Genomic DNA, 72,089 nt, shown 5'->3' on the forward strand with positions numbered 1-72,089 from the left:
TTCAAGAGAAAGCTAAAAAGTACATAAAAGGAGAGCTAAAAGGATAGATATTCTCTTAAATGTTGGTGCTCTAAGAAGAGAAAATGGTAGTTTCCTCTTAGGGGGTGTTTGGTATGAGAGCACCAACCCTTTCCCAATTTCTCTCTCCTTTCCTTAGCTCCACTTGACACATCACACTCTCTTTCTTCCGCATCACTTCCCACTATCTCCATCCTTTTACTTATCCTCTTTCTTAAATATTTCCAACATCAATTAGTATCCTTTCCCATTTTCTCTCTCCTATTTACACATATCCTACCATATTACCAAGAGATTGTTGAGATGACTAGCTACTTTGAGGAAAAGAGAAAGAAGGTTGACATTGTGGAATATTAACATATTATTGACATTTATTGGTCGTGATTGACTATTAAACCATTGCAAAGCAGATTGAAAATGAGGATTACTCAATAAATTTGGGTCAAATGAGGATTATTTTGATTATATTGAAAGTTTGGATTATTTGGAAAATTCATATTATTCCCGTAATTTGAATTATTACGATCCATATTGAATGGTATTTGAAATTGGAAGTGAAATGAAGAAAAAAAAAATTTGTTTGAGTGATATTAGATGTTTTCGACAATAGATGAGATTATTCGGGAAAAATGCAAAAAATGAACGTGTGTGAAAATATGGAAAAATTATACTCATTTTATAGAGAAAATTTTTTTGTGACCATTGGTGCTTTTGGTTTCCTGAAATAAGTTACCGTTAACAAATTATAGTCGTTTTAGAGATTTAAGTCACAAAAATTATATGACCTCTAAAGTTGTGACAGGTGTTACCTTTTAACTTGTGCTTGCTTTTAAAACGGTGGTTTCCTAATGATGACAGGATCCTTTTAGCAAACCCAACATTCATGAGGAAGCTAAAAAGAAAATAAAAGGTGAGCTAAAAGGATAGACATCCTCTTCAATGCTGGTGCTCTGAAAATTTGTGGTGTAGAAAACGTAAATAAATAAGTGTTTCCCTTTCTATTAGTTTGGTATAAGCTACAAGTAACAAATACCGTTTCCAAAGGATAATAAAATCCCTCCAATTTGTTACCCTTATCCACCTAGTGGAAACAAAATGTGTTTCTTTTATTAATCATAAACTCCTCAATTTGTTTCCATTCCATACAGATACCAAACATATATCAAAGGTGACGTGTATCATTACCTTTCCCTTACTTATATAAATCCTTTCCATTCTGTTTACGGAATTTATACCAAACGCCTCCTTACTGGAAAGGAACCTCTTCTTTTTGGCTCTTGTGCAAAAAGCTATATTATTATTTTTATTTTTATTTATTTTTTTGACAAAGGATAAAAGGGGAAAAAACTAATACATATCACTATTAAAGCAAATGAAATGGATAGCAGCCTCTCCTGCAATTTGGTGCGCCCTTTGAACACGCTCCCTATCTGCCTTGTAAATACTATTGAAAAGAGGACCCTAAAAGTTGAATCTGTTGCACCAGCCATAAATACCTGATATCTCCCCGCCCGTCGCCGCGCAAAAGAGTGACCAGATTATAAGAATCCGTAAAAAAGCAGAAACAATTGAATGCCCGCATTTGAGGCCCATTGCAAGGCATATAAACAGGCTAATGCTTCCGAATGAAGAGATGACGAACACAACCCAAAATTACTCCCACCAACAATCCTTTCATCCAAAGGATCTGTATTATCAAGACACCAGCCCATTCCTGCTCGTCCTGTGTCTTTGAACCTAGACCCATCAACCTGAATCGTAACCAAGCACGAGCCTGTGTGCTGTAGCCCTAAATGGGCTACATGAAACCCAGGGGGTGGCAAACTAGGAAGATTAGTAGGGGAGGGAGAAAGCTCCATACCTGTGTCATCATCCATATAGATAGTATGAGAGTGTAGGATAGAGGTGTCCACCGTGCGAGTCGTGCGAGCTGGGTTAGGGTTAGGTGGGTCGCGGGTTGGGGTTTCATGACACACGACACGACACATGTAGGGTAGGGTGGGCCGGGTCGTGGGTTGGGTCGGAGAAGTTGGACACACCAGGGTTAGGTTCGTGGGTTAGACGGGTTGTGGGTGGGTCGAGCTGGGTTCGTGGGTTAGACGGGTTGTGGGTGGGTCGAGCTGGGTTCGTGGGTTAGGGTGGGTCAAGGTGGGTTAGTGGGTTAGGGTGGGTCGAAGGGTGGGTTAGGGTGGGTCGAAGGGTGGGTTAGAATGTTAGGTGGGTTTGGGTTGAGCTGGGTTCGTGTGTTAGGGTCGGGTGGGTTCGTGGGTTAGGGTCGGGTGGGCCAAATAGCTAAATGGGTTGTGTGGTGTTTTAATTTTTACAAAATTAACAATTTGATGGCTTGCTCAGTTGTTCTTAATTAAGATGCCTACGTATCCTTATATCATAAAATAAGGAATCAAAGCCAACGTAGTTCTTATATTGTACTTCTTTTGGAATTTGGGGGGAGGGGGGGCTTGGACCTATCTTTAGAAAACTAAAATTTAATTTTGCAATTAAATTGTAATTTTCGAAAAATAAGTTGCCTACGTATCCCGAAAGAATCAAAGCCCACGTAGTTCTTAGCGTACCTGATTTAGACTTTTCTAGCCACCCATGTTTGTTGCATCATCATCCCCGGAAGCTGCATCATCCGTTGACGACTCCAATATCATCACAGGATCATCTTCATCGTCTTCGTCTTCCTTTAAACCTTGAGTTCTTCTTTCAGCTTGATCCCAATCTTTCTTACAAACACAAATTTGAATGCTTTCCGGAGTTAAGCGAGATCTTTTTTCATCTAACACTCTTCTACCTGCACTAAAAGCAGACTCGGAAGCAACGGATGAAGCGGGAACTGCAAGTATATCTTTTGCAATTCTCGCCAATATAGGAAAACTTTTTTGATGTTCTTGCCACCATTTTATAATTTGAAAGTTGTTGTTGGTCTCATGTTGATATGACAAATAATCATTAATAGCAAGTGTTGAAGAAGATGATGATGAGAATGATGTAGATGCTTTGTGTTTTTTTTTTCATAACTTTATCAAGAAAACCAAATCTGGAATCGGAAGTGCTAGTAGTAGTTGGTGTTGCTAAATCAAAACCATAAATAGATGCATACTGATCATAAAGGTCTCCCAAAACAGATTTGCATTTGTTAATATATTCACTAACATCATAATCGATACTTAAACTCGTATAATAAAATTCTAAAAGATTTTCCAAACCTTCAGCTTTGACACCGGGGTCAAGCATAGCAGCAATTCCATAAATAATTGGAAATTCACTAAAATAAGTATGCCACTTTCGTTTCATGCTATCAAGAACGGGACGAAGTCCATCAATCTTCATATGCTCTTCGATGGTGTGAACAACTTTAACACACTCAATTATGACTAAATGAATGTTAGGCTCATAAATATAAGAGAAAATATGAGTTGCATTATCAAAAGCATTTAAAACATCACGAACAAAAGAAGCATTAGTCCAATGACTTTCGGTTATTAACTCAGTAGGATCAACACGAGTCTCATTGTAAAGTTGGGTTAAAATGTCACGATACTTTATAGCACCATTCAACAAATTGAAAGTAGAATTCCAACGGGTAGGGGTATCAATAGACCATTGTCTTTTCTTAAGACCTCTCTCTTTACACATAGCTATGTACTTTCTTCTAACTGACTGAGTAATCCTAATCCATTTTATAACTGTTCTAATTGGGTTTAGCAATGGTTGCAACTCAGCGAGACCCTCTTGAACAGACAAATTCAAAATATGAGCACAACATCTAACATGCAAGAGACTACCACCCAACAACAAATGCAACTCGAAGTCATTTTTCAAATAGTCAATACACTTTGTGTTTGCAGTTGCATTATCAAGAGACAAAGAAAAAACTTTATTATTCAAGTGAAATTCTTTTAAACAATCCAAAATACGAACTTTGATGTTAAAACCGGTATGCCTTTCTTCCATAGCTTGAAAACATAGTATACGTTTTTGAATAAACCAATCATCATCCACCTAATGAGCAGTAATGCAAAGAAAAGGTTAGCCAAAACTAGAAGTCCATGTATCACTTGTAAAACTAACACGACCATCAAAAGTACGAAATAATTCAATCAAACCACTCCTATAATTATAATAAGAAGTTTGTGTATAACGTCTTAGGGTATTTCGGGGGACACGAGTAAATGCAGGTTGTAATGCAACTTTATTAAAATGCTCAACGTTTGCATTTTCACCGTAACTAAAAGGGTATTCATTAGCAATAACTAAAGTACTCATTTCATCAATCATTCTATCTTTATTATAAATGAAAGGTGTACCTCCGCCGGGTAAATGGTTCATGTATCCACCCAATTGTGTTTGGACGGGCAACTTACCCCCCGAAGCACGGGGGCCATTTTCGAACAAGTCGTGTTTATTTTGCAAATGCCGACTAAAGGTTCCGGTTCCATCTCCCGTTTTCCAACTATATGACTTGTCATTTGCACCTAGCGCCTTGCAAACTAGGCATGTATACGTGAACCTCTTTGGTTGACCGGGTTGCCATCCCGGGGGTGTGACGTCAACACCGTCAAAATGTTTCCACACCCAAGAAGTGTGTCCTCGACCTCTACTTTCACCGCCACCACCTTTCATAAATCAAATTATTGAAATTAATTTTTAAACGCTATTCATGAAAATAAGCTTTTAAATTTTAAATATTTTAATTATAATTATTTAAACGCATTTTTCATGGTAATTATAAATCATAGAAAATTGGAACTAAACGAACCTTATAATCATTAATAATAGTTGTTTTCAAATATTCATAACAATAAAAATTAAATTAGAAATTACCTTGAGATGAAGGTTGAGATGTTGGTTGTGATGTTGGTTGCGATGGAGGTGGCATAGTTGAACTCGATGATTGGTGGGAGAAATGTTGTGGTGGAGACGTTTGAATATTTTGCCCATCTCCTAAACCATAATCTCCATATTCATTGACAAATTGGTTTAAATTTTCCGTATTAATTTCATACGAAAAATTTGCACCACCACTCCTTTGGCCACCACTTCGACCACCACTTTGACTCCTTCCCATTCCTCCTCTTGAGCCCATTTTTTTTTTTTTTATGATTACTAATTATAATATGGAGAAGAACTTTTTTTTTTTTTAGAATCTTAGGAATACTAATAATAATAGTAAGGAGATTTTTTTTAACAAAAATAAAACTCTATATAACACTAAATAACACTTGAGAATTTGAGAACAATTAAGAATTTTTGAGTAAGAGAGAAAGAAAGCTTGAGTTGTGTGGAAATTTCAATGAAATGGAATTGGTATTTATAGGAAAAATTGAGGGGATGATCATACAATACAAAAAAACTAGCCGTTAACATTCTTCATCAAATTCAAAAAAAAAGTAGCCGTTAGTTTTGAAAATTATTTGGAATATGGCTGTTAGGCTAGGCGGGTTGGGCGGGTTGTGCGGGTTGGCGGGTTGGGCGGGTTGGTGGGTTGTGCGGGTTGGCGGGTTGGGTGGGCTGGCGGGTTGTGCGGGTTGGTGGGTTGGGTGGGCCGTGCGTGATGGGTCGGGTTGGGTGGGTTCGTGGGTTGGGTGGGTCGAATCACGTGGGTCGAAATGGGTTGAACGAGTTGGGCCGAATCATGTGGGTCAAAATGGGCTGGGTCGAAATGGGCTGGCCTAGAATTTTTGGACCCACGACGCACCCACCTTTTCAAACGGGTTGTGCCGAGTCGGATCCGGGCTGGACCCATTTGACCCACCAGCCGTGCGGGTCAGGGTGGGCTGGGTCCAACCCGGCCCACTGGCCACCTCTAGTGTAGGATATCCAATAGTTGCAATCCAATTGGAGTTGCAATAGATGTGCCGGGATTGAAAACCTTGTTATTCCTGAATAACCAAAGACCCCACAAAGTACCAACAAAGGTGCTAATACTGGGACTCAAAATCCCGTCCCGACTAATGGAAAGTCGGATATGATCTTGGATCCAATCTGAGAGAGAAAGGTGTCCATATAATTCTGAGTGGATGCCCAAAGCGCCACCCCTCCAAGCTGTTCATGCAATTGAGGGGAAATAAATTTTAGTTTTTTTTTTTTTAAACCACTATATTAATAAATAATTATATTAATAGAAGAGAGAATACATGGTGGGTTATATAAAAATAGGAGAAATAAAGCAGTGGCGGAACAAGAAATCTTATGTTAGGCGGGCCAAGATTAAATATGAATTTTTTATTTTTTTTTGTACCATAACATATTTTTTCATTTCTCGTTGGATATACACCTATAGAATTAGCTAAAACTTTATGACAATTTATTTTTTTCTAACTAGATTAGTACAGTAGTACATACTAATGGGATTTTTCCAAGAAAAAAATTTAATTAGATCCCCAAAATGGAGCAAGCCCACTAGGTATTAGGTGGTGTTGACTATTGTCAAAAAAAAAAAAAAAAACAAAAAACAAAGAGTAAAATAATGCAGCAACAAACCTTCGAACTCAAGACTTGCGGTAGTCCTTAATTTCTCATTTGCCAACCAGCTGAGTTGTGAAGCAAAAACATAAAATTTGTGCACAATTAATTGTTGTATTGAATCAAGGGGTTGGCCATGGCCTACCCCAGCCCCCTTTGATTTCGCCCCTGAAATAAGGGAAAGGATCCTCATTAATGCTGAAAATTATAAGATATAAAATGATCCGAGGAAAATGATAGAGATAGTGGAAAATGATGTGGAGGAAGAGTATTTTTTTTTTTTTTTTGAAAGGGAAAGAGTATATGATATGTCATTTGGAGAAAAAAAAGAAAAGAAAATGGGAAAGGATATATTTACCCTCCCCATTGTTGATGCTCTTTATAAAATGAAACATTTTGTTATATTGACCTTTTATGTCCTTACTTTTGTGACAAAGGGGTCTTTTAGAGAAAAATTAGCAAGTAGGACCTTTGATGTGTTTTTGGTTAGTGGGATGAGACTTTATGTCGAATTCTAAGAGTTGATTTCAACTTTCCGGCGTAGACTATCACGTGCATGTCACATACAATTTTGATGTTTAGAAATGTGAGGCATATAAGTGTGAATTGATATTATTGATAACTAATTATTATAAGAGTTTGAATTAATTATATAAGAAATTTTAGTAGTACCCATGCATGCATGAGATTTAAGCTAGTATCAACTATCAATTAGCAAAAGTAATAGCTAAATAAAAATGTAAATGGTTGACAAAATTGTTAAATTTTTGAAGATCTAACAGTAATATGATCGACAACCTACCCTAAATTCATACAAAGACTCAGCATGTGGAATCATTTCAAAGTTAATTGGTGTGGAATATATAATGCTTCCCTTAAATTATTTGACACAACACTATATAAGCTTACGTATAACTAAGCATTGTACTTGATTATTAACTAAAGAATATTGTATGAAAGATGCATTGTGTATTTTTCTATCATCTTACAATTAAATTTCTGTTGTTTCTTATATATTCCTACATGCAAAAAAGGTCAATTTAAGAAACTCGCGTGATGAGGAGACATAGATAAAATTTAAAAAGAGAGACCTATCTAATATAAAGGATGAATGGAGAAAGACATCATATGTAAATAAGGAAACAATAGAAATGGATGAAATGAAAAAAGAGCCATATTGGAGGAAGAATTTATATTTATGAAATGGGCTAATAATCAAATTACATTATTGCACAAGAGTTGGGATTTTCATCACTAAAAATTGTAAAAATTGGGTTGTCATTTCCATAATAATTTCCATCATACCACATTGAAAATTTATCTAAACTAATTTTGTAATCTAAGTTGTCTTCACCCAAACTCGTTTCTCCTTCGTTTAAGATTCTTCTCTTACCTTTATTATCAATGTCTTCATATTCAATAACATGTACTTTTTTCCCGATCTTTTTCTTCAATTTGTTTAAAACCTTCTCTGGACAAAAACGCCCTATTATTATCACTTTATTTCTTGTCATGTCAGTAATAAACTTTTCAACCCCTGCATAATTTATATATAGATATTGTTTAATTTGAAATATTAGTATTGGATTGTTTCAATCTTACATGTTACATCAATAAAAGTAAAGGAAGATAAATACCTTTTATTTTAGAGACAACATTAGCTACCTTTTTCTCACATGCATTGCAATGCATGGATATATTGAAATGTACTTCAACCACCTAAAATAAACATAATAAAGGCAAATTGAAATTAATAAAGATACATCAAGCAAAAACAATAACAATATGATATAAATTAATATATTTTCCTATTGAATGTGTTCTAATTTTGATATATTTTCAAATTATTGATTATGATGTAATAATAAAAGTTTTTTTGATATCATGAAGCAAATAATAAGGAATCGAAAGGAATAGAAAGTAAAGAAAAAGGATTAAGATAAAAACATAGGCCAAGCTTATTTTTCTTACTTGATAATCTCGTTCATGTTTGTGTTTACCCATAAGATTGTTGGTTAGAAAAAACAATTAATGAAATGTAATTATGTGAAATAATGTAGGAGTTAATTTGAGATAACTAATTCTCTTGTTCGAGATCTTATCAAAATATAGATGGTAGATTGATATTGCATGTCAAATCTATTGTTTATAAACTTTTTTACAAATTTAAAAATTGTGACTTACTAAATGAGTAAGTTTATTTTTTGAAGAAAAATATTATATGCATGTATCATTTTTAATGTTATGGATTTTGAACCCTTAAAATAGAAGATTTTCATGAATCATCATCTCATCGTAAAAATTGGCCAAGAATGAACATTAGATGAGAAGTAAAATAGAACATTTGTTATTATTATTATTTATTTATTTTGAAATAATTTTTATAATTATTAGAAATTATTAATTTATAATATTATTAAATATTAATTCTTAATAGTTTGGATTATTAAATATTATTATTGATAATTATTATCATTAATTATTATTATGATTAATAAATATTAATTATTATTAATATTAATAATTATTAAAATTATTTTTAATATTAGTAATTATTATAATTATCATCGATACAATATTAATTATTATTATTGAATTTTAATTATTAATATTGTTACTATTAATTATTATTTGAAAATAGAATAGATCAGAGCATAGCAGATTTGATTTGAGCATAGCAGAGCAGAGCAGCTCTAAAGAACGGGGCCTTAGTCTAAATATAGTTATATTTTATTTTATTATTGATAATAACTAATTAACATATTTTAAAATAATTAAATAAAAAAAGCAATTCAAGTAGAAAAAGGTGATTTTAAAAAATATATGAAACTATATCAATATGGGTGTCTATACGTAAGTCTTGAAAAATTATGAACGGTGGAAATTTTTTCATAATTTATTAATTTATAATTTTTTCTTAAAAATGCCATTGAAAAAAAAAATATTGCCAAAAGTAATACAACCGTTGACCAGTTCTTTTTTAATAATACAGCATTTGGATTATTTTGTAACAATACGACCTTTAGGGGTATTAATTTTAAACAAGACAAAATTGAATTTTTGATGGATTGGTTAGGAAAGGGGAGGGGATGAGTTTTTGGTGGTGGGCCTTCTTCTACTTCAAAACCCATAGAAAATTCAATTATGTCTTGTTCATAATTAATACCTTCCTGCATGTTGTATTATTACAAAATGATCAAAATGTTGTATTATTAAAAAATAATGAGCCCAAGATTGTATTATTTTTGGCAATTTTTCCAAAAAAAAAAAATATGATAACCAGGCCATATGGCGTGACTTGATTGGTTCAGGTTTCACACGGGGACCAATGTGATGGTATATTCCATCAAATGGTATAGTTTCATACGACCAATATATATAGCAAAAAATTTTAAGATTTTGAAGATTTTTCACACCATAGTACACCACGAGTGTTGATATTCTACAGGAAGCTGTCACCTCAAAAGTGGATGGCAAGATTGTGAAAATTGTTATATACACCCGGGTGCAAGGTGCACACACTATAAAATAAAGTCAATATAGCATCAACTAAAATTTGTTGCTATTCACTAAAAATTCGTTGCCAACTCTATTTAGCAACGGGTTGGAAACAAAAACTTGTTATTGCTAAAACGCTTGTTGCCATGTGTTTTGGCTACTAGTTGCAAAATAATCTTGTTGCAATATTTCATCAATTTAAATATAGTTCCCATGATGGTTGCTGTTTTTCATGCAGTCGTTGTCAACAGATTACCATTGGTTGTTGCTAAAAGTAGCAACAAACTATTAATGTTGGTTCCTAAAATAGCAACAAATTATTAATGTTGGTTCCTAAAAATAGCAACAAATTATTAAAGTTGGTTCATAAATTTAGCAACAAATCATAAATATTAGTTGCTATCAAAACTACGAGACAAAAAACCCAATTTCTATTTGGTTCAACCCGATCCCGACCTTTACCAATCCGAAACCTCACTCGGGTCAACTCGGCTCGACTTTGCATGTAAGGCTCTTTGAATCCCCAGTCTCAAGAATCGCAGTTGGTAGGAGTCGAACTTGTGACCTCAAAGTTACATGGTGAAACTCTTACCAACTATATCAAGTACTATTTGTTTACTTCTATGTATATATAATTTATAATAAGTAAATGAAATATTAGAGACAAAATTGAAAAATTTGTCTCTAAATTAGGGACGAAATCAAGAATTCGTTTCTAAATTAGAGACGAAACTGAAATCCGTCTCTATTTGATGTCATTATAGCAACAAATAATAAGAAGAGTGTCTTCAGATAATTTTATACGTAACACAACTTGTTTCCAATGGCAACAAATAAAAAAAATACGTTATCATCTAGCAACAATAGTTTAGACGACTTGTTTCTAATGGCAACAATTCCAAAATTCATTGCCTTTGTTTGTTTCTAAATTAATACAAATAAAATATTGTTGCTATAGTTTGTTACTATATGGCAACAGGAGAAAAATATGATGTCATCTAGAAACAACTAGTAAGACAATTTGTTTTACACAACAACAAATCAAAAACATATAGCCATTAATTATTAAAAAACTAAAGCATAAAATTCGCTTTTAATTAGGCAATGAAAAAAATTATAATAGTTGCTATTTAGCAACCTTCTATAAATCTGTTGCCAGACTTAGTTGCTAAAAAGCTTTTATTTTTGTAGTGACATAGAGGTAGGTGCACTCAAAAGTGATTTTTTTTTGGCTCATTTTTCTCCAAGGCTGTTCTAACGACTACTTGTTTTCATTTTTAAATAATTGATGATGTATACTTTTATTATACATGTATATTCATGAATATAAATCAATTTTTTTTACTTATATTCGCTTTTATCTTTGCTTTTATATTTATTGCAAAATAAACCTCAATTACATTTCAATATTTCATTTATACTAATCTATTAAAAGATGTTCCTAAAAATGTCTCAACGCCACGTAGACCTCCTCACTACGCCACGTCATAATCCACTCAGTTCCTCAATATGTCACATCATCTGCACTACCGTACCAACAATACTTAATGTTGCAACTATATTGAAAAGAAAATGGATGAGAAGGTTGAACCCTTGACCTCTTTCAAGAAATGCTATTGTTTAACCATCTAAGCAAATAGACGATTATGTTTTAATATTACACACTAAATAATTAATATTATACTATAAAAGTATTGAATATACATACTACATATACATTAATTATTAAATGCTCTTAAAAATTAACACTTGCACAACTACAGAACTAGATAGTATCCTTGCAACGCTGGGGCTACTCACTAGTTATAAATTCATCTCAAGAAATTCAACCCCAAAATTCACCGAACTCTATTTCTTTAGTGGAAAATTCAACCCAATATCTCCAATCTCAAAATAATCAATGTACTCCTACGTACAATATTTCTACTACTCATAATATTGAGCTGTACATCCTTCCATGAAACTCATTTGTGGTGAATCTAGATCCAACATTCCATTTCTGTCGGATAATGTTGATGTTAAGACTAAAACTAGTCGATTAACATGCAGCAAATTAAATCAACTCAAAAAGGGGATAAAAAGGGTTGTGTTCTGATCTACCGAAGATGAAACACTCTTTGCCATAGCTATACTAAATACTACCCAGACGGTATCATTAGCAAAGCAAAAAATTTGATGCATTTTGGGTGAAAATAAATTGTAGCTTTCGACAAAAAAAAAAAAAAAAGATCAAGCAATGAGGGAGAATACTAAGAGTGGGCAAAAAAATAAGGAAACCCTGAATCAGAACTAAAAACTGTTAGGAACCTAGGTTGCAGAACTGGACATAAGGTTTCAATTCCGAGTAGTAAATTTTTTAAAATTTGGAACCTGTTGCTATAGGTTCTAATTTAGGTTCTTGTTTTTTTTGGAATTAGATGTTGAACTTGTACTTAATAACAAATACCATTTAAGCTCAAATTATACACTAATTTAAGCCCAAAATTTTAAAAAAAATAAAAAATAAATAAATATAACAATTATAAATAGATGTATCAAATTTTCTAACACAGGAACTTTTGGGTTGTTGTATTTGTCGAGTTGTAAAAGCTATATATTTGTGACCATCTTAAATTATTTAAAATAATTTTGCAAAAAATTATTAAGCATACTAAAAGAAGGGTTCTCATTTTGAAGAATCTGTTGCAAAAAATTAGTAAGCATATATATCTGAAGGTACTATTTAAAAAAATAATACTACCTCCGTTACATATTATTTGCAACGATTTGACATAAAGTAGAGAGGGGAAATGTCTATTCGTTGCAAATAATATGTAACGGATTTAGTATCTCATTTCTGGTTCCAAATCCCAATTTGAGGAACCTGCTGCAATAGGGTTCTGTTCCAGATCCTGGAAATTTAATACAGTACCATGTTATGCTCACCCTTAAGCTAAGGGAGATAACTGCTTGCAAACAGCATTGGTGGATAATTAATATATTGCGTTTGGTAATTTATAGGTTGTTACGCCAAGTACAAAAATATAAGTGGGTATTTGGTGAAGCATCGAAGCTCTTGGAATCATGCGCATTGTACGACAAATTCTACTATTCCAAAATTTCGAAATAAACTAAAAAGATAGAGCAAGAAAATTGATGGTAGTGAATCTCCAAAGAGGAGCAAGTTGTACAAAACAGGAGACTACACCTCAAGTGGAAGGACTTTGATGCTCTGATCACCGAGGATGAAGAGGCTACACTAGTGGGTCAATAAGCTATTAAGCTGCAAAAAAGGTTACAAGATATCCAACAGAATGGAGAAAGTACTATAAGTGATCATAGTAATGAACCCCTTCGGTTGCAAAAAATATATACTCCCTCCGTCCCAAATTACTCGCAACGTTTTGACTTTTTGCACTATTCACACATCTCACTTTGACCATCTTTTTTAGCTTTTATATAAAAGCCAATGTAATCATGTAGTATGTTGTTGGGTCTATTTTAAAGTATAGTTTCTTAATATAAAATTTTATAGCTTATATAATTATATAATAAAAGATATTAACGGTCAAACATGTGCATCGGCAAGCGTGTCCAGTCAAAATGTTGCAAGTAAACTGGAACAGAGGGAGTATATACACGTGTACAATCTGTTGTAGCCAGTTGGTAGATTTAATAGAGCAAAAACTTGAAATGCATCTCTTATGTGCTAACGTCATCAATATGTGTATTTTGCAAAGAAAATTGCACGAGAACAAGTGTAAGTGCTTGCTAAGAAATATGGATGTATTTTGATGATTAGATTGATTTGAGCTACTTACGGTAGTTAACCTTTTTTTTTTTTTTTTTTTTTTTTTTTGAATAGTATGGTAGTTAACTTTAGTAGTAGTAGTAGTATAATAGTCGTCGTAGTAGTAGAAGTTACATTCTTACATGTATTTCCCATAAAAAAATACTTATTGCAAATATGTTTTACTTTATATAATTCGTGCATTGCACGATGCAAGAGGCTAGTTCAAATTACAATTCACTAAATAAAAATCATAAATTAATGACATCAATTTCACAAATAGGCAGATTTTTTTTAAAAGTCGCCACATGGACAATATTATAGTGATATCGATGAAGCCTTTTTAGAAAATAATAATAATAATAATAATAATAATAATAATAATAATAAATTATAATTAATAAACCATGCATTTTGGATGAACACATTAATTTTTGTTACTATAAGACGATACTACGGAGTATTAAATTTTGAAATGGTATATAAATGTGAAGTAAGCTATAATTAATTTTGAAAATTGCATAATTTTATTACTTTGTACGAGTAATATAATTGCGTGAAAAAAAAAATTATATTGTAGTGCCAATAAGTTTTTAATTTAATTACTCACCATATGTTTACTAACATTAAAATAAAAATTGATATTATGAAAATAAAAATACCATATGTCACAATCCATACTTTATGTAGGCCTTTGGTAAAGAGCTTTTCGAAAAGCTTTTAGCTTATTGAGCGATGAGAGGTTATTTGACCATTTAAAAAAGCTAATTTAAGTGTTTGATAAATAGCTTATTAAAAGAGCTTTTTGGAGCCAAAAACCTCTTTTAGAAAAAGCTCTTATTATAAGAGCTTTTTGAAATTACTACACCAACCAGTCAAATAATCATCAATAATCAATAACTATATATGTAACACCCTAGAAATTCCTTTCCTTTAAAAATACCTATTTTACTCTTTAAAATACGATTTAAGAATATCTAAGACATTACCGCCACCGTGAGAACGGCTAAGGCAATTATCAAAAACACACAGCGGAAGACTTAAATCAAAACCATTCAAAACGAGTCAACTTAAAAGTCAACCAAACGAAAGTAAAGTTAAAACCAAAGTCAAACAAAGTCAAATAAGATCAATCAACCTACAACTTGGAACCATTGTAAGCCCTTATCAAAACCAATTCAAATACGAAAACCTTTGCGTTAGTCTCATAAGCATAACATAATATAATATTTGAAAGCAATAAATCACATCTCAACTAATAGAAACTAGCATGATTCGCTCTTCACTCATGCCCCGTCATGAATATGCTTCAACACCTGAAAAGTGTATCTCTACTTGCCCCCACTACTCTCCATTAAAATGGATCATCGTAGGGCCAAGATAAAGTCATGGCCATACATAAACAACACACACAATCAACAAAGCTGAGTACATAAGCGTAATTAAACACACTAACATGCATTCTCCTATCATCACACACACTTACCTCATTGCAACTGTTTACAAGCACACACAACAATCAACGAGACACTTTAACTAGTCACTAAATAATTCATTTAGCGTTGATTACGCATCGAACGGGTTTCCAACTATACCTCCCCCAATAAATTGAGGTTAACTGACACGGGAGCTAACCGTGCCAACGAAAAACCTGTGCCACACATAGGTGGCAGAATTCCAGCGCATAATAATAATAAAAAGGAATATACAGCGTCCTGTACTCCGTTAGAAGTTATGATCAAATATAAAGTCACATAACACCCCCCATATGTTCATACTCAAGGTATATACGTTCCAAGAGTTTTGGTGCGTAATCTCTTTCACTTTACGTTATTTACATATTATTAGACTTGGTGATGACTCTCAAAGCATAACAATTCAATCATCAATAACTATTCAATCAACAAACATATCAACTTAATTCTTAAATAATTAGTGACCACATATAATTTAATGTTGAACCCTTTTAATTCTACCTCAGTGTCAAAGACACCTTAAACGCATAAAGCGCCAAAAATCCTATCCTTCGGTGTTAAATACACCTTAAGTGCACAAAGACACCAACATACAATTTATTCCTTGTGTACATAGACACTTATATAGCTCCTTCCTCATGCTTAAAACATCAATAAAAATTATATGAACCATAATAATATCCCTTTTTAATATTCCAAACCAAATTAAACAATTAGTTTAATCAAACATGCTCTCTATCATGCCATAAATAAATATGTGGTTCATAAATAATATTCCAAGCTATTATTTTCCATTCAATAATCCATCACAAATAAATCATGCTTCATAATCCATTCACCAATAACATCCAAATCATAATTTTCATTCCAAACCTAGCATGATATTACTTGTAATCAATCAAACACATTTAGCATGCTACTACATCAACATAATTATGCTAAGTACGCGAACATACCTCAATTAAGCCCATAAAGTGGCCGAAAATACTACAGCAATTCCCGAATCAAGTCTCCTACAATAAGGGACAATAATACTAAATTAATTACTCTTGTATACACAATTTCCAGCAACTTAAACTCACTTTAAACTATTTAGAATAATTTGAAAATTATTTAAAAACCCCTAATTAAACTCCTTTTTAATAAGTAATCACACCCTTTTATTAAAATCACAATTATACTACTTTAAATAAAATTCCAGCATTTTAAACTAATCAAAAACCACTTCAAAACTTCATCAAAATACATCTTTATACTTAAATTATCAATAGAAAAATTAAATTATCTCTCACCCTTTAAACTTAAGGATAAAATTTTAAAAAAAACTTCGTTAAAAACCAAAAACTGCCCGAAAATCATACTTAGAGGCTGAATTTGGCCACGAGAGGGTGGTATTCACTACAAAAGGTAGTGAGTCTTTCTTAAAACGTTGTTTCCACATGGAAAACACTACTTTTTTGTCAAAATCGGATGAGTTTAGAACCTGGTCGGGATTAAAACGGGATTAATATTAACGAACGGGAATCTAAAAATTAAAACACGAATTTATGTGTTCAAAATAATCTGGAATTAAGTTAAACTAATTAGTAGTTATAATCACCAAAATTTCCAAAATATCATTACTATAAAAGCCCTAAATCAATTGTTCATAAAAACCCTAAAAATCAAGTCTTTAATAATTTTAAAACCCTAACTTATAATTTTATGAAATCTGAAAATAAAACACTTTATTATTTAAAATTTACAATCTTTAATCATCAAAACATAATTATGATACTAATCAAACATACTTTGAATAATTAAAACCAAAACCCATAAATAAAATCATCAAAATAGCTAGAATGAAAAGAGGAGAGAAAAGGGAAGAAAATAAAACTAACCTTTTTGTGTGGGAAATTTTTGGGGATAAATGGAGTATTTATAGTGTAGAGTAGGTTAGGGCAGGTTTGGGCTTCATAAAAATAATGGACTTTAAATGATGAAATAGGTGGCCCAAAAGTAAAAATAGGATGATTGGGTTCATAAGAAAGATGGGCTACATTTGGATTAAATACTTGTTGACCCAAATATAAATACTTGCTTTATCTATAATCCAATAATTAAAATGGTTTGACCCAAAATATATTTTATAATTAAATAAATAATTTATAAAATACATTAAAAATACGGGGTATTACAATATACTAAAAGACACACCAGCCGTGTCATCTTTTTTGTGGCTCCTTAGTATATTTATTTTTTTTTTTTAAAAAAAACTTTTAAAAAATGACATAGAATACACGCAATATAACTTCTTCCAAAATTTAGGAAAATTGTAAAATAATATATCTATATTTACATACAAAAACAGAGGGTAGGGGTGAAAGTGTGAAACAAACTCGGGTTAAAACCGAACCAAACCGAACAAGAAATTTGGTTCGATTTCGGTTTTAAAAAAAAAATTCGGTGTGTGGTTCGGTTTCGGTTTGCAAAAATGAAGAACCGAACCACACCGAAATATAGGCCCAATCCAATTAAACCCTAGCCCAACTCTGAAATACCCTAGGTATATAATGCAAAAAAACAAAAAAACCCTAATCACTCAACCTCTCTCTCTCTCTCTCTCCTTTCCTCTTCTCTCTTGCGAATTTCGCCATGGCGCCATAGCCCATTTTCTCTCCTCTCCTCTCCTTCGCTTCACACCTTCATTCTCCTCTTATCTTTTCCTTTTTCTTGTCTTTCTCCTCGCCACCAATAACGAACACAAACGAATTCGCTTTCAAATTCACTCCCTTCACCATCTACGACCACCATGAACTAAATTCAAGGTTTTCATGTCAAATTCGACCATGAAAACTCTAGATCTAGAGTTTTCATGGTCGAATTTGACCTTTAAAACCCAAATTCGATGTTTTTTTTTTATATAAAATGTGAGGTATGTCCTCTTTTTCTTTCTTTTAATTTGGTTTGAGTAATTTTTTTTCTACTAATTTATGCTAAACTTCTAATGTATGTCCAATTTTTTCTGATATTTCGGTGCTTTTTATTCCAATTTTGGTTTTATATTAATTTTTTGAGATTATTTGTTTGCGGATTTGGGTTAGGGGTGGTGAGATAAGGTTAAAACTTGTTTAATTATGTTTATATGGATTGGTTTGGTTTGGTTTTGTTTGATTCGGTTTTGATTGGTGTGGTTTGGTTCGTTTTTTTTTTTGCAAATTTTGATGCTTATGGTGCTTGATATGAAAATTCGGTTTGGTTCGGTTTTTTTATGAAACCGAAATAAATATGGTTTGGTTTGGTTCGGTTTCTAAAGTAAAGTGGTGCGGTGTGGTTTCTAAAATCCAGAAACCGAAATAGAGTGGTTCGGTTTCGGTTTGGGCAAAAAATCAAACCGAAAACCGAACTTTCACCCCCTAGCTGAGGGCACTTGAAGCTCCACTCTAACTATACTTTGACCATGTGTCGAGCTAGTGTTAAAAAATTTTCCGCTTCATTTTTCACTCCTAAATATAGCAACTAAATCAAAGATTATATGTTATAAAATAATATAAATATTTTATACTCATTTACTTATTACCATATATACCTACTTCCTTCTTATGAAAATGCATGTAAAATCAGGATATAATCTCTGATTATACTTCCTTAAAATTTTATACATCTATATATTTTTATTATCTTGATCTTAAGATTTTTTTTTGTTTTTTTTGTTTTTATAGCAATATTTGATCTTAAGATTCATGATCTTAAGCCGTGAAAATTCATGCTCTACGAGCATTTTTTTTTTTTAACAATGGGTCGTGGGTTTGCACTTCATCATTATTGATGATGTATTTTGAAAATATATACAGTATAAGAATTTTTGAAAACAGTGCAATTTATTTTTCTAAAACCGTAAAAAATTTATTAGATATATTATAAATGATGAGATAATTGATCGTATATAATATTGTGACCACATTGTGGCCTGATATAGCGAGAAAGTGTTATTATCAATATTATGTTGATTGAACCTAAAGCACACATTTAAACACTACTTGAAAAAAGCCCAATTTCGACGGAACCGTTCCGACGGGTATGGAAATCCGTCGGAAAAGTATGAAATTTCCGACGGATTAAAAATCAATAGGAAATTTACGACGGATTTTTAGTCCGTCGGAAAATATACCACTTACGACGGATTTTAAGGGCCATAGACCTTGTTTGGCAAATAGCATTTAGCTTATTGAGACTTTTTAATTTTGAGGTTTAATCATTTTTTTAAAAAAACTAATTTGAATACTCGGTAAATAACAATTATAAGAGCATGCATCAATATTGGGTGGTTTTTAGGTGGTTCTTAAAGAGAGAGAAAATTTAAGAACTAGTCCTTAGGTAAGAAAATATGACTTTCTTATTTAGCAATTGGGGTTGGAGGTTCTGAGATAAGGAGTTGCTCTTAAAATTAAGAACCATTGCAAACTGGCTCATAACGACATTTGTTACTACTGCATTTCTTGCGTTTTGCATGGCTTGTATTTTTTTTTTAAAAAAATTAAAGCTTCCTTTGGCAGATAAAATGACTTGTGTTAAGAACTAGTGTATTTCTTAGGTTAAATTAAAGGCAAATCTTAATAAGAATTCTTAATGATGTGGGAAAAGAGAGAATAAGAACTACTGCATTTTAAGAACTAGTGCATTATTGATGCTCTAATACTCGCATATATACACAGTAAAATAAAAATGATTGTACAATTTTTCAAAAACCAGTATTACTCCGTATCAATATACTCCGTACTCCCTCCGTCCCTTAATACAAATCCTCATTTCTCTTTTGGGTAAAACAAAATACAATGACTCTTTCTATTTAAATGTTGTATTTTTTTTGACATTATTACCCCTTTTTTTTATGAGTTGTCGTCTTTTTTCCCTTTATTTTTTTTTGTATTTTTAACATTAATTTCCAACACAATCTCTCTCTATCTCATCAATTATTTCCAACTACTTCTTCGATCTCTTTATCGCTCTCTAACCCTACATGCACATATGTACTTTTAATCATTAGGTTTAAAAATATACAACTTACTAAATTTCCGCGTAAAAACCAAAAGAAGTTTATGTTAGAGGACGGAGGGAGTATAATTTGTAGTCTAAAATATGAGAGCAACCGATACCGAGTAGCGGTTCAACACACACATCACATGATCATGTGACAAATACACATGTGCACCCAAAAAATCCACTTAAAAAAGTGGTAGTACACTAGTCCTACTGTAGTTGTGGTACACACAAATAAACACCCTTTAAACTCACTTAAAAACCCTAAAACTATTTATACAATGTACACCCTTTAATATTGCCGCCCCTAATTTCACGCCCAACCAATTTCCTATCTTTATTCTTTATTTTCGCCCAATCAGCTTACGACTTCCGCATTCCCACACATTTTTCAAATCAAAAACCCTGATTAATCTAAACCCACGCGATTAATTAGCGCGTGATAAACTCACAACGTCGTCATCTTATCAGCATTTTACACGCGTCTTTTTGTTTATTATTTTTAAGTCGGTTAAATGAGGATATTCTCGTAATTAAATTATGGGATTGAGGTTATTTTCGTCAGAAATGGATTTAATTTCGACCACTGTTTTTTCTCTATATAAACCCTGACAAAAGCCTCACCTCGAAACCCTAATTTTTTATCTTCCCATTTCTTTAATCTCTCTCCTGTTTTCTCTCTGCTCTGCCGCTTAGGGTTTTTGCGCAGCTTTCAGGTTTGTCGATCTTTTCCTAGTTGTATTATTTTCATTAGATTTATTGATCAATTGTTGTATTTTGATTATTATATGTTTGATTATTAAATGTATTGTTTGATTTTGCTTTTTTCGAGGTTTGTTTGTTTAAGTGATGAATTATTGGTGCGATTGCTCTGTTTTTGGATTTTAGCTGATTATTCTCATTTTAATTTATAAATCATTGAAAATTTTTGAATTTTTGTAAATCGTTGTTTTTTTTTTTTTTTTTTTTTTATTTTTTTTTTATTTTTTTATTTTAGCTCTTTGATTATGTTTATCTGGAGATTTGATCGTTTGTAATGTTGATTTGATGCTGTTTATGTGATATTTGAGCTTCAGTTTAGACGACTCTGTTTTTTTGAAATTCTGAATGTTTGATTTTGTTACGAAAATGTTTAAATTCGTTTGTTTTTATGTCGATTTAAGTGTTCTGTAGATTTAGTAGTTGATCATGCTAATAATGTGCGAATCTGTTGATTAGTGCTTGGATTTTATATTATTAAATATTTTCTGAAGTATGAATGCTAATTGATCATCGTCTAGTATAGATTTAGTGGTTTATTAGGTTAATTATGCTTAAATCTGTTGATTAAGTGCTTGAATTTCAAAATAACCACTATTTTCCTAAATATGAAGCTTTAAGTGGTCATGTTCTGCTGTATATACCTATTTTCATTGTAAAATTGTGATTTGTGTTAATATTATGATGATTTATTTTTGCATATTTCAAATCCATGTTTTCTGCTTTAGATTTGTATGCTAAGGTATAAATCGTTGACATTCCTGGAAGTCTTGTGTTATTGTTTGGTAATTTAATATTTCATTGTTTATGTATGATGTTATTGTGGATTGATAGTGCTCATAAGTTATGTAATGTGATCCTTATGAGCCAACTATCAATTCATGATGAAATAGTATTATGGTCAGGATAGCTCAGGTTGGTAGAGCAAAGGATCTGTTATCCTCTAGTCACCAGTTCGAATCTGGTTCCTGGCATGTGTTTTATTATAATACAAATAACATTGAGTTATTATATGATTAAATTTCTGACTCAATTTGATGTTAATTATATTGTTTTAATATTATGTTTGTTCTTCTGTCAATCATTTTCAGATAAGACTGACAATTTGTTTTCGACCTATGATTGTCATTTACAAATATTTATATTATGTAGCTTTAGGATTGAACATGTGTTATCTGAGATTGTTGAATGCCAAGTGGGTCATTATTTGTTGTGTTACAGTTGAATGTGGTTTGTTTTCGGTGTTCTAATTGTCCATTGTTTCTGCTTTTACAGGTTAACAGTTTACCATGGGTAAGGAAAAGATTCATATCAGTTTGGTGGTCATTGGCCACGTCGACTCCGGAAAGTCGACCACCACTGGTCACTTGATCTACAAGCTGGGAGGTATTGACAAGCGTGTGATTGAGAGATTCGAGAAGGAAGCTGCTGAGATGAACAAGAGGTCCTTCAAGTACGCATGGGTGCTCGACAAACTTAAGGCCGAGCGTGAGCGTGGTATCACCATTGATATTGCCTTGTGGAAGTTTGAGACCAACAAGTACTACTGTACTGTTATCGATGCCCCCGGACATCGTGACTTTATCAAGAACATGATTACTGGTACCTCCCAGGCTGACTGTGCTATCCTCATTATCGACTCCACCACTGGAGGTTTTGAGGCTGGTATCTCCAAGGATGGTCAGACCCGTGAGCACGCTCTTCTTGCCTTCACCCTTGGTGTCAAGCAGATGATTTGTGCTTGTAACAAGGTATAATTACAGTTTCTGATGTTGGAAGTATATGAATTATAAAATTTCTAAGTTCTAGATTGTGGTTTCATTCATATTCTTGTGCTGACATTGCTTACCCTTTGAACAGATGGATGCCACTACCCCCAAGTACTCTAAGGGTAGGTACGATGAAATTGTCAAGGAAGTTGCCTCATACCTCAAGAAGGTTGGTTACAACCCAGACAAAATCCCCTTCGTTCCCATCTCCGGGTTTGAGGGTGACAACATGATTGAGAGGTCAACCAACCTTGACTGGTACAAGGGACCAACCCTTCTTGAGGCTCTTGACATGATCAACGAGCCAAAGAGGCCCTCAGACAAGCCCCTCCGTCTTCCACTTCAGGATGTGTACAAGATTGGAGGTATTGGAACTGTGCCAGTCGGACGTGTTGAGACTGGTGTGTTGAAGCCTGGTATGGTTGTTACCTTCGGTCCTACTGGACTGACAACTGAAGTTAAGTCTGTTGAGATGCACCACGAGTCCCTTCCAGAGGCTCTCCCTGGTGACAATGTTGGGTTCAACGTTAAGAATGTTGCTGTCAAGGATCTCAAGCGTGGTTACGTTGCTTCGGACTCCAAGAACGACCCTGCCAAGGAAGCCGCTAACTTCACTGCTCAGGTCATCATCATGAACCACCCTGGACAGATTGGAAATGGTTACGCCCCAGTTCTTGACTGTCACACCTCCCACATTGCTGTCAAGTTTTCCGAGCTTGTCACCAAGATTGACAGGCGTTCTGGTAAGGAGCTCGAGAAGGAGCCCAAGTTCTTGAAGAATGGAGATGCTGGTTTCGTGAAGATGATTCCCACCAAGCCCATGGTTGTGGAGACCTTTGCTGAGTACCCACCCCTCGGACGTTTTGCTGTCAGGGACATGAGGCAGACTGTTGCTGTCGGTGTCATCAAGCAGGTTGAGAAGAAGGACCCAACGAGTGCCAAGGTGACCAAGGCTGCCCTCAAGAAGAAATGAACTGTTAGTGTGTCAATAAAAGCATATGATAAATGCTATCAGGAGTCCTCTTTTAAAGACTTGATTTCTATTAGTAGTGTCTTTATTTTATTGTTTGGTCATATTTTTGCGGGTTTTAAACTCGTGTCTTCAGCAACATCAAGTGCCTATTCTCAGAATTGGGTACTTGATCGCCGGTGGCGGGTTTATGATCTGCAGTCTTGTTTATCGTCTACTGTTTGTTAAATTTGTGGTTGAACTTTGCTGTTAGCTGAGACGGAAGTTTTGTTATCCGGAGTTAATGAGGTCAATATTATTATCTTATGCTTTTGCGTTTTAATGTGTTTGTTATGCTTCATTTTTGAGCTCTTTCTAACATGCTGTCTGAAGTACGAGTACTAATAAATTAATCAAGATTGTTTATTTAATCTTTACTTCTTTAGTGTTTGGGTTTTCTTTTACGAAAATATTTTTTAATGTCTAATTGATTTCATAGGAAGCATGTTTTTTATTGTCTCGACATTACTAAGTGGTGAGTAGGAAAGGTAGAAGTTAGAACTAATAAAAAATAAGGATGACGAGTGGTGGAATTGTAGTTGAGCGAACTCTTTTGGATATTTGGCATTAAATATTCGGTGGAACTTTGTCGATTCCAAATTAAAAAAAAGGGTGATAATATACTAATTTAGTATATGAATTCATGTGATTTTTAATGATTCCAATTATTGATGTGGAAGAAAGGTGGGAATATATAAAGTGCTTTAGAATTTAAAAATTAGAAATATTGTATCAGTTCCCTTGATAAAATTTGTTTAATTTTAAGTAAGAGTATATAAAAAATATCCATACATTTAATTTCTTCCTTCCCTTTCTTTTTACATCCGTTATCTTTGAAATTTAAATTGCAGAAGCGTCAATTGGTATAAATGGTTGCAACTCATTACAATTGAAGCTAAGTTAGTTGACTGTTAAACCCCTCAAATTATTCCTTGATTCTATTTGCTAGGCTTATTCACAAAAAAAGAAAAAATGTTTTTGCTCAACAGTTATTTATCACCATTTACCATGTTTATGATGATTCAGTCGAAAGCCAAAGCCACAACTAAAAAGCTAATTTATCTCCTAAATCTAAATTGCATTTTAGAGCTCAAATGACTGGGTTCAAGTTTGTCTGGAATTTGAGCTTCAACAATCGATGTATTAAACTTGGATATTTTCAGTGTCTACAGAGGGATGGGGAAGAGTTGAGGACAACAAAAAAAGATTGGATCTTGTAAATTTTGTAATAATCTCGCATCAGCAAAATTTTCCTATTGCAATGCACTTTCAAGTTTCAACATCATAATACTGGAATAATACAAACACATTATTTCATAATAAACTAAAACCTCAGGACATTGTGCTTTCCTCTGTTAGGCAATTCAATGTTTGACTCACTTAAAATAAAGTCACTGTAGACTAAGAATTGTTCAAAGAAACCAACTTAAGGAGAAAGTATACTACAGAATCTCCGTTGGGCCTATTCAATCACAAGTTCTTGAAGGCAGAGTCATGAGTAGATTTCTGGGGAGTCAATTTGGCAAGCAAAGCTTTGTTTGGGCAGTGGTCTGCATCCACAAAATAGAATGTTTCGTTAGCTTTGAACGTCACGTATGGTCTGTTGGTCTCTGCAACCCTTATATCAGAAAATTTGATAGTCTTGGTAATAGGGGTAGCCAACCACGACATCATTTCTGCCTCAAAGGTATCAGAACCGGGTTGCCACCTGATCTTATGAATGTAAGGGCTTACAAACCAGTGAAGGACAGCAGTGGTAGTAGCACTGAAGAACATGACAGAAGCTGCAACACCACCTTTCAAGATCACATTCATCTCGGGGGATGTCATAAAGGTTATCACAGGCCCCAAAGATACAGATAGGCAGCAGGTGGAAAGAGAGAGAAGCTTGACTCTCCTGATAGTGGATGAAATTGGACCATAATAGGCCACCCCAGCATCCTTGCCATCTTCACCAGCTTCTAGCCCTTTACGCGGTCCTATGCTGATCTTGTTGTCATCTTGTGTTTTAGGGCTGTGAGATGCCCACCTCTTCTGGAAAGTAGTTAGAATAGAAGAGCAAGAATATAATTCTGCACTTGGGTATAGTCTTCGTGCTTCTGACCTAATGCTGTTATAACCTGAAACTGTATCAACAAACAATTATGAGACACCAAGAAAGACCTTAGAAGGACTTTCCAAAGAGCATATGATACGATGGTAAAAAGATTGTCTTTGGAAATATTGTCACATTGTGCACCTTATCCAGGTGATTATAATTGCGAGCTAATCAGCAACCAAGTATGGGCTCATTAAAAAAACAAGAGTATAGTGTGTCATAACTCATAACAGCACTCAACTTTAGAGCAGCTGTATTAATGTCATTACAAGAAAATTAAAAAACAGCCAATATTATTGCACACATTGCCAGAACAGGGCTAAAAGACTGGTAATAACATACACTAGGTTTGTTTTAAATGGGGAGGTGGTTGTATCAAGGATAACTCTTATCTCTCCTGTCCCTTAACCCCTAGTACACTTCAAAGCCAACTCTTCTATCCAAAGAACAAATTGATGGTGATTCCATTTAAACTGAAATTTGCTGAAAGTCATCAACATATGGATCCTCATGTTACCCTGAGAATTTTGTGGAAATGACAAACAATATGGATATTAGTTTTTTAGGGGGGAGGCACTGGTTTTAACCAAACTCCCTAGCCAATGATGCACTAGGGTGGTAGCAATGTATGAGATTGTTGGCATGTCAGAACAGAGAATTTCTCAAAGTAGATTAGTGCTACAATGCTACCCAACAAGAGGTGTTGTGATTGCTATTTAGTTGTCCACCCAAAAGGAAGAAAAGACCTGATATGAGGATTCCAAATCTAGTCGATGTATAACAACCAACCGAAAATAGGTTTAGGCAAGCATAAGCTTACAGCAGCTAAACTAGGTTTGTGAAGGCAAGCAAGGCTTGATCATCTTGAATCTATGATCATGTTGATGATATTGTAAGCTCATAACAATGAGTAAGATAAGAAGAGGTAGGGGATTTTTATTTGATGCTGTGATACTCATAATCTTCATTTTATCACAAGTACTCATGTTGGATTCTTAACACTTGGACATGATTCCAAACACTTAGCATTTCGGTTTGGACCAGAAACAGAGAAAACATCATAATATAATCACGTCTAATACTTAGACAATGGACGCATGCCCGTGTTTGACTAAAGAAAAAACTATCCGTGAGCAAGTTTTCAGGATACCAATAAGCTTGCCTTTTAGGTTAACACAATAGAATGTTCACACCTGCATTTGAAGTTAACTTTTCATTTTTATCACTCCATCACTCACAGCATTTTCTTTCTACCATCATGTCAATCTGGTTCATACTCAACAACAATCCTTGATTAATGCATCGAACACAAGCGTGGAAACTTTCGGGGAACTTAGGAAGGGACTGAGTGAATATTATGATGGTGCCTTTTAGAGGCAGTTGAAGCTAGTATCACCGAAAACATAATCTATCCTTACCTTCCCGAAAACCATACTAAAAAGGAGAAAGCGGGAAGGGAAGAAAGAAGGAAGAGATTTCTTGGCTAATGTGGACTGTGCCAATGTGGAGATAGCACTGCATGCAATTTCGTAACTATTCACCTACAATTTGCTACACAACAAGGTTATTGTCTTCCTTGCATATCCTCCACTCCCTAACAACCTAAAATACAAACAAAAACAAGCCTTCTAGGAGCAGAGGTAAGCAGGTAGCTATCCAACTCCTATATTCAGAATTTAAACCTATCTCGTTTCTCAAACACACTAGACTAGCTTTAAAATGGAAAGGAGGACAATATAGAATCATTTTAAAGCAACTTGGTAGAAGCAGCATAAAAATTCACTAATGATCTGAGGCAGCGTAGTCTTCTGAAGCCTCAACATTGTTTTCCACAAATTTTTAGACCAGTGAATCCATCTATCTAGAAGATACTCCTGCATATGAAACTAGTCACTAGTGCAATAGACCCTGTGACCCCTCAAGTGGTCCTCACCTACTCCAGGAGGAAGGAACGCACTAAGAGGAATGCTAACAAGCCTATTTTTAAAGAAGAGAAGCCAAATCCACCTGCAACAACCGATACACACCAAGAGGCATCAATTGAGAAAGAGGACAGCTTCACAAAAGACAAAACCAGCAGCCAGTGGTATCTCATTAGGGAATTGCTTGTACATATAAAAAAGGGAGGACTGTATTGATGAGGTAGGCAATTAGTGAGTGATCTTTTGTGGAGATTGGTAACCTAAAGTTACCCTAGGAGAGTGGTGGCCCACCATTGTATGAAACTTTTGGCTTGTATTTTAATCAAAGATTCAATCTTTCTTCCTGAAATTTAGTTGCTTGAGCATTTTGTTTGTGAACTGAACTGATTCCATTCCAACTAGTTCACCAGATCACCACCATTACAAAAGATCCCATACAACGGGCAAGAACTAACAAAAGACAGCTAAGGTGCATAAAGAATGCCATCTTTGATGAGCACAAATCTTTTTTCACTTAAAAAAATTATTTAACATTATATTACTTCAGGAAAATTCTCTAACTCAACCTTAATAACATTCCTCCAACAATAGAAGAGCCAATGGTCAGCCAGCAGGTCTAATCAACATGGAAAGCCCTTGAACATTGGAATGAATTTAACAAGAGCTCACATTAAAATGTTTATGGAAGATTTGCGACTTTAATCTGAAACAATCAAATCAACAACTACACATTATAGGAACAAACATGTTAAACTCACCACTCAAATAAGATTTTAGCCATCGAATTCTCACTTACTAGAGTCATTAGGTATTCTCATTCAAAGAACAGAATTCAAAGATTGCTAGCGACACATAATCAACTAATTCAATTCCTACTGGAAGCTGGCTTATTGTGGCTCACAGCAATATCCTGTCGACTTTGCAACCTCCATGTTCAATGGTTAACGAGATATATCCAGAAAAAGAAATCATGCTAAACAGAGTTCAGCAAAGCACATCAAACGTAGTCATAATTACCCTTAAATTATAATTGCAATTAGGATGGACCTACACTAACATGGGAAAAAAGATTCATAGAACTAACACCCAAATTGGAGAGTGGAAACACAGAAAATGCAGTAGCGACATGAGAAAGAATTTTAACTCAATGTTGACTAGTTGAGCACAAAACTGTACTTTAAACTCCAATAGCTTTTGATTTCAGACTGCAGCAACCCAAATTCAATGATTAACATCACATTATTTAGCGACTCCGGTAACCTTTGGAGATGGTATGATTTGACAAAAGCGACAGCATACTTATAAAAAGTGTCCACTATTATCATATTTCACTAAACTAGTCAGAATTGAAACCTCGTTCTACAGCAGTCCTTTCTCCTTCCCCCCTCTGTTAGAGATTCCACCCAACAAACAGTCAAACAGTTCTTCACTAGAGTCAAGAATAATCATCCTGTATCAAATTCAGCTTGCTCACATCTACACTACTGTATTTCGGATCCCAACTATCTCAAACCTATAATGAGCCAAGCTATTAGTAAACTTCCCTCTCCTTCAAATCCAATCTCAATAAATGAAAAGTCTAATAGACTTCATTAATTTCCAGTAACTCTATAAATCCAATACAAAAGAGTCTTCAAGTAGTCGAGGGCTCGAGGCACTCGTTTATCGGAGGATCATACTATACTAACATTGATGAAGATACCTCGCATATGCTATCAAAAAAATTTACCATTTCCAAATTCCAATATCACAATCAACTACAGTACTACATCTATATTGCACATCAACAATTCAGAATGGTGTCACCATTCACTCTTTATCACTAATCATTCTTCAAGAATTAAACCAAACAAACTTCAACTATCTTCGATTACCAAACTTAATCTAAGCTAATTCATACTCATACTCGAATAAAAACACAATACAACCAACACCCAGTTCCTAAAATCAAACTGGGTACTCAAATAACATGATCATTTCCATAAACATGAAGAAATTAATAAAATTTAAACCCAAATTTGCAATAAAAATGAAGACATTCATGAGATTTGTAGCAAACAGTACAAGTAAAAAGGGGTAAAAGATGTTCACCTGAAGAAACATTTCTGGAAATGAGATGACTCGCTTGAGAACAACGGATCAAGTAGGTTAATCCAATTCTCGCCATTTTTGATTAAACTTTCTCTCTCCTCTGTAAATCGGAGAAATGGAGACAACTCTTTCGAAGGTCTTAGGGAGGGTTTTAGCCTGTTAACATATAACAGTAGTTCATTAATAATTTATCTATATAATATAAGATCGTTTTCGTTAACAAGAAAGGGCATTTGGTCTAGTGGTATGATTCTCGCTTAGGGTGCGAGAGGTCCCGAGTTCAATTCTCGGAATGCCCCCTTAGATTACTTTTTTTATGTTTTTTCAAGCTTTTTCTTTAAGTTGAGCTGATTGGAGCTGAACTGAACTTAATAGAGATGAAATAAAAAATTTATGAGACAAGAAAATTAGGAGCTGAACTGAACTATTTCACTACGTACTAGTGTGTATTATGAAAATTTGATATTTGGATACTACACATGAAACAATTGACAATTGTAACCAAATTCAATGTGATGAATCTTAATTTGTATATAAATAGTGGCTACTCAAGGTTTTTTAATTTGACCTAATAATTAGCATGTATAAAACAAAATAGAACAAACGAGATGAATCCAAGGGCATTTTATGGTGACATTTGTTTTAATTAGTATTTTTGAAGGAGTGTTTTTACTTCCTCCGTTTCACTACAATTGAACCACGTGTTATTTAGACTTTTTTTAATAAAATTACAACACTTCTTTTTTTTTTTTAGTAACTTTTATAGTTATTATGGCAAAGATCTAGTATTCTTTCTAATTTTATCTCTTCCTACAACTACTTGGGTCTCACACAATCACTCTCTCTAGTCCAATTAAAAATAAATACCAACTATCCCTGTCCCATTCCTAATGTGGTTGTGTGCACGTGTCTCAGTCCCAATGTGGTTGATCATCCGAAAAGAGCAGCTAAGCATCATTGGCTAGGTCGGCCTTTACCTGACCAACTACCTAATAGTACGCAGGCTCGTCAAACAACGTCTTTCCACGCGTTACGCACATGTTCGCCACTTTGTTCTACACTCTTCTCACTTCCCGAGCGAGATAAGCTTTTCAGCTAGGAGCCTCTTTTCTTTCTGCCTAGCTCCTTGAAAACAACGTTCGACTTGCATGTGTTAAGTATATCTAGCGTTCCTTTTGAGCCAGGATCAAGCTCTTCTTTTGACTATGATCGGGGTCCTACAGTGGTGAAACCTCATGAACAGGGCGTACTACTTCCCAACTTTCTGTGGACTTTTCTTCTCTTATGATTTTTGCAACTTTCTTTAGTTTAGTGATTAATATCAAAGAGAGTCTCATTTTTTATTTATAACCAATCATTAACCACACTTCAAAAATGCACCTAATATTATATGTCTTAATAAGGAGACAAATTAAATTGAAACAGAGGGATTAATAGATTACTAATTGTTATTATAATAAAATGTCTAATCGGATATTCAGGATTCGAATAATCAAAATATCATAATGTTGGATAGTCACTGATTACTCACTACTTTGCCTAATATATTGTGTTACTAGATGTAAGCACGGTTTTAGTAAATTATTTTATTTAATTCAAAATTTTGTATATTTATGAAGATCATTTATTAGATATATGGATAAAATTCCTAAAATCATAAGATAATTTTTTAATATTAACACTAAAGTTATCTTTTGTTGTTTTATTTATATTACGTGATGCTTGAATTTAAAATCCCAAACCTTATTCACTAATTTTGCTTATGTGAAAATTTAATTTTTAATTCTAAAAAGAAATGACAAATCTCGTTTTTTCATTGATCAATATAAGTCTTTTGCCTATGCGTTTATTTAATATACTCGTTCTATTTAAAATGTTAGTCTCATTTATAATTGTTTAACTATTAAAAATTATGGGGAATTAGTCATATGAAATTTAGTTTTATTTAATAAAATCAAACTTTTATAACATTTTCTAGGGAGAGATTAAAGATATTTGCGATAAAAAAAATTGCATCCATATATGTAAAAAAGATATTACTTATTTTTTTTCTTTTGTTATTTTATTTATTTTACACGACGCTTGAATTTAAAATCCCAAACCTTATTCACTAATTTTGCTTATGTGACAATTTAAATTTTTAATTCTAAAAAGAAATGACAAATATAGTTTTTTTTTTATTTTTTTATATTTTTTTATCAAAATAAGTCTTTTGCCTATGCGTTTATTTAATATACTCGTTCTATTTAAAATGTTAGTCTCTTATAATTGTTGAACTATTAAAAATTACGGAGTAATATGATATTTAGTTTTATTCGTCTCGATGAGTACATTATTAAAATTACAACTTTTATAATATTTTTAGGGAGAGATTAAAGATATTTGCGATCAAAAATTTGCATCAATATATGTAAATAGATATTACTTACTATTTTTTATTTTTTTTTGTGAGAAGATAATTATTGGTTTTTAAAAAATAATTTAAGTTTTAATTATTCTCTATTCGTTGTTTTTACCTATATGTCAAAATTCTTAAATCTTATTCGTCATATTTGCTTCGGTGGCGAATTATTATTTTAATTTTAAAATAAAATACAGATCTAAATTTTAATTGGTCTAAATAATACCTTTACCTATGTGGCGCATCGATTGCTCTTGAGAAATGCCTACTATATAAATATATATATATATATATATATATATATATATATATATATATATATATATATATATATATATATATATATATATATATATATATATATATATATATATATATTAGATTTCAAGTGTAGCTATTTTGCTGAAACAAAAGAAAATACCTTCATCCTCGAAAGCTCAATCACATTGATTGATTTGCCCCCTCTTGTTTTTCTTACAATGGTGAACCACTTCACAAGTCTCTCTCCTACTTTTATCAATGCCTTACCTTTTGATTTTCTATACTAGCTAAATAAGCTTAATCACAAAACTATTCAAACTATATAATAGACATGTTGTGAAAACCATATCATACATGTAAGTATTAATTGTTTTACTTTCAAAAAAAAAGAAAAGTAGATCCCTTAATTAAGTGGCAAAACTAAAGTCATAAGAGTATAAACTAATGCAACTTCCTTTTTTTTACCATGAACTCACCATTGTGGTATTCTTTATTTTTTTGGCAACTAAAATGTGGGTGTTCTTAAAGCTACCTAAAGCTAAATTTTCAATGAGTTCAGTCTAATTACATGTTTTACATCTTTGTCTGATTTATTTCGGCTACAATCAACAATTTCAATGCTGAGTAATATTTACTACACTTGCTTATACGATATTGCAGTCTTGCAGAGTTCATAAAATGTATTGAAAATTTTCTTAAATCATGCAAAATCAAATACCTGCACATAACTTAGCATACAAGTTATAAATAAGCAATCAACATGACTATGAAATACTAAAGAAACACCATACAAATTGCTAAATGAAGTTTTGATTAAATGCTCAACAGATGAAAATTTTTAAGGAGCCCCTTCAAAGGGGATATGACATCAGAATTCTAAAACACAGAAACAAAGTGCCGCAGACCAAAATCATGCCACCGTCGATCCAACACCCAATACTGAGAACAAGTGCCGGAAGACGCTGACGACAAAAGTTTTAGACACAAAGAAAACAAGTCTAAACAAAACACAAAGCAACTACTGATAGAAAACAAGTTTGTATACTCATAACAGCAATTATCTGTCTCAAATGATGAAAAATCTGTTCACTTCTTCTTCAAAGCAGCCTTGGTCACCTTGGCGCCAGTTGGGTCCTTCTTCTCAACATTCTTGATGACACCAACAGCAACAGTCTGCCTCATGTCCCTCACGGCAAAACGACCAAGGGGTGGGTACTCAGCGAAAGTCTCCACCACCATAGGCTTGGTGGGAATCATCTTAACCATACCGGCGTCACCATTCTTCAAGAACTTAGGCTCCTTCTCAATCTCCTTACCTGAACGCCTGTCGATCTTGGTAACAAGCTCAGCAAACTTAACAGCAATGTGAGAAGTGTGGCAATCCAACACTGGAGCGTAACCGTTTCCAATTTGACCAGGGTGGTTCATGATGATGACCTGGGCAGTGAAGTTGGCTGCCTCCTTAGCAGGGTCGTTCTTGGAGTCAGAAGCAACGAAACCACGCTTGAGATCCTTGACAGCAACATTCTTAACATTGAACCCAACGTTGTCACCGGGAAGAGCCTCTGGAAGGGACTCGTGGTGCATCTCAACTGACTTGACTTCAGTGGTCAGTCCAGTGGGACCGAAGGTAACAAGCATACCAGGCTTCAACACACCAGTCTCAACACGTCCCACTGGCACCGTTCCAATACCTCCAATCTTGTAGACATCCTGAAGTGGAAGACGGAGGGGCTTGTCTGAGGGCCTCTTTGGCTCGTTGATCAAGTCAAGAGCCTCAAGAAGGGTTGGTCCCTTGTACCAGTCTAGGTTGGTGGACCTCTCAATCATGTTGTCACCCTCAAACCCGGAGATGGGAACGAATGGGATTTTGTCTGGGTTGTAACCAACCTTCTTGAGGTATGAGGAAACTTCCTTGACGATTTCTTCGTACCTACCCTTTGAGTACTTGGGGGTGGTGGCATCCATCTATATAGAAAACAAGGCGTTATCAGATTAGTGCAAACAATGAAAACTAAAACAAACTAAATCATAGGACTTATTATACTGCATAACAACAAAACAGAGTTAATTTATACCTTGTTACAACAACAGATCATCTGCTTGACACCAAGGGTGAAGGCAAGAAGAGCGTGCTCACGAGTCTGACCATCCTTGGAGATACCAGCCTCAAAACCTCCAGTGGTGGAGTCGATAATGAGGATAGCACAATCAGCCTGGGAGGTACCAGTAATCATGTTCTTGATAAAGTCACGATGTCCGGGGGCATCGATGACAGTACAGTAGTACTTGTTGGTCTCAAACTTCCACAAGGCAATATCGATGGTAATACCACGTTCACGCTCGGCCTTAAGTTTGTCGAGCACCCATGCGTACTTGAAGGACCTCTTGTTCATCTCAGCAGCTTCCTTCTCAAATCTCTCGATCACACGCTTGTCAATACCACCAAGCTTGTAGATCAAGTGACCAGTGGTGGTCGACTTTCCAGAGTCGACGTGGCCAATGACCACCAAACTGATATGAATCTTTTCCTTACCCATGGTAACCTTTTAATCTAGATCTGTAGGAAGAACAAAAACTTAGAAGGCAATAAACAAGCAACAAATAACACATTCAATCAATCAATCAAAGCCTTAACCAACAAATAACATATTCAGATGTAATTAATCACCCTGTACCAACATTGTAGCATCTCAGGAACAATTATAGCATAGAACAGATGCATATTACACTATATTACAAACAAAAGAAATTATTATCAAGATCCAAACCAATCTCATAGTCTAACTATATATAATCTATGAAAAAAGTCCGAAGAAATATCATGCGCCAGGAACCAGATTCGAACTGGTGACCAGAGGATTAAATACCCCTTGCTCTACCCCTGAGCTATCCTGACCATATTACTAGTTCATTATGAATCAATAGTTGGCTCATGAGGATCACATTACATGTCTCATGAGCACTACCAATCCACAATCAAATCATGCCTTTACAATTACAAACTAAGACTTATTAGGATAAGGTACATTGTCCAAAGTAGTTAATCCTGATTTGATTAATCTCAAGTATAAGGTGATTACATAAAAGCATTCAAATTTGAGAACATGTAAATTTGTTCTACTATAAGCAAAATATACATTTAATAATATCAATCTATTCGAACTTCCTCAAAATCAATATTCCAGAAACACATTCACTAATCGGAGCAACCAAATCTGAATACTCTGTTAAATCATCGATTTACAGAGGAACTTAGCCTTATGAACATCATCTTCAACGCATTGATCTAAACAATTTTAAACTACAATACATGCACCTCAACAAATCACTATTACATAAGAAAATCAACAAACACAACAACAATTCAGCAACAAACGACGAATATCAACACAGAAAATCAAATTTACCACATATTAAGAGTAAAAACGAGTAATTTTATCACTAATCAACAACTTTTTAATCAAAAAATTGAGGTCAAACATGATTAAACCAAGAAAAACAATCAATCAAACAATGAAGAACATGAATCTAATAACAGAGATGAAGTTTTCTGCAAATTAAGCATGAAGTTGAAAAGGAGGAGAGAGAAATAGACCTGAGAGAAGATTGGTAAACCCTAGCCGCAGTAGAGAAATGAGAGAGAGAATTGAAAGAGAGACAGAAGTGAAATAGGGTTAACGTTAGAGGTCAATTTATAGTGGTGGCATTCACAAAGAAGAAAGGCGCTCATGCCGTTGGGCCTTGGGCTTCTTTTCGGGTTTACCGTTTTATATGAAATGAGTGAGATTCATGAATCGGGTTTAGGGTTACTTGTTTATGAATCGGGTTTAGGGTTACTTGGTTACCTTCAAGCTAAGGCTAGGTTTAATTTTACGATAAATTGAATTTTTTATATTTTTTTTTTACAATAAATTGAATTTATGTAGAATATATCTTAGTGATTTTTATTATTTTTTTTTACAATTCTTCATTTTTTAGGATTTTTTTCCAATTCAATTTAGTCTGATACTTATTAGAATAAGTCTTAGGGTCTTACAATTGTGTCATTTATGTCAAAGAGGACATGCTAATATGTTATACATCAGGTCATCAAGATGACAAAAACACTAAGGGTCTGTTCACAATTACTTAATTTCAGTTCAGTTCAGTTTAGCTTCAATCAATTCAGTTCAGTTCAGTTCAACTCAACTCTTATCAATTCAGTTCAGTTCAGCTTTTAATTTCCCTCTCTCATAAAATATTCATTTCAACTCAGTTCAGTTCATCTCCAATCAGTTCAGTTCAATTCAGTTCGGCTCAAGAAAAACATTTTTTCCAAATTAGTTTATCAATATTTAGTAACTCGTTACAAACAAAAATCCAAAGTATGACACATGGCTCTCACCGTCCTTCAATCATCCTCAAAATGCAAGAAAATTAAATAATTAATCATTTTATCTCCTTACCTTGAAAAAATAACTCAAACTAATATGTCCTCTTCTCCTACATTTTTTATTTTTTTTTTAAATAAGCAACCTTTCATCTTTTTTTTTTCCTCTTTATTTCTAGGTTCTAGCAATCCATATTACAGAATAACAAGTAACAATCACTCTAGCTAACACAATCTCCATGAAAGAAGAAAACAATAATGATGCATAATAATAATCTTATTACATACTTTTATAACTAGACTAGAGTTATTGCCTAATCTATTGACTGAAATGAACTGAACTGAATTTCTTATAAGAGAATGAAATTAGGAGCTGAACTGAACTTATTAGAGCTGAACTGAAAATAATCGTATGAGAACAGGCCCTAGTGTCAACCTTTTGAAATCATGTCTATGTACATTTTTCTTTATCATTAAAACCTAAATTCCTGTTTTAAAACATCTAACTTTCTATTTAATCCTATATACTCCCTTTGTCTCAATTTTTTTGCCCCATTTAACTTTTTATGGTCTTCAAGATGTGTGTTAAAACATATAAATTTGCATTAATACAAGTGTAAAAATTATAAAAATTTGATATTGTTAAATCAATGGCGGAACCAGAATTTTTAATTGAGAGGGGCCAAGATCATATTTATGTATGTGTAATTTCTCAACTATTATTGAGTTCGTTGATTACATTTACTATTTACAAAAAAAAAAAAAAAGTTAGTTGCAAAATTTGAACTCTTAACCTCTTGTTCACTATCACATGGAAAAAACCAACTTCTCTACACTAAAGCTTATATAAATTATAAGCAAAATTTAATATTTATTTTGACCAAAGGGGGAGGCCAAGGCCCACCCCAGCTCCCTTGGCTCCGCCCCTGGATAAAATGTATAATTAGACAAATTCAACAGGATCCTATATGACTATCTTACCTGTTATAGATTGATGAAAATATATAGGCAAAGTTATTAAAAAATAACCAAAAAATTGGCTACGGGGCAAAAGATTAGAGACAGAGATTATGATTTTTGAATTTGTGGATTTGTTTAATCAAATGTTCTCAAGGTCTACTACCTTAGGGTCTTGGACATACAACCTACAATAGAGATCTAGTAGCACTGTCAAAATGGTTTGACAGTTCGGGTTCGGTTCGGTTTGAAATTGGTTTGGTATTAAATCGGGTCGGTTTGAAATCGATATAAGTGTGTTTCGTGGGTCGGTTGCAGTTCGGTTTAAATAATTATCGGTTCGATTCGATTTCGGTTTATTCTTGAACGATTTTAATTCGGTTCGGGTTGTAAACAGTTTGGGTTATAAACGGTTCGGTGAAGACAGGTTACGGTTTGTTAACGGTTCAGTGTAAACGGTTTTTATCCCGGTTCAAACAGTTTCAGGTTGGGAACGGTTTCGGGTTAGAAACAATTCGGTTCTTTTTCGGTTCAGTTTATAACTAGTTCGGTTCTTTTTTGGTTCAGTTTATAACTGGTTCGGTTCTTTTTCGGTTTAGTTTATAACTAGGTCGGTTATTTTTCGGTTCACTTTATAACTAGTTCAATTCTTTGATGCTCGATCGGTAGTAAACATGTGTGCATAATTAAATTTCTTTAAAACACCTTTTTACTTGATTTTAATATTCTCTTTATAGTAAGCAGTTTGTAGCCGATTCGTTTATAAGCGATCCGGTTCATGAACAATTCGGTTTGCAAGCGGTTCAGTTTATAAACAGTTTGGTATATATACAGTTCGGTGCAAACGGGTTGCGGGTTGTTAACGGTTCGGTGTAAACGGTTTTTATCCCGGTTCAAACGGTTTGAGGTTGAAAGCAGTTTCGGGTTAGAAATAGTTCGGTTTTTTTTCGGTTCGATTCATTAACGGGTTCAGTTCTTATACGGTACAACATTATTCGGATCGGTTCGGTTTCGGGTTCATTCACATACGGTTCGGGTCAGTTTACGGTTTCAAAAAAACGGTTTTTAATCGGTTCGGTTCTTATTTGAGTCAGTTCGTTTCGGCAATTAAATGGTTTCGGTTTGAAATTTGACAGCACTAAGATCTAGTTAAATAATTTCCAAGCCCAGCTATAGCATATCCAATATGGGACATAGAACGGGCCTCCCAAGAAAATTGGACCTCTCAATCAAAAACTCGACATTTGCAATATTGTAACAGGCCCAATGTTCTTCAAATGTTATTTTAAAGTTTTTTTTTTTTTTTTTTTTAAATGAATAAATAAATTTTATGTTTGATTCTAGTTTTTTTTTTTTGGATGCAATTATAGTCTTATTTTTATTTGTTCATCTTTCTCTCATAAAGACAATCCATCCCACATAATAAAATAAGAAGTATGAAGTACTAGATTTTTAGCTAACATTTTTGTTTAATTTTCAATATTTGACGAAAATTCGTTTATTTTCTATTTATATAGGTTGAAATATATTTAGGGCCTAGATAGTAGCGTTTGACACTTACAAACAAAATGTAATTAGAGAGTGCGAGATAACTCAACTGGTTAGAGCTTTTCACCCGGTTTTAGGAGATCCTGTGATCGATTCTCACCCCACCCTTGTGGCTCTCTAAATACCAAAAAAAACCAAACAAACAAAATGTAATACATCTATAAAAAGCGAGAAAAAAACCAAAAAAAGAAATGTAATTACACAAATTTTCATTTAATTTATGGATCTAAGGTCCAAATTTTTTTGTCCTAGCATAGGGCATCCATTTTTCAATTGAGATGGGCCTAAATGCCTGATAATTCCTCTTAGTGCCAATTCCCATGGATGAGTTGATTGAGTTCAACTCCAGAAATGTTCATTGCACAATTCTCTGCACAAATCTACCCATAATAATACTATTTAGAAAATATACTCTAGTTAATGAGATATGCTCATATCACTAATATGGAGAAGTCCAGACAAATTACGTAAACTTTGTTGTCCCTATTGAAATCGTTTATGTTAGTTGAGACGAACACTACAAGAGGGGGGTGAATTGTATGTGAGTTCCTAATAACTACTTTTGCAGAATATAAAACTAAATACTACCTCCGTTACAGGTTATGTGCAACGATTAGACATTTTCCCTCTCTACTTTATGTCAAATCGTTGCACATAACCTGTAACGGAGGTAGTATAAAAGAAACTTGCAATGCAAACAGGATTTTACGAGGAAACCTTCCAGGGCCCAAGTGGAAATAAAACCTCGACCCTCTAAGGGATTTCAAACACCAAAACACTTCACTATAATAGGGCAAACTCTCATGTTACAACCTATTATAATCAGGCCTTTACTCACAAGTTCCAGACTGAACTTGCTACACAGTAGAACCCTATTCTACCCAACCTAAGTCCCTGACTTAGATTCACTCCGTACTCCCTGAGTACTTTCTCAATCAGCTTCAAACTAGAAGCCTACACATCTGTATGCACTAAACAAATCACACACCCAAAACTAAAATAATACAAACACTTAATTTCTAATATGTGATAGGAAAGCTACACATAGAATCTGAAACTAATATGACAAAGCTAGACTTGGCAAACTACACAATTGAGCTCTCTTCATATTCTTCACGCATAAACTCACAAGTTGTGCAAATTATGAATTCTACTTTATGTACAAGAGACACTCGTATGTAAAGTAGGGATTTCCAAAACATAGAATTTATAAAACTACCAAAATTCATAAAACACGTTTTAAGTAAATCTTTTTAAAAAACTTATCTAAGATAAACTTATGAAAAGAATATTATCTTTTTAAAACTGGATTTCATAAAATGAAATCTCTAGAAAATCTTTTCAAAAATCAAAACCTATCTTTTTATAAACTTTCCTTTTGTAAGTTTGTCAAGCGGCTTTGCCACGCTTCTAATAAATTCCATGCATAAACTAACCTAACATATTTACAACAAACCTTAAAAATATAAACTTAACATAACTTAGATTGTTTCGTCAACTGCTGTAGGTTAAGGATACTTGGGCTTCACGCAGTCTAGAATTAAGATCTTGCTGTCTTCACTTCTCCGGCCACTCGGCCAGCTCCTTACTAGAACTTCGCAGGCCAAATTCTTGCGGAACTTGCTGTCTTCAACGCAGACCAAGTTAAGCTTCTCAACTTGCTGTCTTCATGTTCCTATTAGGGGACTCAGTTAATTCCACTGAGGAACTCTTCTTTTATTTTCTTTAAGTTTCCTTGGAATCTCCTTGAGTCTTCATAGGCAGGTTACTCTTCCACTTCTAAAGTCTACTTCACCTATTCTAATTACAATACTTAGAGAAATCTCATTAGTTGAAGTTTGCTCTTTGTGTTCATCATCCACAAAACTCTAAAGCTTCAACAGTTTATGACTAGCAAAGTTCATTATTTATTGTTCTCTATAATTAATAAGGAGTATACAACAGACAATTGTCATACATAACATCCTTCCTGAATTTGCTTAATCTTCTTCTTACTATCATTTGATCTATCAACACTAAGATAGCTTTAATGTAGTTAAGGAAAGGATGTTGGTAACACAAACATTAATTCTCTCAAGCATGACTTTGGGAAAATTACATGAGCCTAGTAAGAAGCACTCATGACAAAATTTACAAATATTGATTCTCTTAACTAAAGTAATACTGTTAGAAAAGAGTCAAAGACAAAGTTATCTCTTAAGGTCCACATCTTTAATACTGTTACAAATTTTTATTGCTACACTTTTATTTTCACGGTCTCCTAAACAGTTTTTTAAAAGGGTAGAGTGAAAAATAAGATGGACCCATGTGAGTAGCAGAGAGATGGAGAGAAAAGAATGTCAAAAATGGAAAGTGTTGTAACTAATAAAAATTTCTAAAATAGAAAAGTGTAGCAACTAAAAAACGGAGTAAGTACAAGTATTAAAAATGGTTACTAACTTATGGCCTGTTCACATTTACTTAATTTCAGTTCAGTTCAGCTCCTATCAGTTCAGTTCAGTTCAGTTCAGTTCCAATCAGTTCAGTTCAGTTCCAATCAGTTCAGTTCAATTCAGTTCAGCTCAATTCAGTAAATATGAACAGGCCCTTACTATACATTATGTGCAATAAATATTTTCTTTTCTTTTAAAGTTGTCATACATCATTATATCTCCATCTTTCTTTTCATCACATTAAAAGTTCGATCGTGTCAAAACCTTTGTTACGGAGGTAGTACAGAGATTTTATACAAATCAAACACACCCAAAGAAAGGCAATCGATAACTAATCAGTAATCAACAAAAGTTGAGTTTTGTTCTAGAATGTATTAACAAAACAACCTTAACAAAAACAACTACGAGTAAGATTTAAGTTTGTCTTATAAATCCCACTTTACCCGGCTTATTATTCAAAGAAAGACAACTAAAAACTGATTGGCGAAAAATCTCCACTAAACCATCCTCGATATTCGAGATGACCAAGTCAAGCTAAAATGAACATCATACTCTACACCGTACGTAAAAAAAAAAAAAAAATCAAAACTAGTCATTTTCACAACATTATAAAAAAAATCTGGATTCACAAAATTTCCATCATTTTATTGTTTTTTAGGTTTTGATATTGAAAGGTCACTACTCACTTAGTACCCACTCTATTCTTTATAATCATCGTTTCCACATTTTTTTTGTTCAATTGTTCTTTTGTTGTTCCCCTCTTTTCTCTTTCCTCTGCGCTTCCTCTAAGGTCATTCTACTATTCACTTATTCTTTAATTCTATTAGTTCAATTATTTGTTTTTGTTTATGATTTTGATCGTGTTTGATTTTATTTTGACGAATTTTGATCATGTTTGATTTGATTTGTTTGTATTAGTTGATTTAAATCTGTTTATGCTTTTCAGAATCGTCTGTTGATTTAAATTTTGATATGTTTTGATCGTTGATTATGCATGATCCTCTTTTTTATGGACAATTTCATGTTGTTTTGGTTTTTGATTTTTTTTTTATTATTATTAATTACATAGGTTTACTTCTGAGTTTGTAACTTTGTACTTACTTTAGTCTTTAGTTGATAATTTTGGTTTAAACAGTGTGATTGTAAAAAATATTGTCATTCTAGAATTTTTAGCTAACTACTACTTTCCGTTTCTAAAAGTTCTTCCTGTGTTGACTGTTTTAGCGAGACAATCACCATCAAAGCAAGAATTATTAGAGACGGAGGGAGTAATTAACAATCCTGATGTTTTTTCTTTTTTAAGCCAACAATCCTTATGTCTGGTCAACTTAATTTTCAATATTGTGGAACTGAACTGGTTATATGATGTGTGATTATGTTTTTGATAAATTTGGAAATTGGCTCCTGATATGTACATTTAAGTTATACTCACTTAAGTTGGTAAATTTTATTGAACTGTTGAGTATATGAACTCACTTAAGTTGAAAATTTTGATTTAAACAGCAATATAGTATGATTGTAAAAAATAAATAGTCATTTTAGCTAGCTAATCTCTCTATCTATAAAAGTTCTTCGTGTTTTGATTGTTTTTGCAAGACAATTATCGTCCTGGCTATATCTATATCTATATCTTTATGATGAGTGATTATGTTTTGGTAAAATTGGCTTTAAATATGTACTCTTGATGTTTAGTTATTGCTGACTATATGTTTGTAAACCTGTTGGAATGAACAATATACTTGTGTAGTAACCAAAACCATTCTAAGGTGTAAAAGGTGTTCTCTAACTTGAGGGATTAATTTCCATATATGTAAAATTTCGTTGTAAAATTGATGATTTATGGATTTGAAGGATGGTAGAGAAATTTTTGGTTCTTTCTGCGATGAGGGAAGGTCAAGAAGTAGTTGTGATAGGTTGATAGCCCAGAGGGTTCACTTGTTGATTTCGTTGCATTCTAACTCACTGTTTTGTAACTGCAGCTTGACAGTTCCTAAGTCATTATGGGTAAGGAGAAGATTCATATCAGTTTGGTGGTCATTGGCCACGTCGACTCTGGAAAGTCGACCACCACTGGTCACTTGATCTACAAGCTTGGAGGTATTGACAAGCGTGTGATCGAGAGATTCGAGAAGGAAGCTGCTGAGATGAACAAGAGGTCCTTCAAGTACGCATGGGTGCTCGACAAACTTAAGGCCGAGCGTGAGCGTGGTATTACCATTGATATCGCCTTGTGGAAGTTTGAGACCAACAAGTACTACTGTACTGTCATCGATGCCCCTGGACATCGTGACTTTATCAAGAACATGATTACTGGTACCTCCCAGGCTGATTGTGCTATCCTCATTATTGACTCCACCACTGGAGGTTTCGAGGCTGGTATCTCCAAGGATGGTCAGACTCGTGAGCACGCCCTTCTTGCCTTCACCCTTGGTGTCAGGCAGATGATTTGCTGCTGTAACAAGGTATGAATATTAACGATCATGTACTTTGATATCAGGATTGGTTGATTCTGACTTTTGGTTTGTTTCCTGTGACAGATGGATGCCACCACCCCTAAGTACTCAAAGGCTAGGTATGATGAAATTGTCAAGGAAGTCTCTTCGTACCTCAAGAAGGTTGGTTACAACCCTGATAAAATTCCATTTGTTCCTATCTCTGGGTTTGAGGGTGACAATATGATTGAGAGGTCCACCAACCTGGACTGGTACAAGGGGCCAACCCTCCTCGAGGCTCTAGACTTGATCAACGAGCCAAAAAGACCCTCAGACAAGCCTCTCCGTCTCCCACTTCAGGATGTTTACAAGATTGGAGGTATTGGAACTGTGCCTGTAGGGCGTGTTGAGACTGGTGTCCTGAAGCCCAATATGGTTGTTACTTTCGGTCCTACTGGACTGACCACTGAGGTTAAATCTGTTGAAATGCACCATGAGTCTCTTCCAGAGGCTCTTCCTGGTGACAATGTTGGTTTCAATGTTAAGAACGTGTCTGTCAAGGATCTCAAGCGTGGTTATGTTGCTTCTGACTCCAAGAACGACCCTGCTAAAGGGGCAGCTAGCTTTACTGCACAGGTCATTATCATGAACCACCCTGGACAAATCGGAAATGGCTATGCTCCAGTGTTGGACTGCCACACCTCTCACATTGCTGTCAAGTTTTCTGAGCTTCTGACCAAGATTGACAGGCGATCTGGAAAGGAGCTCGAGAAAGAGCCTAAGTTCTTGAAGAATGGTGATGCTGGCATGGTGAAGATGATTCCCACCAAGCCCATGGTGGTGGAGACTTTTGCAGATTACTCCCCACTCGGTCGTTTTGCTGTGAGGGACATGAGGCAGACTGTTGCTGTTGGTGTCATTAAGAGTGTTGATAAGAAAGACCCAACTGGTGCCAAGGTCACCAAGGCTGCCCTCAAGAAGAAATGAACAATGCCTGCATTATTCGCGGTATATGATTTCTGTAGAGACTTGATAATCTCAGTTAGTAGTGTTTATGTGCTTTGCTTTGGTCTTTATTTTGTTGATTGTAGAGTAGTCTCATCACCAACATCAAACACCTATTCACAGAATTGGGTGCTTGATCGTCGGTGGTAAGGTTTTGATCTGCAATGCTAGTCTTTTTTTCATATTTAATACCTATGTTTGCGTGGAAAACAATAGGATATCCTCTTACACAGGGTAATCCATAACAAATTTGAGTGTGAATGGAACTATGTTTCCTGCTATTATGATTGCGATATATAATTATATATTGTCTTACATAAAATGGCTCAACTGTGAAGTAACATCAGCTCTTCATGTTAAAACCTTGAACGTTTAGACTCCGAATAACCTAAGGAGATGCAGACTGCAAACCGAAAGCCTTTATAACAGTCTATTACTGATTTTCTACTACTAACATGATTCCGCATATAAAAGATGCACAAAATGGTTTCAATTAATTCTTTATAACAAACAAGAGTCGAAACAAGATCACAACATAGATTCATAGCTATTAGTTAAGTACTCGTTAGTAAATACGGAGTTCCAATTAGGCCTAAATTTAAAAAGCAGAGGATTAAACATCTCAACAAATACTCTAATCTTGATGCACTTCATTCATCTTCAAATCCTCCAGATTCACAAAATTCCTGCAGAATTGATGAGCAAACTTCCTGCAATGCCAAGCCAGACTCCGGTTCCCTGTACCCTGAATCATCACAAAAACGGCAAAATTAATTGAAACAAAACCCGAATCAACATAAATATATTTATACACTACGTACTTCTTGTATCATATCAAAGTATTTAACCCAAAAGAAATGATTAGCAAAATATTACCTCAAGAGGATTAAACATCCTCTACAAATACTGCGTGTTTGCCCTCCTCTGAATATTTGTTTTAGTCTTTTTCAATTTTAGTGGAGACTCACATTGCTTCAATTATTTAACTAGTATTATTAATTTTGTCACAAGGAGAAAATATTTTTAAGCCTCAGATGTAAATTAGATGAGTTTCTTTTAATAACATGATACTCCATATTATTTCTTTTAATAAAATTTCAACATATAACAGTAATAGCACGAGTATTAGTATAAAAAAAAAAGCTGTAGTTTTTAAGTTTTAACTGGAATAGCATGGGTCTTAGTATAACGCAAAGTAAAGTAGTAAGCTCATTGTTAGTATTAAAACCCTTGAACCAAAGTAAACGATTTAGTCTTCAGGGTAACCTGATTCATCATGTCCAAATAGAGCTCCAATCAGATTAATAACTTGGATCAACAAATTCCTGCAAATACACTCCCAACACGAGCAAATGATATACACAAGCACACAGGCTAAACAACAGCTGCTCAAGGATTGAATCAACTAGGAGAATTTTGAAGGCAAATAAATTTCAAAGGAAAACATTTGTCGATGTCAATCAGCACATAATTCAGATAATCAGCACCATACAACAGTCATGACACTACAACTAAAAACGATACAATTGCAGAACCTCGATTGTCAAATGCCAAAATTCAGTCTTTATACTGGTCAATTTTAAAAGCTCATTGAAATCCTTCAAATATCAAAAACAGACAGCCCAAACAGCCTATTTCTTCTTCAAGGCAGCCTTGGTAACCTTGGCTCCAGTTGGATCCTTCTTCTCAACATTCTTGATGACACCAACGGCAACAGTCTGCCTCATGTCCCTCACGGCAAAACGACCAAGGGGTGGGTACTCTGCGAAAGTCTCCACCACCATAGGCTTGGTGGGAATCATCTTAACCATACCGGCGTCACCATTCTTCAAGAACTTAGGCTCCTTCTCAATCTCCTTACCTGAACGCCTGTCGATCTTGGTAACGAGCTCAGCAAACTTAACAGCAATGTGAGAAGTGTGGCAATCCAACACTGGGGCATAACCGTTTCCGATTTGTCCCGGGTGGTTCATGATGATGACCTGGGCAGTGAAGTTAGCAGCCTCCTTAGCAGGGTCATTCTTGGAGTCAGAAGCAACGAAACCACGCTTGAGATCCTTGACAGCAACATTCTTAACATTGAACCCAACGTTGTCACCGGGAAGAGCCTCTGGAAGGGACTCATGGTGCATCTCAACTGACTTAACTTCAGTGGTCAGTCCAGTGGGACCGAAGGTAACAAGCATACCAGGCTTCAACACACCAGTCTCAACACGTCCCACTGGCACCGTTCCAATACCTCCAATCTTGTACACATCCTGAAGTGGAAGACGGAGGGGCTTGTCTGAGGGCCTCTTTGGCTCGTTGATCAAGTCAAGAGCCTCAAGAAGGGTTGGTCCCTTGTACCAGTCAAGGTTGGTGGACCTCTCAATCATGTTGTCACCCTCAAACCCGGAGATGGGAACGAATGGGATTTTGTCTGGGTTGTAACCAACCTTCTTGAGGTATGAGGAGACTTCCTTGACGATTTCTTCGTACCTACCCTTTGAGTACTTGGGGGTGGTGGCATCCATCTATTTCAGAAACAGGACATGATTAGAATAGCACAAACAAGGAAAACCAAAACAAACTCCAACAGATATCAGAGGACTAAACATACTGCAGCTATACGAAACAGTTTCAGATTATACCTTGTTACAACAACAGATCATTTGCTTGACACCAAGGGTGAAGGCAAGAAGAGCGTGCTCACGGGTCTGACCATCCTTGGAGATACCAGCCTCAAAACCTCCAGTGGTAGAGTCAATAATGAGGATAGCACAATCAGCCTGGGAGGTACCAGTAATCATGTTCTTGATAAAGTCACGATGTCCGGGGGCATCAATGACGGTACAGTAGTACTTGTTGGTCTCAAACTTCCACAAGGCAATATCAATGGTAATACCACGCTCACGCTCGGCCTTAAGTTTGTCGAGCACCCATGCGTACTTGAAGGACCTCTTGTTCATCTCAGCAGCTTCCTTCTCGAATCTCTCGATCACACGCTTGTCAATACCACCAAGCTTGTAGATCAAGTGACCAGTGGTGGTCGACTTTCCAGAGTCGACGTGGCCAATGACCACCAAACTGATATGAATCTTTTCCTTACCCATATTGACTTACAGAGTATTAACTGAAAAATCAAAGATCATTGAGTTAACAATCAACCACATCGCATCAAAACGAAATAAAGGACACTCCACAGCTGACACCTCAAGTTCAATCACTATGCATCTAATATTTACAATATTGTGATACACATTCTGATATTCACAACTTCCATCACACCAATATAGCATGCAATTTCATATGAGCTATTCAGCAAGCCTCCTCACAGGTAAAAGGATATCAAAACAAAACAAAGGTCACTTCACAACCATTCTTATATCAATATCATTTATTCAAAACTACCAACAGACATTAGATAGTACTTTATCTTCCACAGGTTTCTGGTCAATAGGCCTAATGTTTGCAGTACTGGCAGACATATACAAGTTATTTCACACTAAAAAATAATAAAATAAAACCTTAAATCATGAAATTCTTAAACCTTAAAGTAAAATCAGTAATCAATGCATTCAGATCAAGTAATAAATCAAGATTACAGGATTCAGACTCCATGAAATTCTTAAACTTTAAATCATGTTCATCAGCTAAACACACCAAATACTTAAAACTCTGTTATAAATCATCAATCATATATCATTTCAACCGATTTTTCAATTCAACAATCCAATCACTTTGATATACGAGAATTTATATAAAAATGAAGCAATTAATCCACAAAACATGAACTAAAAAAGCATAGAAATCATAAAACAATCTAAAATCCGAACAATCAAATATCATTACATGAAAAAATTCATCAATCAATCTACTTCATCAGATCTAAACCAAACACCAATCAAATTACAGAAAATCAACAACCAAAATTCAAAATAACAAAAAGCAAAAAACAGTCAAACCAAAATCAATACACAAGCAAAGAACAAAATCAATTGCAAAACAAACAAGCTAATAAAATTGAATAAAAAAGAAAGAATTAAGAGGAGAGAGAAAATGCAAACCTGAGAAAGAATGGAAAAACCCTAGCCGCAGAAGAGAAGAGAGAGAAATGAAATGAAGAGAAGAAAAAAGTTAGGGTTTGAGAGAGGTTTTATAGTGCAGCTAAAAGTTGAAGAAGAGTGAATAGTGAGGTGTAAAGAGAGAAGTTTAACGGAAAACTTCTGACCACGTTGTGTTGTTGGCTCGCGTCAATAAATTTAAAATATTGAAGTCGGGTCTTCCTTTTGAGGTTTGATTCCCTCGTTTCGATCCGAATTATCGGGTATGTGACCACATTTATTTTAGTTTTCGAGCGGATATACCGAGTACATACCACTTCTTTAATACGAGTACACTTTTTTTAATACGAGTATACTCTTGTAGAGGTGTTAAAAATTGACCGGATTGTCTCGATTTGGTCTGATCTGAAAAAAAAAAAAAAAATCAACCAATATTTAACTTGCTAGCATGGACATAATTAATTGGCATGACCTAAAATATTAAAAAAGACTCGATTCGACGTGATCTAATTTAACCCGACTCAAGTAAACTACTTCTTTTGTTCTTTTGTAATTACAACACACCTTTTTGGCAAGCTAATTGAGGAAGTGAGTAGACTAGGTTTACAGGCGGAGTAAGTTATAAAATTTAAATTGTACTCGTAACAACTTATCACTTTCTTCTTATTGGTGGTAAAATGTTGTAAATTAAATTGTCTATTTATCTAGTCTGATGTCTTTCTTAAAGTGCGTACCAATATGGTGTGTTGCAAATAAATAAAAACTTGAGAGCCCAATCTAAATTTGATACAGATACACACTTGACCTATACCCAAATAGTGGTAAATTTAGTGATTTGTAACCTGGATCGAATTTGACCAGATATTAATCGACAATGACCGAACTTGGTATTCTACGACCATAACTTGAGCCTGCACCAGAGGACGGTAAATTTGACCCAACGTCACAATTAAAAGGACCCAAATTGGCACCCGACTACTCCTAGCCAAGACTACTCCCAGCCAAGCACGCTTAACTGAAAAGTATTCTTAGTATATGAGCTCTTATAAAGAAAGATGCATGCTGGTATGAGTAGTATATTAAGTTTCTTTACGGCAATCGTGAGGGGTATTACAAGGGGAGATATGGGGCAACGGATTAAGGTTTTGGAGAATCGGATGAACGCCCAGAAACTTTGGAATGTAGAATTTTCCAAAAAAAATGGATGAGCAATTTGGGAAAATTGATGGGAAGTTCAATGAATTGATTAAACTATTCGTTTTACAACAAGCTAAATGCATAAAGTCTTATTTCGGAGGATAGTCCTAGTTCATCCCTATCATCTTCATCCAAGAGTTCAAATCCTATAAATATCAGATAGAAACAATATGAGCAGGCCTTTAGGCATGAACTCTAAAATTGAAGTTCCTAAGTTTGATAGTAGTAATGAATCAATTTGGGTAAAAGAAAAGTGCTTCAAGTATTTCAGTTTGTGTAAAATTCATGTCGAAACAATGGGTTGATCGATTTGGCTTCATTGAATATGATTGACAAAGCTTAAACATGGGTAATGAATTACTTGTATGATAGGAGAACTATGGTGATTGATTGGAATGAGTTTGTGACTGATCTAAACGCTAGATTTAAAGAAAATAACTGAAATGTTGTTGAACAGTTTAGTAATTTGCAACAAGATGGTTAATTAGAGGATTACATAGATAACTTTGAGAGTGCAAGATATATGTTGATGGGTAGTCATGTATTGGTCTAATAAGTATGTTCTTGATAGTTTTATAAGTGGTCCTAAACCCTGTGTTAAGCCATTTGAAAAGCTTTCAAGCCTGCTACCATTTCCCAAGTAGTTTAATTTGCTAGGTTACATGATGAATCTTTGAGTTAAGGGTCCTTTGTATATAGTCACAGGTTAACAAACTATACACAATTTGCAAAACCTAAAAATTCATATCAGTCTGTAACGACATCTAATAAGGTATGTGATTTAGTTTCTATAAACCAGACAGTCCCTAAAACTACTCAGAGTAAGAGTTCCATACCCTATTTATAACTATATCATAGCAGATTTTAGAGCAGAGAAAATTGCTAAAGGTTTTTGTTATTACCGTGATCAGCCCAATGAAAAGAACCATAAAAGTCAATTTAAGGAACCTCAATCGTTTACATACTGTAGAATTTCTTGAAAGTTATAAGAATAATGAGTTGATAGAATTGGAGGAAATATGCTATAGATGAGATGTAGAGAACTGAACCTTGTAACTATGTGAATGCACTCTCTAGTGACTAAGATTTCCATAACATGAGAGTAGTAGGGATGGTACGTGGGAGGAAAACCTTTACATATTTTGCTTGACTTAGGGAGTACTCATAAATTTATGGAGTTGGAACTAGCTAAAAACCTGGGATGTCAGTTAGAAAGTTGTGATAGTGGCAGGTGGTAACCATCTGGTGTGTCAGCATAAGTGTAGTGAGTTAAAGTGGGTCATGAATAAAGTCGAGTTTTCAGAGGTAATGATGTTATAGCTTTGGGAAGTTGTGATATGGTACTTAGAATTCAATGGCTAAGTACTCTGCTGGGACAAATAACTTGGGATTTTAAGAAGCTATATATAATTTTTGTCTTGGATGGGAATCTCTATACTTTGCATGGTATTACACCAAAGAACGTGAAAGCTATTAAGGAAGCCATACCAGGTTAGCTCTTAGAATCTGCTGCTTAGTGTTTATTACAAGTGGTGGACAGATCCATGGATCAGGGAATGGAGTGTTTGCAGACTAAGCAAGATCAGTGTTCAAATAAGCAGTTGATGTTGCTAAAAGAAAAGTTCAACACTAGTAGAAAAATGGTGATGGGCACCAATCCGAGCAATAGCCACCGATTTTCAAAAACCGGTGGGAAAAAAGGGGAAAATAAGCGGGATTTTAAGGAAAGAGTATTGCCACCGGTTCAAACCGAACCGGTGGGAAAAATATTAATCCCACCAGTTTTGAACTGGTGGCAAAAGTTAAAAAAAAAAAAACAAACAAACAAAACAAAAGCCCCCCTTTATAAACCCATAACCCTAACCTCCTTCTCTCTCTGCCTCCTTCATTCCTCCTCTCCCTTCTCTCTCCTCTCGTCTGACTCCTCTCTCCTCTCGTCTGATCTCCTTCTCTTTCCCTTCGATCTCCTCTTCGATCTCTCTTTTCGATCTCTTCTCTCCTTTTTTCTCTCTTCGATCTCTCTTTTCGATCTCCTCTCTCCTTCGATCTTCTTTCATCTCCGCAACAACAACACCACCACTGCCGCAAAGCCATCCACCACCACCACCGCAACATCGCCACCACAAATTTCGACATCAACAACAATTTCCTCATTTTTTCGCACTTTCTCTCCCCTCGTGATGATATTAAAGGTTTTCGGGTCAAATTCGACCATAAAAACTCTGGAGTTTTAGTGGTCGAATTCAACCTTTTAACCCAAATTCAAGCTAATTTCGGGGGTTTTTGGTGGAATTCTAGGTAAATTCTCTCTTTTTTTTTTTATCTCACTCTTATTTTGTTTTTTGAGATTTTTGGTGGAATTCGGAGGTTTGAGGTTAATTTTTCTGGGTTAGCTTTGCGTTTTGGTTCACTTATTCATGTTAGATCTGTAATTTCAAAATTGTTGCTTGTATTTGGTTGCACGCTGGTGGTTGTGGTTTAATTTGGTTGCTAGTGGTTGTGGGTTAATTTTGGTGGTTCAATTATTAAAACGCCATTTTTTTTTATCTTTCGGTCACCTTTCTTTGTCTTCCATATCTCATAGTAATTAGATACCACATGCACTTTTAAGATTTCTTTATTTTTCTGGGTTTATTAATTTCGAAGCTTGCATGAGTTTTCTGTATGTTTTTTTTTAATTTTTTTTCGCATGCATATTGTGAGATTAATTAATTTTGGTGTTTTAATTGATGCAGATATTAGTTTATGACTCCACATAGAAGAATCAAGATTTTGATGTTGTAATTTTTGATTGGAAAAATTGAAAATAAAGAATAATCCCACATTTGCTCAACCTGCTCAAAACAAGCCAACCTTTGAGTATTTTGGGAACAAGCCAACCTTTGCCCCCTATTTTCTCAAAACAAGCCTATGACCGGTTTTATAATTTGGTAAATGGTTTTAGAAGGTGACTTGCCATGTGTCACCTTCTAATTGGTTAATAGCTTAAATAATTAAAAAAAAGCCACTTCCTTCCTCCTGACTCAGCCCCCACCACCACCATAGCTACCCCTTTCCCGCCGGCCGACCCATCTCCAGAAATCAACAAAGCTGCTCAGCCACCGAGCCTTGACCAATTAACCACAACCAGCAGTCCCACATCGACCACCGCTTCCGGCAGCCGCCCATCAGATCACCACGCATCTAGCAACAGCTTGCCACCAAGCCACCACTAGAAATCACCAAAGCCATACAACCCCAACAATCACTAAGCCTCGACCACAACCAGCAGCCCCACACCGACCTCCAACTACCGCACCTAGCAGGCTAGAAGCCGCAACAAATACCATCAAAATCACAACAACTATTTTGCTAGGAAGCAATTAAACCATCAAAATAGGGATGAATTTCTGGCGTCGTTTAATAACCATAGGAAATCAAGTGATGCGTTAATAGCTTAGTGATTTCAATTGGGTGGGGCGCAAATGCTAGTGAGGATGGTTTCGGTAATAGGGGGTTTAGGTTTTAGGGATGTTTCAAGGGTAGGGGTGTTTGGTTTAAAGTGGTCGAGCAAGGGTTGGTTTAAGGTGGCTCCTCTATTTTAGGGTGTTGTGATTAATTCAGGTTGATGGTGGTCGGAGATGAAAGGTGACGGTGGTGGTCGATGCTATTATTTGGTGGTGTATTGTTGCTGAGAAGGTGGTGCGGTGGCTTTGGTTGTGGTGAGGAGTGGTTTGAGGAGCGGGGATGGTAGTGTTGGTGGTGGCAAGGAATGCAGGTGGGAAGAGGGTGGTGAGGTGGAGGAGAAAGATTTTTTTTAAAAAAAGAGAAAAAAATAAATAACCGGTTCAATAGGTCATAAGTAAAAAGGCTCATTTTGAGTAAATAGAGGGCAAAGGTGGGTTCGTTCCCAGAATACGCAAAGGTTAGATCGTTTTGAGCAGATCGACGAAAGGTGGGATTATTTATTTCAATTTTTTCTGTTTGATTTTGATGTTGTAATTTTTTTTTATTTTTTTATTTTGATATTGTAATTTATTTTATTTTATTTTTTTTGGTATTGTAGAATAACAATATTATGATAAATATATTTCTGATTATATTTCATTTTCAAGTTCAGTTGATTTTGATGCTGAGTTACTTATATTTCAAGTGAAAAAAGCAAATACAAAAAAAAATTGAACTCATATTAACTCTGATTATATTTCAAGTGAAAAAAGAAAACAAAAAAAAATTATATATACATGTTATTGCCACCGGTTAACCGGTGGCAAAAATAATTAATACAAAAAAAAAGCGCGAAGTGATATTGCCACCGGTTAACCAGTGGCAAAAATTTAAGTGGCAATACTTGTTTTTGCCACCGGTTTTGAGCCGGTGGCTTTTTAGTAGAGTATTGCCACCTCTCAAATGCCCAGCGGTTTAAAACCGGTGGCATAAGGGGGTTTTGAACAAAGGGATATCATTGAGCATACATAGTAAGTGCAAGGTTTTATGATAGGGGAATTGTTCAGAATAGCAGTAGTCCATTTGCTTCTCCCTAGAGGTGGCTATTGAAGGAGTTATGTCTTCGTCGTGTGCAATTACTAGATATATAATTGGATCAAATTATGGAGATAATTAAGTCCGGACTTTTGGGTCATCGTTTTGCCATAACTAGAGGTACTTACGATCTTTGGACTAGTAAAATAGGCCAAAGCCCAATTGGACGGATCATATAAGGTCACACAAAGGGGCTAGATCGAGCATTAGAGGATGAGGCCCATCATGGGCCTCATCACTCTAGGTGGCCGGCCATGTAGGGGATTAAGAGAGGTTTTGGGCTTCGTGCACTAGTCTAATTATAATGAGATTATAAATAGACTAGGTGCCTAGGTTTGCAAGTATGAAAGCAATTAACTAATATTTTGATCAAACCCGAATTAGCAAACACGAAACCCAACCTCTCTTATACTCCTCTCTCTCACGGTGTCTCGTGGTGGTGGTTCGTGCGGTGGTCGGTTGTCCATAAAGGTGGTGATCGCGGTTTTCCTCAATCACTCGACCAATCTAGTATTGGTGGACGGCTCGTTCGAATCTCGTGGACTAAGTAGAGGAGCAACACTTGGGGCTCTATTCTCTCCCTGATTTGCCTGTCGAATAGCTTCGTGGAATTCACGTTTCAAAGGTATGATTATGTGTCTTGTGTGTTGTGCATGCGATTCTTGGTTTAGGTGCTTTATGAATATGATTCATGTTATTTCCGCTACGTAGTACCTATAAACTCCTACAGTTATTGGGTAGGGTAGCCAAATGATAATAGGATCAAGGTCAAGCTTAAAGGGCTTTTAATGGACAGCGCCTTTAATGAACAGGGTCCTTATTGGGTAAGGACAATATAGGGCTATATTGTTTTTTCTAATTTAATTGATAAAGAAAATATATAATGTAAAAATAATTGCATAGATAAATTTGTATTCATACATACTTAGTAATGATTTTGTCTAATATTTATTTTAATTGATATTTTGTAAGCCCGCCTATTGACCCGCGACCCGCATTGGCCCGACCCAATATTGACCCTAAAAAATGTGGCCCTCTTTGACTCGACCCGCAACTGACCCACATCGACCCTATCACCGACCCGCCCAATAACCTGGTCTACTTTTCCCGTAGTTTTGGTGGGAAAGAAGGATGGAACTTGGAGGTTGTGTGTAGATTATAGAGAATTGAATAAAAGAAATGTCGAAGACAAGTTCTCAATTCTTGTTCTGGAAGAACTGATTGATGAGCTTATTGGAGCTACAAGTTGGATTTAAGGGCAGATTATCATCAATTGAGAGTGCATGAGGAAGATGTTCATAAAACAACTTTTAAGACTCACACTGGGCATTATGAATTTTTAGTTATGCCTTTTGACTTGACTATTGCTCCAGTTGCTTTTCATGGATGAATCAAGTATTTAAACCACTCTTGAGAAATTGTGTATTAATATTCTTTAATGATTATTTGGTGTATAACAAGACCATGGTGGAGCATTGGCAACAATTAGAATAAAATAATTAAGTTAATGAGAAAGAATTCTATGTTCATCAAAGAAAGCAAATGTAGTTTTGTAATTGACAAGGTGGAATATCTAGGTCATTTTATTTGTGCAAAAGGCCCGGGGTAGAGAGTGATCCTAGAAAAATCAAGGTTGTAGTTGATTGGCATGTTCCTTTGACGGTGAAAGAATTGAGAAATTTTTTAGGTCTTATAGGATATTACAGGAAATTTGTTTAGGGATATGCTTCGCGTCGATTTGTAAACCACTGCATGAATTATCGAAGAGTGGAAGCTTTGTGTGGAATGATGACGCAAGATTTGATTACAACTCTTGTTTTGACAGTTTCAGATTTTGTTAAAGTCTTCATAGTGGAGACATATATATTCCAATATGGAAAAGGGGTTGTATTGTGTTATTGTCCTGTATAAATCAAGTGATTGTTAAGCGATGTTATGCACTCATTCAACTATTTTTTAATTGTTTTGTAAGTGTTATAACAGAAAATGGAAACTTAATTTAAATATAAAGGCCCAAAAATAAACACATGTAATATATGAAAAAAATAAAACCTATAAAATTAGCCTACTTACCTTTGAAAGTTTGAATTAAGCCAAAGAACTAAAGCCATAAGCAAATTTTTATATGTGACCGGGGTTACTTATTAAGGGGATAATCAGTCCCAAGAGTTACTCTTATACAGAAAATGCGCTAACCGAATGAGTAATTCCAGAATAAGTAACCCTTGACTAATCGAGGACCCATTAAATAAGTAATCTTTGACTCTGACAAATAAAAATAGGGCTGGCAAAAGCTGACCCGACTCGACAACCCGACCTGAACCCAACCCGAAATAAATGGGTTTCGAGATGGATTTTCAACCCATTTATGTAATTGGGTTAAACAAAACCCGACCTGAAGTTAAACGGGTCGGGTTCAGGTTGAAAATCTCAACCCGAAACCAACCCGCCTAAACCCGTTTAAGTAATCGGGTCAGTTTCAGGTCGGGTCAACCCGAACCCAACCCGCCTAACCTGCTATCAGCCATAAGTTTACATACCCTAATTTTTAAATATGGGCCAAGCCCAATTAATCAAAGGACAAAAAAGAAAAAAACCATAGCTAATTTTACACCCTCATTCACTCTGCTTCAGTGTTTCACCTCATTCTCTTTTTCTCTCCTCTCTCTTTCCAATTTCCAGCCTTTCCTCTCTCTTCTCCTCTTGTTTTTCATTTTTTTCATCGAAAATCCCTAATTTTACACTCTAATTTGCTAGTGAATCTTCATCTCCACATTGTCTAAGGTAATTTACTTGCCAATCTATTCACTTTACTTAACTTTGCTTTGTATTTAGGCGTTTAAATTCTTTAATGTCATCTTAACTTGTTTGCGATTTGAGTTTTTGAATTTCATCTGATTTAATTTCGTTTTTTTGTTTGAAAAGATCTGATTCAAGTTTATTTGTTATTATGTGTATGCAATTTTAATCTAAATTTTTCAATTTACTTCTTTTAATCCGAATTTATTTTAATTGATTCTTTATTTAATTTATTCCTAATCACAGATGGCTGATAGCCCTAATCCTGTTGAACCCATTGATCTTCCGGATTTTGAATCAGATGATGAAGTTACCGATTCTCATCAAACGGAATCAAAGAAGAAAAACTCTAACGGCACCTCGCTGACTAAGCCCGGCATTCATTTCAAGCGCCAACGAAAGCTCACTTCAGATGTGTGGGCAAATTTTGAATTTCTTGACGAACCCGATGAACAAGATAATATCATTTGCAAGTGTAAGAAATGTGGCCAGAAATATAATGCTGAAAGTAGGCAAGGAACTAGTAATTTGAAACTCCACATTAAGAAATGTAAAAAAAAGGACCTTTAAAGATGCAGGTCAGATGATTATTGATTCAAGCAGGTCTGGTTCTATGATGAATAGGCTTCCTACTATTGATTATGATATTGTTCGTGAGATGTTGTCTATTGCTGTTGTGAAACATGATTTGCCTTTTCAATTTGCTGAATATAGTGCTATTAGGAAGTTGATTAATTACATAAATCTTGAAGTTAAACTTGTGTCTCGAAATACTTTGAAGGCTGATGTTCTGAAAATGTTTAAGAGGGAAAAAGAGAAACTTAAGGAGGAGTTTAGTGTTGTTAGGGGTAGGATTTCTCTTACATCTGATTGATGGACTTCAATTACTACTGATGGTTACATGTCTTTGACTGCCCATTTTGTTAATAATCAATGGAATTTGCAAAAAAAAAAAATTCCGAATTTTCGTTTTTTGCCTCCACCTCACACCGGTGTCCATATGTCTGACCATGTTTATGATTTGCTTAAAGAGTGGGGTATCCAAAAGAAAATCATGTGTATTACTCTTGATAATGCTTCCTCTAATGATGTGTTTGCTGATGTAATTAAAAATGAACTTGATTTGGTATGTGGGGGGGATTTTTCCATGTGAGGTGTTATGCACATATCCTAAACTTGATTGTGCAAGATGGGTTAAAAGAAATTAATGAGGCTGTTATTAAGGTGAGAGAAACTGTGAAGTATTGTAAAGGTTCTCAGGCTAGGAAGTAGCTTTTTTTACTTGTGTGGCACATGTTGAATTAGATTCAAGTAGAGGATTGAGACAAGATGTCCCTACTAGATGGAATTCAACCTATTTGATGTTAGAGAATGTTTTGTACTACAAAAAGGCTTTTCTTCATTTTCAAAAGGTTGATGCAAATTATGTTCATTGTCCAACAAATGAGGATTGGGGGAGAGTAGAGAAGTTATTCAGATTTTTGAAGGTCTTTTTTGATGTGACAAATGTTTTTTCGGGTACTAATTATCCTACCGCTAATGTATACTTCCCAAATGTGTTGAAAATCCGTTTACTCTTAAAAGAGGAACTTGAAATTTTGATAACTTCATGCATAAGATGGCAGTAAGAATGAATGAGAAATTTGCTAAATATTGGACCAACTTTAGCATAATTATGTCTGTGGCTGTTGTTTTAGACCCTCGATTTAAGTATGAGTTTGTGGAGTGGGCTTTTAAGAAGGTGTATGGGGAAATAGAGGGTTCTAATGAGTTGGTTAAGTTCAAGGAAAGGTTGGATTATTTGTATGGTGCTTATGTGACTGAGTTTTCCACAACAACATCATCAACAAGGCGACGTTCTTCTTCTAGACAGCCTAATGAAGGCAGGTTGATGTGGCATCTGATTCTTTTATGATGGTAACTCTAAAACTTCACTTTTTGTTTGATAATTACCTTTTTTAATTCTGTTTTTTATATGCTTTATTGTAATTTTTTTTTGAACATCTTTTAAGACTTTGATAACTTCACTTCTAGCAAATCACATGTTGCTGCTAAATCTGACTTGCAAATGTACTTGGAAGAGCCATTGATTCCTCGTACAACCAACATAAATATTCTATATCATTAGAAAACAAATGCTGTGAGGTATCCAATTCTTTCAAAGATGGCAAGGGACATCCTTGCAATCCCTATTTCAACCGTAGCTTCAGAATCTACCGTGGTCGAGTTTTGGATTGTTATAAAAGCTCGTTGAAACCAAACACAGCAGAAGCTATAATATGCCTTAAAGACTGGACATTCGGTGAAGGTATGAAAATAGTTTATGTATTAATAACTACATTTATCTGTTTCTTTTGTGTACTATTTTATTTATGCTTAAGGCTGAAATTAATTTTGTATGTATTTTTTTGGTTGTAGCTAATATGGATCCTCAATTGCAAGATCTTTGTGGAAAAATTATGGCGATGAAAGTCAACGATGATGCAGGTGATACACCAAGCCCTCCGGAAAGCGCACCTCAAAGTCCAGCAGCAGCCATGGCAAGTCAGACTTGATTATGGACATGTTTTTAGTTTTCTAGTTGAACTTTTATTTGCCTACTTGGAAGTATTTTGGACATGTAACTCTTGTAATTATGTATTTTGGACTTATGAACAATGCAGCAGGATTTTCTTTACTTTTGAAGTGGCAATGGCCATATGATATATAATTGAATTATGTTGTTGAAATTAGTCAGATTAGTAAAATTACAGGATAAATAAATTCCAGGTTAAGGAAATTACAAATTCAGAGCATACAGGTTTTTATTTATTTATTTCTTTTTTTTTAAAAAAAAAATCAGGTTAAGACGGGTCGGGTTCAGGTCGACCCATTTAAAACTAGGTTGGATTTAGGTTGGGGGGGTCCTGACCCGTTTACGTAAACAGGTCGACCCGAACCCAACCTGTTTGTCAGCCCTAAATAAAAAGCTTTTAGGGGGTGTTTGGTTTAATTCAAGCATAATAGGTATAAGGTATGAGTTTAGAATGACCAAAACCCATACCTTGTGTTTGTTTTTAGAAATTTCATTTTTCAAACCCATACCTCAAACCCCCAAGTTATGGGTTTTTGAAACCCAAGGGGGGAGGTGGGTATGGCTCATACCCATACCTTTAGGTTTAAAATTAAAAGAATAACTATCATTCCTACATAAAAACCAACACTAGTAGAAAAAACTAAATGACAAGCGGTTCAAACCCTCTAATGGCAAGCGGTTTTTAACCGCATGCTCTTGGGGGCTTGCCAATAGCCTTTTAAATGCCAAGCGGTTCTGAACCGCTTGCCATTTGTAAAGAAAGGGCAGCGGTTTGGCGCCAAAACCGCTGCCCATTATGCCTATAAAAAAATAATTTGGGTTTTTTTAACTTAAATTGATACACAAACAAAAATATATGTAAAAACATTAATATTTTCATTAATTAATTTTTGTAATATTACAATTTCATCAAAAAAAAAAAAATTACAAAAAATTAATAGCCAGAAAGCAATCCCCTGCTACCCTCGTCACTGCCCAACTAAGCCCAACTCCGATACAAACTCGTCACTACCTGTAGACACCCATTTGTGTCTCCCCAAAACCAAACCCAGTGATGAATGCCTTTCACGTCGAACCATAATCGAATGAGGTGAAAGTGGTTGAAAGTCAAGTGTTGCGGTTTAGTTTTATTAAAAATTCTATTCTCTCTGTTTTTAAAAATAACTCTATTTATTTGAAAATAGCCAAACCAGTTTAGTTTGGTCCGTAATTAAGGTCCAATAATAGTGTAGTTGGATGGGGCTCGAAAAGACCTTTTCAACAATATATTATAAGCCCAATTCCGATGAATATTGAGGAAGTTATGGCCAAAATGCTAAACTGGGTCCGGTTAATTATTTACATACGGCCCAATGATCTAGAGGAGGGCCCAATGTTAATTATTATTCCTAAAATTATTAGGATTAATTATAATTTTCTAGAAGTTTCTAGAAGGTTCTTTTTAATTCTAAAATTATTAGATTTAATAATTATTTATTTTAAAATAGACTTTTATTTGGAATAAAACATTATTTTATTATCTTAAAAATACATATTTTATCTTCTGTACGGATTCCGTAGATCAAGTTGATTAAAGATCGGATTCCGCGTGGAAAACACACGCTAATAAAGGTTGTCGCCAAACGACAAGGCTGTCGCCTCGCGACAGTGTGTAGTTTTATTCCTTATCAAATTCTGTGATTTTTCCGGACTATTTCCTTATAAATAGGGTCTCGAATCTCTGTTTTGATTCATCAACTCTCATCAAGAATTACTTAATTCTTAATTTTCTCTCTCTCTTTCTAAACCAACCTTTTACTAAAACACAATTTCGCATTCACAAGACTTAGAATCTCTTAGCCAAGTTCAAAGTTGCCTTCGCCCTGACGTGCAAAGTTTGATATTTCTGAGGGTTTGGTCCAAATCTAGTCAAAACTTTGTTTAATTTGATTTCAATTTAATTATTTAATTATTCTTTATTATTTTCATTGAAGTTTACTAACTTGTGTATTTTGTTATTAGAAAGAGGTACGAGGCTTCAAAGTAAGTAGATTAGCTTACTCTCTATTTCTTTCACAATGTAGAAAGCATGTTTATTATTGATTAATTCCTAGTATCATGTTAGGATGTTGTTTATGATTCCTAGTATCATGTTAGGATGTTATTTTATGCTTTCTAGTGTCATGTTTAGGATGCTTTTACTCTTTCTAATATCATGTTAGCATGTTAGTACCATGTTAGGTTTAAAGCTTTGATCTTTATTGCTTAGTGACATGCTAGGATTTGTTATTAATCTTGTTAGTATCATGCCTAGGATCTTGCTATTATTATTAAGCTTTATTATGCCTTATCATGGTTATGATTATTATTATGATTATTATTATTGTCATTGTTGCTTGATATTTATATATTATTGTTATTGCTTGATCACACCTTTTATGCTTGCTAAAGAGAATTTGTACTTGAAATCATGCTTAATAAGATAATTAATAATTTGGTTTAGGCTAATGTGATTTTAACTCAAGTGATCGCCAATAATAGTCTTATTTGTGCATTAATTTCAACCAACATAGATAAACAGGGTAGGTTCAATATAATGTTTGTATGTTATTCGAAAAGCGCGCATGAATACGAGCAGAACAAAGTAGAGGCCTATTTTATAGGGCGGACCCTTTCTTTTGTAGATTGGATTCGTACCCTCATCCCCGGACCCTGTTTGGTTCAAGACCTTATGGAGTTGATGGTCCTTTTGGATTGTCTTTTGGGTTTACAAGTTCCTAAAACTTGTTGGCGACTCTTTTGCTCTCTTTTCCTTCCCTTTGGAACGCCGCCATACTTAAATGTATGATCACAGTGGGGTTCAAGTTTGGGATCATGATGCTTGAAATATTCCCTACACTACCCAGCCGCCGACGCAGCTCCGGTCGCAGCGCAACACCTGAACCACCATCTCTGCCCACCATCGCTGGCTTTCGCACCTCCACCGCACCTAAGAGCCCACAAAATCGCAGCCTTCAATTGGAGTCCACAAACCCTAACCAAATTTCAACTCAAAAAATTGAATAAACCATAAATCTAACCAATTAAAAGCAATCAAACATAACCTAACAGTTTAAAAAAGATGAAATTTGGAAAAAAATTAATCTAGATCTAAATTCTTACCTAAAATTAAATTAGATCTGAAAATTGAAGGTGGTGCTCGGTGCAGTGGGTGTCGCCTCGTAGGTGTTGTTGGTGCTTCGTTGTTGTTCGGTGGTGCTCGGTGTGGGCTGCTCGATGGGTTGATCGTTGTGCGGCTCTTCAGTGGTTGTTGTGGGTGGTGATAAGAGGAGAGAGGAAAGAAGGAGATGAGAGAAGAAAGACAAGGAGATGGAGAAAGGAGATCAAGGATATAGAGGGGCGTGAGAATGGAGGTGAATGAGGGGAGAGGGGAGAGAGGAGAGAGAAATGAAGCGTGAGAATGAGGGGAGAGGGGAGAGAGGAGAGCTGCGGGGAAATGGGAGAGAGGAGAGAGAATGGAGGGAGGAGAGAGAGCGTGCAATTGAAAAAGATGGGTTTTTTTTTTTAGGGTTTTTAAGCAAATGGCAAGCGGTTCAATGTTCAAACCGCTTGCCATTTACAATTGGGCAAGCGGTTCACCTAAAACCGCTTGCCATTTACAATTTGGCAAGCGGTTCACCCAAAACCGCTTGCCATTTACAGTTTTGGAAGCGGAATTCCAAAACCGCTTCCCATTTGGGGCTTCCCATTTACTATTTTCTACTAGTGCAAACACATGAAATCAAGTATCAAGTTCCAACCCAATACCACCCAGGTTTCATTCCTCATTCCAAACTCATACCATTGTTTGAACCAAACACCCCCTTATATAATTTTAGAGTCGTTGTATGACAGGCTAAAGTCGTATCACCTAATCAAAAGTAATTACCTAAGTCCTCTAACTAAAGTAGATAGGGAAGTAGGGTCGAATCCACAGGGAAACTAGTCTTTCTATTCCTAATTAATTAATAGCAATCTAAATTATTAGTAACAATTTGTTGTGATTTAAAGATTATACTACGAAGAATATAAGTAGGGAGAATAAAATAAGAGGAATCAATGAATTAAAGACCTAGGGCATAGGTTCACCAATAAATAATATTCCAGGGTAAAACATAATAACCAATCATTAATGCATCAATTAACCAGATAATAAAGGGCTTTCGCTACGTATTACAATCACAGAATTAATCTACCGGTATTAAATCTCATCTCTCGAATCTCGACTTAACCATTTATAGATTAACCTGCCTATTGAAACTAGACCTAAACATCAATTCTCATCTCTCGAATCTCGAATCAATATTGTCAAACTCATGCATAAAAGATCAGGCCTAATCTAGTCACAGAGCATTAAATCAATCAATAGGAAATTAATATAGCATTGATAATTAACAACAATAAATTACCCCTTCATATTATTTATGGATCCCCATAAACCCTAGAAAAAGAACTACTCACACATAATTAAATCTAAACTAATCAAAGCAATAAAATAAAACATGATAGAAGGAATAAAATAAATAACTGAGATTAAGAGAAAAGAAATCGTTACCAAAGTAATCAGAATAAAGAGTTGAGTAAAGAACAAAGTATAAAGTGTAGAGAGAGAAAATAAGCTTAAGTAAAAAGAGAAAGTCTAAGAGAAAGAATTACAAAAGTAAAGAGAGAATAAGGAAGTGTAAAAAGAATCCTAAACTTGCTTAACAAAAATATATTTATAATAAGCAAGAATCCTAACTAAAACAAACTAAACGATGCTTAAAAGATCTATCAGAGACACGCGCCCGACCGGGCGCCACACCGCCCGACCGGGCGCGCCTTTTTGATCGGGCGAAGGGTTGTTGCGATATAAGTCTTCTTTGCCCGATCGGGCGCGCCATCGGGCGGACCACCGGGCAGACCATCGGGCGGACCATCGGGCGGACCATCGGGCAGACACCCTTGGGCCGCTTGGACTCCTCGTTTAGGCTAGTAACTTGGCCCAAACCAAATATCCTCTTTGGGGCTTTAATCATTCGGTCCAAATGCCTCGTCTTCACACAAGTCGAGCCCTTATTCACCGGTTTGATTACCCTAACCGATCTTGGGTTACGAAAGATGGCCGTGCTCCTCCAATGCTCGTAGTTGCTCCATAAAATCCCGGGAAAGTACTCCAAAGGTGCAATTCCCTACAAAACTCAACCAAAACTACGAAAAACACTAGAAAACACATATTAGTAATAAAAGTGGCTCTAAAGAGCCAAAAACACTACTAATAATGACCAAGGGACGGGGGTAAAATACTACATAAACTAGACATATCAAACTCCCCCAAGCCAAACCTTTGCTTGTCCCTAAGCAAAGAGCTCATCAATGAACATATAAAACATTCCTCACCCCAATAATCAAATCAAGCACAGACGATTCAAGGCAAATCTAATGAGCATGCTTGAATATCAATCAATCTCATTCATCCAATCACTCTTCCTCCCCAACAATTGTCAAATAGAGCAAACCACACGAGCATATAGAATTCAAGACTAGTGCTCACACACTCAACTCTCATTTATGTGGCGAGTAAAAGATGTACTCGATCGCTCTCCAACCACCTTTTTATGTGAACAATGCCCTCCCAAACTCACACACTCGTGTGTTTAAAAAGATAAGCACTCAACCTAATAGTCGACTCAGAATATGTCAATTCATAATTTGCATTGATAAACAACACTTTCACATCTACACAACTCTATGCACAAGGTCGGAAGGTCTTTAAAGCTTGTAATGTAAGGCTAGGGTAAAGGGTAGGAAATATTTGGGAACATGTGAGAGAAAAGCCATGCTTAAAGGGAGCCAAATCCTAATAAAACCAATGATCAAAATAAATAATGATCAACATCTCCAACATAACTAACTCCAACAAGAATCCACCAAATACTACTCCAAACAACATAAACAATTCCAACACTTACAATTTCACTCATAAAAATATGACAATGTAGAACTTGAGTGAATAAACAAACTTTGAACTCATTCTTTTTTCAAACTTGATACTTTTTTTTCTTTGAATTTTTCTTGGGCAACTTTCATATAAATAATTTGAACATATAACAATTTTTTTCTTTTGCTTTTTTTTTTCTTTTTATTCCACATTGGAAATTTCAACTTTGAAACACAAATTCTTATTTTTTCCAATCACAAAAATCAAAGAACAAATTACTCTTCTTATACCTCCACATTGTGCAAATAATGTGCACACTACAACTCCCTCACCTCACTAACTATAGCTCCCCCAAGCCAAGCTTGGGACTAGTAACCAATGGGACTAAAAAGGCTTGTAATGTGGCTAAATAAACAATAAAAGGGCACAAGCAACAACATGGGTAGCAAGAAGGGAACAAATGTATCTAATATCGTCTGAAGGCTACCTAAAAGAATGAACGCCTTCGTCCTCCTCATGTGCATAATAGGTAAGTCATGAAATACTACTCATAGTTGTAAACCAATACTCAAATTCATTGACATACCAGGAACTAAACACACATTCCTAACCAAATCAACTAGTCAAGCACTATATTCACAAGTAGTTGGACAAAATTGACGCATGTTAAGGAATCCAAACAATCAAACTTCAAATCATGACCAACAAATCCACAATGCTCATCATCAATAACCAAGAATCAAAATAAATTTTCTCAAGTATGGGGCACAGGGAAGCATGATTTACAATTCATTGGAACGTATTTTTGGATTTTTTAATTTTTTCAATTTTTTTTGTATTTTTCTTATAGGAAAGCAATAAAACTGCACTAGGAAAGCAGTAAAACTACACTAAGCATACCAATAAAAAGAGAGAGAGTGAAAGATATACCATATGAACACGAGAACCTCCCCCCAAGCTAAATCAGACAATGTCCTCATTGTCTTAAGGGGAAGCAAGTAGTCAAGGTGACTAATCTTCATCATCACCACATTAATGTCACCAAAGCCTCAGGATTGCAATGCATCTCTTTGGAACAAAAATGGGCAAGAAAGAAACAAAGTGTTAGTGGAAAAAAGATAAAAATTGAGTCAAGTGCACTAATCTGATCATAACTTTTGATATATAAATGATAATGCAATGATTCCAATTGCATTGGAAAGTAGACTTAAAGAGCTTTCCAACGATAGGTCACACGCCAAAAATGAATAAGAAACGCAAAAGTTATGGCCTGTCAAAGTTGAGCAGTTTTGCTGATCTGCTCTCGCGCCCGGTCGGGCGCCAAATCGCCCGGTAGGGCGCCACACCGCCCGGTAGGGCGGTATAAACCCTTTAAATTATCTTCGTTCTCGCTCCCGGTCGGGCGCCATACCGCCCGGTCGGGCGGTCGAAATGTCCGTACTCGTCAACTCTCGCGCCCGGTCGGGCGGTCCTTCGCCCGGTCGGGCCCGAGGCAATGTTTGGTACGAGAGACTCCTTCTCTTTTTTCCAAATTTGACTAACTCTTTTCCTTCTAACCTGTACAACTCAATAAACTCATTAAACTCTCTCCTCTCTCCTCTCACAAGAAATAGAAGGAAGACTAAAAAAAAAAACAAGAAAAATACGGGTTGCCTCCCGCAAAGCGCTGGTTTATCTAGGTCCCGCACGACCCTCTTACCACATGTCGAGAAGTTAAGCCCCTTGGCCTATCGCCTGGTCGGGTGGTTCTTCACCCGGTTGAGCAATTTTTAAACCACGACTCGGCTTCCTAACACGCCCTGTAAGGCGCCAATTCACCTTATTGGGTGGATCCTCATTGGCTTGAACTGGTGGGTCTTTACTTTTGTTCGATTGAGAACCCTTTTTGATCGTTGGTTGCCTCGATTTATCACTTTGTTGAGCTATTACAACACGATCTGGTGGAACTCTCACTATAGGCTCAGTTTCCGCAACTTGTGTACTTATTTCCACCTTCTCATCTTCAAAACCAAGACCTTCACAGTATAAGGCTCTCTCTATTGCGTCCACTTCCTCTATCCATCGGTTAGTTGTACCTGTAGAAGATGCAACACATGATACCGCCTCCAAGGGATCTTTAACAAAAGCCTGGGGCTTATTAGAACAATTACCAACCACATCAATTTTATAACACTTCTCCTCTAGCATGGGGCTTTTAGGGGTATTTTTCAAATTAAAAACAATTTTATCATCCCCTACTAATAGTGTCAATTTACCACATTTTACATCAATAATTGCTCCTGCAGTATTAAGGAAGGGTCTACCCAAAATGATTGGGGTTTGCAAATCCTCGGACATATCAAGAACAACAAAATCCACAGGTATATAAAATTTACCTACTCTAATAGGGACGTCTTCTAATATGCCTATGGGGTATTTAGAAGAACGATCGGCCATTTGCAGAGTAATATTAGTAGACTTTAATTTACCCATTTTTAGTTTTAAACACACAGATAATGGCATGACACTAACACTAGCGCCCAAATCACACAATGCATTATCAATCATTAAATTTCCAATATGACAAGGGATAGAAAAACCACCGGGATCTTTTAGTTTGGGTGGAGATTTATTTTGTAGTACGGCACTGCATTCAGCAGTAAAAGCGACAGTCTCTACCTCACTAATAGACCTTTTCCTAGTCAATATTTCTTTCATGAATTTTGCATATGCAGGTATTTGCGTGATTAATTCTGTAAAGGGAACTGTTACCTGCAAATCCTTCACCATGTCAAGGAACTTACCAAACTGCTTATCCATGGTGGTTTTCAAATGTCGATTTGGGAATGGTAGTTTGATAATTGGTTGTTGCACATCATTATTCCTGTCTTGAGTTACAACCTTCCCTGGAGTTTTACCCTGCAATGTAACATCAGAAATATTAGTACTACCCTTTAGCCCTGCAGGGCTAGGATTAATATCCCTTGGTATAAAGGAATCAGGATTAGCAATTTCTGTTGAAACATGTTCATCTTCTTTGGGCATAGGAGGCCCATCATAGTGTGAACCACTCCTGAGGGTAATTGCAAACGCCTGATCTGTGGGTTGTACTGGTTGCGATGGTAGGGCTCCTTGTGGGCGAACCTGAAGAGCAGCGACTAACTGTGCAATTTGAGTATCTATGACTTTATTGTGGGCTACAATCGAGTCAATTTGTGAGTCTCTACTCTCCATATGCTTTTGCATACTAGTTAACATCGCTCTAATTTCTGATAAAGCTGGGTCAGAAAGTGGTGGAGGAGTTTGTGGTTGGTTTTTCTGGCCAGCATTGGGATGGTAATATTTCTGCTGAGGTGGTGGTGCTGGTTGTTGTGGTTTTTGTGGTGGAGGTGTGGGATTTTGCACATTAGTACTCTTGTAGGAAAGATAAGGATGGTTCCGATACCCGGGATTATAGGTGTTGGAGTATGGGTTATTTTGCTTGATGGACTGAAAAGCGTTAACCTACTCCATGGAACTCCTACACTCATGTTCCCAATGACCTACAATTCCACAATTTTCACAGAAAGCATCATTAGCATTATTATCAATTGCAGAAACATTAGCTATTTTAGAATTAGAATTATTAGTAGTAAGGTTATCTAATTTCTGGCAAATAGAAGTAAGCTGAGCTTGCATAAGGGTTACTGAATCAACATGATGCTTGCCCTTATTAGCATAACCTCTAGTATTCCCATATTGGGAATTATGGATCGCCATATCTTCAATAACCTGACCTGCATCATCAACATTTAAATTCATAAATCTACCGCTAGCTGCGGAGTCTAAAATTGTCCTAGATGCATTTCCTAATCCATTGTAAAAAGCTTGAATTAGCTGCCACTTTGCCAAGTTGTGGTGGGGACACTCCCTCTGCAGATCCTTAAATCTTTCCCAAGCTTCATACAATGCTTCATCTGTCTCTTGGGCAAAATTCTGGATGGCACTTCTCAATAAAGCTGTTTTCTCTGCAGGGTAATATTTATTATAAAAATTTAAAGCAAGAGTCTCCCAGTTAGTAATACCAAGTGCAGCTCTATTCAAACCATTAAACCATAATTTAGCTTTTCCACATAAAGAAAAGGGAAAAAGAATCTCCCTGATTTGATCCTGTGTTACCCCGTTCTGCCTAATAGTATTGCAATATTGACAAAAATCTGCAATGTGAAGATTAGGATCTTCACCCTTAGCTCCACTGAATTGCTTTCTTTCTATCATCGTTATGAACTGGGGCTTGATCTCGAACTGGACTCCCTCGAGATCAGGTGTAGGGGAAAGATGTGGAAAATCCGTCAGGGATGGTTGCGAATAATCGCTAAGCTTGCGAGGTGGAGGTGGTGGTGGTGTACCCATCTCTAGTTCTGAATCAGAAGAGTGCTCCGAATCACTAGAATTAGGTAATGGGTTTCTAGGAATATCGTTACTCCCAGAACCTGCCAGGATCTGCCTATAAAAATTCTTTTGTCTATGAAACGAGCGCTCGATCTCAGGATCGAATGGAATGTAACCTGATATGGAACACCTGGGCATAAACAAAGAACTAAAAAGACAGATATTAGAACTACCTCAAATAACTAATGTCCTTTGAGGCAAAAGAAAAATAATCTAGACTACAAAAACAATTAGAAATAAAAATAAAACCGTTTCCCCGGCAACGGCGCCAAATTTTGACAGGCTAAAGTCGTATCACCTAATCAAAAGTAATTACCTAAGTCCTCTAACTAAAGTAGATAGGGAAGTAGGGTCGAATCCACAGGGAAACTAGTCTTTCTATTCCTAATTAATTAATAGCAATCTAAATTATTAGTAACAATTTGTTGTGATTTAAAGATTATACTACGAAGAATATAAGTAGGGAGAATAAAATAAGAGGAATCAATGAATTAAAGACCTAGGGCATAGGTTCACCAATAAATAATATTCCAGGGTAAAACATAATAACCAATCATTAATGCATCAATTAACCAGATAATAAAGGGCTTTCGCTACGTATTACAATCACAGAATTAATCTACCGGTATTAAATCTCATCTCTCGAATCTCGACTTAACCATTTATAGATTAACCTGCCTATTGAAACTAGACCTAAACATCAATTCTCATCTCTCGAATCTCGAATCAATATTGTCAAACTCATGCATAAAAGATCAGGCCTAATCTAGTCACAGAGCATTAAATCAATCAATAGGAAATTAATATAGCATTGATAATTAACAACAATAAATTACCCCTTCATATTATTTATGGATCCCCATAAACCCTAGAAAAAGAACTACTCACACATAATTAAATCTAAACTAATCAAAGCAATAAAATAAAACATGATAGAAGGAATAAAATAAATAACTGAGATTAAGAGAAAAGAAATCGTTACCAAAGTAATCAGAATAAAGAGTTGAGTAAAGAACAAAGTATAAAGTGTAGAGAGAGAAAATAAGCTTAAGTAAAAAGAGAAAGTCTAAGAGAAAGAATTACAAAAGTAAAGAGAGAATAAGGAAGTGTAAAAAGAATCCTAAACTTGCTTAACAAAAATATATTTATAATAAGCAAGAATCCTAACTAAAACAAACTAAACGATGCTTAAAAGATCTATCAGAGACACGCGCCCGACCGGGCGCCACACCGCCCGACCGGGCGCGCCTTTTTGATCGGGCGAAGGGTTGTTGCGATATAAGTCTTCTTTGCCCGATCG

The 72,089-nt window shown here is 35.2% G+C and overlaps 5 protein-coding genes and 1 non-coding gene across 7 annotated transcripts; 3 read left to right on the forward strand and 3 right to left on the reverse strand.

The window, feature by feature from the left end:
• The first annotated feature begins 20,810 nt into the window (after positions 1-20,810).
• On the forward strand, positions 20,811-24,070 carry LOC145596078 (elongation factor 1-alpha-like). The gene is made up of 3 exons (XM_081652509.1): positions 20,811-20,966; positions 22,285-22,760; positions 22,870-24,070. Exons 2-3 carry the CDS (start codon positions 22,299-22,301, stop codon positions 23,749-23,751), a joined length of 1,344 nt encoding a protein of 447 aa, XP_081508635.1. The 5' UTR covers positions 20,811-20,966; positions 22,285-22,298; the 3' UTR covers positions 23,752-24,070.
• A 1,021-nt stretch (positions 24,071-25,091) lies between these two features.
• Positions 25,092-30,024, reverse strand: LOC145595294 (uncharacterized). Of its 2 annotated transcripts, none has more exons than XM_081651679.1 (2): positions 29,899-30,009; positions 25,092-25,907 (listed from the first exon to the last, which is right to left on the reverse strand). In XM_081651679.1, the coding sequence occupies exons 1-2, from the start codon at positions 29,972-29,974 to the stop codon at positions 25,258-25,260; spliced, it is 726 nt and encodes a 241-aa protein (XP_081507805.1). In that variant the 5' UTR covers positions 29,975-30,009; the 3' UTR covers positions 25,092-25,257. The 2 variants fall into 2 exon arrangements, with proteins under 2 accessions (XP_081507805.1, XP_081507804.1); XM_081651678.1 differs by having other exon boundaries at positions 25,097-25,913; positions 29,899-30,024.
• A 101-nt stretch (positions 30,025-30,125) lies between these two features.
• TRNAP-AGG (transfer RNA proline (anticodon AGG)) lies at positions 30,126-30,197 on the forward strand. The gene has a single exon. It is a non-coding gene; the product is annotated as a tRNA-Pro (tRNA).
• Positions 30,198-33,332: 3,135 nt separating this feature from the next.
• On the reverse strand, positions 33,333-36,227 carry LOC145596079 (elongation factor 1-alpha). Its single transcript, XM_081652510.1, has 3 exons — positions 36,159-36,227; positions 34,639-35,120; positions 33,333-34,528 (listed from the first exon to the last, which is right to left on the reverse strand). Exons 2-3 carry the CDS (start codon positions 35,098-35,100, stop codon positions 33,647-33,649), a joined length of 1,344 nt encoding a protein of 447 aa, XP_081508636.1. The 5' UTR covers positions 35,101-35,120; positions 36,159-36,227; the 3' UTR covers positions 33,333-33,646.
• A 6,285-nt stretch (positions 36,228-42,512) lies between these two features.
• On the forward strand, positions 42,513-45,587 carry LOC145596080 (elongation factor 1-alpha). The gene is made up of 3 exons (XM_081652511.1): positions 42,513-42,659; positions 43,849-44,331; positions 44,407-45,587. Exons 2-3 carry the CDS (start codon positions 43,870-43,872, stop codon positions 45,286-45,288), a joined length of 1,344 nt encoding a protein of 447 aa, XP_081508637.1. The 5' UTR covers positions 42,513-42,659; positions 43,849-43,869; the 3' UTR covers positions 45,289-45,587.
• A 1,150-nt stretch (positions 45,588-46,737) lies between these two features.
• LOC145596081 (elongation factor 1-alpha) lies at positions 46,738-49,505 on the reverse strand. The gene is made up of 3 exons (XM_081652512.1): positions 49,353-49,505; positions 47,937-48,418; positions 46,738-47,819 (listed from the first exon to the last, which is right to left on the reverse strand). Exons 2-3 carry the CDS (start codon positions 48,396-48,398, stop codon positions 46,938-46,940), a joined length of 1,344 nt encoding a protein of 447 aa, XP_081508638.1. The 5' UTR covers positions 48,399-48,418; positions 49,353-49,505; the 3' UTR covers positions 46,738-46,937.
• Between the last annotated feature and the right edge of the window lie 22,584 nt (positions 49,506-72,089).

Source organism: Chenopodium album, chromosome 19, assembly GCF_948465745.1.
Source record: "Chenopodium album chromosome 19, dcCheAlbu1.1, whole genome shotgun sequence".
Lineage (NCBI taxonomy): Eukaryota > Viridiplantae > Streptophyta > Magnoliopsida > Caryophyllales > Amaranthaceae > Chenopodium > Chenopodium album.

What these genes read in the sequence shown, in the direction of transcription:
- LOC145596080 (XM_081652511.1), top strand. Translation starts at nt 43,870, where the DNA reads ATGGGTAAGGAGAAGATTCATATCAGTTTGGTGGTCATTGGCCACGTC. An exon ending in TGATTTGCTGCTGTAACAAG is followed by an intron (nt 44,332 to 44,406) that starts GTATGAATATTA and finishes TTCCTGTGACAG; the next exon opens with ATGGATGCCACCACCCCTAA.
- LOC145595294 (XM_081651678.1), bottom strand. Translation starts at nt 29,974, where the DNA reads ATGGCGAGAATTGGATTAACCTACTTGATCCGTTGTTCTCAAGCGAGT. An exon ending in TTCCAGAAATGTTTCTTCAG is followed by an intron (nt 25,914 to 29,898) that starts GTGAACATCTTT and finishes TTGTTGATACAG; the next exon opens with TTTCAGGTTATAACAGCATT.
- LOC145596078 (XM_081652509.1), top strand. Translation starts at nt 22,299, where the DNA reads ATGGGTAAGGAAAAGATTCATATCAGTTTGGTGGTCATTGGCCACGTC. An exon ending in TGATTTGTGCTTGTAACAAG is followed by an intron (nt 22,761 to 22,869) that starts GTATAATTACAG and finishes CCCTTTGAACAG; the next exon opens with ATGGATGCCACTACCCCCAA.
- LOC145596079 (XM_081652510.1), bottom strand. Translation starts at nt 35,100, where the DNA reads ATGGGTAAGGAAAAGATTCATATCAGTTTGGTGGTCATTGGCCACGTC. An exon ending in TGATCTGTTGTTGTAACAAG is followed by an intron (nt 34,529 to 34,638) that starts GTATAAATTAAC and finishes TTTTCTATATAG; the next exon opens with ATGGATGCCACCACCCCCAA.
- LOC145596081 (XM_081652512.1), bottom strand. Translation starts at nt 48,398, where the DNA reads ATGGGTAAGGAAAAGATTCATATCAGTTTGGTGGTCATTGGCCACGTC. An exon ending in TGATCTGTTGTTGTAACAAG is followed by an intron (nt 47,820 to 47,936) that starts GTATAATCTGAA and finishes TTTCTGAAATAG; the next exon opens with ATGGATGCCACCACCCCCAA.